Genomic DNA, 52431 nt, shown 5'->3' on the forward strand with positions numbered 1-52431 from the left:
ATGTTTCTTTCACCACAGCTATTTGCTGTACTAGAGTGGAGGAGGCAGTGATGGAGGAGCTCAACACTCCTCCATGTGGGAAAAGTGGTGGAGTCGTATCCACCTCTGGGATTAATCCAGCTGTTCTAACTGAAGAGCTGAGGAATACACTGCCAAGCAATGTGAGTACCAATCTCTGTATCTCTGTCTTCCTATCTGCCTGTGTGTCTGAGTTACCATAGCAACATGAGCCTTTGGCCATGTCTGGTCAGACCTTCACAACATTAGATGTTCTTTACATTAGCATTTTACTTAAAGAAATAATCAGCTTAAGGTTAAAAAAAGGTAATAATTAAAAATCATTAAGCTTTTGGATACTGATGAACTTTTTACACTTTCCTTTAACCTAACTAGATGAAAATGGAGGATTTGATTGAAGTGCTGGAAAAAATCTCGGCATGGGTCAAAGTGGCAGTGAAGGAGGTGGTTGCTCAGGACCTCATCCCTATAGTGAGGAACCTGATGCTGGAAAGGATTGCGGCTCTGGACCGAGTAAAAGCACAAATGAGCTGCAGGGGTACTCGGTCAGTGCTGTCGGATACTGACCTTTCTGAGGAGGCACTCCAGTCGGGCATCGTGAGGAGATTTGTGAAGACTGCTTCAGAAACTTTTCTCCAAGAACGCCTTGGGTTGACATCCTGGACCAAGCCCGACACTGATCACTACGGTTCTAGAAGCGCATCTGTGACGGAGGCTGACGTGGAAGTGAAGCTGTCACTACAGAGATGCTGCTCAGAGCTGTCAGCTCTGATTGCCCTCACTCTGTTCGGTGATGTCGCTGGCATCACCATCTCTTGGACAGAACAGGACCATACAGGCTCCGCTCTGCAGAGTGCAGCACAGACAGTGGACGTGGGGCTGGAGAAGAAATCTTGGTGGTTCAGGTTTCCAAGATTTCTGAAGCTGAGATTCAAGGTATCTGTTTTTAAAATGTATTTATTCCCAGTCACACCATTAGCTTTAGATTCTGCTCTTCTGAATGATTTTCAACCATACATTTATGCTACCGTCAATCATATTTTGAATGATTTTATATCAAATTGTCTGCTCTTTTTAAAGAAACGGACAACCTAAGTGCATGTTCACACGGAGGACCAGGTGGTGGACAGACATATTCCAGATGGTACGCATTTTAGTATTTCTTTGGTGAAGTTTAATTCATGACAGTATTATGTATAAAGAAGTGAGGGGTCCATGGTATAGTAGTCTTCCATGGTTTAGTTGTGTTCTATGGTTTAGTAGTCTTTCCTGCTGCACAACTAATAGGGCATGAACAACAATAATGACAACAGCATGGAAGACTACACACAGCATCCCTCTCACGCCGTCTGTTTGCTTTGACTTTGCAGGTTTCCAGTCTACCAGTGCTGAAGCACCATCCACCTCTGACAAGACCATCTCTAAGCTCAGGAGAAAGTCGACGCATTCCAGATTGGCAACAGCTTTCTCAAAGATCTGCAGAAAATGAGGGGAAAACACCTACTTGGGTGATATTGCTGGAAGTAGAAAATGTTATTCAATTAAAATGGGGGAAAAAAAAAAGAAAACCAGACTGCTTCATTGTGATACCTGCATGACAGAAGGCAACATGCATTGTGTCCTGGTCCACAAACTTCATTACTCCTCTTGTCCTGGAAGTCTGGGTGAAGATCAGGTTGCACAGCTGTCTGTGGTTTCTACTCCAGGAAGAAGCACTGGAGACCTACATGATGGAGAGTAAGAAAGAGACAGAAAAGCAAAATAAAGACTTTGATGGGGTCAGAGACCTGACCCATCACCTGGACTGTGTGTATGTGTATATATATAAAAGAGGAATAACTCACTAGAGGTCCTTTGTCCTCAGGGGAGGAGGGCCGTCTTCCAGGGCTTCCCTGGTGCTGGCCGGTAGAGCCCACGGTCATCTGCAGAAGGGGGGGAGGCAGGTCCTACTGAACCTGTAGGAGGAGGACAGGAAAAGTTGTAATGCTGAATGTGATGTATAGCAAACAATAGCATACAGTTATGTTTGTGTATGTTGTACGTGTTTCAATGGCGACGTATGTAGTCCTGCTCCAACGTAGATGATAGAGTCTAACAAAGTTGGGGCCGGGGATACTCATTTAAATGCAGAGCATAGGATCTTTCAAGGGAGAACTTCACGGGGGCAGCGAGTGTGGCCAGACATGCCGCTAAGCTTTTACTGCACAGTTTTACCAATGTTTTATCCGGTTTAAGGGACTATGTTCATGTGTGTGCTGCACAAATTAAAAAAACAATGGGTGAGGTCTATCGTTGGAGTCAAGCCTGATGACAAGGCATCTCCACAAAGACCAAACATAGTTCAATGTTTTACTGAAAAGTTGGGGAGATGTGTTAGGGTTACACAAACCTCAAAAGATGAAACATTAAACAGAGTGTTAGGGGCAAAGAGAAGAAGGGGCAGATGCACAACCCCCCACGTGGGTGATCAGTCCATGTGAGTCCCAACAGTCCAACATCTAGTCCTCATGTTATGGGGAAAACCGACTTCATCTGAAAAACACACAAATACATACAAACATTTGTTTTTATGTGGGAAAAGTAAAAGGCATGATACATAGTGAGATTAGAACTTTGTATAAGAATCTATTAAAATGCTGTGTAGGTGATTAAAAGCCTGGAGGTGGGCGTGGAGGGGGTCCTCTTGATGTGTCAGGACTGGTGGAGAAAACAGCAGGGTCCGGTGTCTCCAGGGTCTGGGTGTGATTAGACTCATGTGACCTGAAAAGGCCATCTGAACCGATGGAGACACCCTTATACGTCACAGAAACTTCTGATTGCTGAAAAACACAAATAAGAGTAAAAATAAGTGAAGATGCCTTTAGGAATCATTTTCTAAATACCCCATAAGTAAGTCTAAATGTAATCAGGTATGAGGATGCACTAACCTGAAAGATATTCTGCACAGATGACGACGTTGACTGCGTGCACAGGTATATCGTTGCTTCTGTGATGCTGGATTCCCTCCGCTGAATTAACAGAGGACATGCTGATGAGTGTGATTAAGAACGGGACATGCTAGTTTAAAATGCATTTATCCAAGACTCTTACTTATCTTGATGCAGGCCACGGCTTTAGCGTTGGCAAAGTAGTGGAGGGTGAGCTACAAATGCATAGAAAATGTTAGGTTGAAGGACATCAACTGTGGCAAGTCCATTCTCACTGAAACTGAGAACCTGTTCCCATGACTCACCTCTGCATCTATGTTGTAAAATACATTGTTGAGCACCCACCAGTGCTCACTCTCCTGCCCCCTGTAGGCAGATTTGTGCTGGAGCGTCACCTCCACCACCTGCAATCATGCAGAAAAAAAACTTTACCACTGAAATGGACAAAGCTCTTATAAACTGCTTATACTTATATCTGCCAAAAAGCCAGTAATACACATTAAATTCTGAAGGGAACCTTTGTAGCTGACGAAAACGTCTGTGAGAAGGTGAAGGCATACGCCCTGTGTGCTCTGTGCAACGCTTGCTGAGCATGACGCCTCGACTGTGGAGAAAACCAAAAACTTACTTTGCGAGACAAATATGTGCAAAACCAGCATTTTACAATAATTGTGACCAGAGCCTCGCAAAAATAAATAATGGATGCTAGTAGTTCTGCACACAAACTTCCATAAACAAAATGAATCTGGCTAAGAGAATATCCACGAAGTAAATAGCCAGCTCCCTCTCGGATCGGGGAATGGGGCATTAAAGAAGTCGGTGTAATACACACGTTGGTCCACCCGGCGTGCCGTGTCAGTTACACGTTTTTGTATGCCTGAAACGTGAAATGCACACGCTGACATAAAACGACTGAAAATGGACAAATACCCGTATGATGACGACGGAGACGCCGTGACGCTCTCATTTTTGCTCAGGTATTACATGCTCAATGGTTGTAGGTTAGTATGTTTTGGTAATCTCTATTAAATCGTATTAATCATTTTTTGATTGAAGTGTTTAGGATTTCAGTTAATGTAACACAAATAGTGACATAATTTAGCCGCCCACACTCACTTACAGCGTAGATCTTTATGGGTATCTAGGTATGTAGCTAGCTCTGAAATCCCATAGCTTCCTATCTAGCTAATGAAGACGTATCTGCATTTATGCAAATACACATTAAGTATCTCCCACTAGCTAAATTTTCAGATCTAGCTAGCCAGCTAGTTAGATAAACATTTTTCAGTGTAATTATGATAAAACATTCAACTTTAACAAAATACAACTACATGACAGTTGTAGGTATGAAGTCGACGTTCAAGGGTATAGGATAGTGTAGATAATAATCAAAGAGCCAAACAGATTTCTTTATTTTTACGTCTCTACCCTTGAAGTGTCTCATAATTTTACATAGCCTAGCTACACTGATTGCATGTCCTGTTTATTTCTGATTCATAAATGAGAGTATGCTAGAATTATTTGGACCTACTTGGTCTTTTAGACGATTTTAGAATGAAGGTTTAGCATGATTTACTGCTTTACCAATCAACTGGGTTAAGGTACAGTTGCACAAATTGTCACTATTTGCATGGGTACTAAGAATGAATCTTTCGAAATTGTTTTAAGGGGCATTGACTAATTCTCTGTCTGTGTGTGTGTGTGTGTATTTAGAAATGCCCGGACGTGGAACCACCTTCAAGAAGTGTGTGGCTTGCCACAATTTAATTAATATTGCTTGCAAAGTTTGCACATCATGTACAGCAAAACAACCATCTAAATTAAGACAAAAAAAAAAAAAACTTGACCATAAACGTACGGAATGGGTTCAGGCCCATAAAAGAAATCACACAGCATCACACATAAAAGATGAAGCTTCACTACTGGTATGTGATTGATTTTCATTCTACAGATTTGAAATAATATGGAAAATTATAAATTAGCATTTTAGTGCAAATTATTCACTTTTTGGGGGTGATTGTTTTAGCTTGAGAAATTACAGGCTCTGGGAATACGAGCAGTAATGTTTTTATCAGAGCCTGGAAGGAAGACTGGCTCCTGGGTGTTAGAGACTCTGTCCCCCAGGTGTCAATTTACAGAGACATTGTCTGCCTGTTTAAAAAGAATGCAGTCCCTATTTGACATGGTAGTCCAAGGTAAGAATATTCTGATGTCCTATATCCTGAGTTCTATACTAAAATAATGTGCTGGGGCGTAAGCACAGATAATGCAGATATTGGCCTAACTAGCTTGCCTAACATATCACTTCCATATAAATGTGATTACACTTTTTTCCTTAAATGTAGGATGGATTCATATTGGAGTCCAGGGGCTAGGAGTAGCAGCAACAGCTGTCCAGGGGCCAGCAGCAGTTGTCCAGGGGCCAGCAGCAGCAGTTCAGGGGCCAGCAGCAGTTCAGGGGACAGCAGCAGTTCAGGGCGCAGTAGTAGCAGGTTTGATGCCTCTTATTTTTATTTTTACTTTTTTCTTGTAGTAGAGGTAATTGCAGTCTGTCCACCTTTTAGAAAGAGGATCAAAAATTAACAGGTGTGTTATTTTTAATTCCATACACTCTAACCAATGATTGAGTTTTCACATATCTTATTTTCAACAGTGCGCTGCTCATTTGTGTAAATTACAATGAGTGATTTAATATTGAGTAAGAGTGTGTCTTACTGGGCCCATTCAGCGTTTTGAGGCATCTCAGACTTCTGTACGTTTTGGTGATTTTACCTTTATCATGCTCTGTTTATCCCCTTCTCTGTCTGTCTTGGTATTCCATGTGTCCATGTTTTGGTTTTCCCATGTGTTCTGCCACACCCCTGTCATTTGTAACTCCACCTTCTCATCATTTTCAGTTGTGTCTTGTTTAGTTCCTAAGTTTCTCTTTAGTATCTGGTGTGTGATTTGTTCAAGTCATGTCTTTTCGATCTTGTTTTTTGTTCCTTATATGATTGCCCTCCTGATATGACCCTTGACTGCTATAACTCAGGGTTCCCGCGGGGTCTTAAAAAGTCTTAAAATGTCTGAAATTCAAAACTTTAAATTTAAGGCCTTAAAAGACTTAAAAAACAGCCAGATTTTCATCCAAGGTCTTAAATTTAATTTAGTCAGGTCTTAAAATTTTACCTTAGTTAATTTTAGAAAAGTGTAGTTTAATCGAAACGTCCGGAAGTCAGTTCTGTGTTGTCTGTGTTTGTGCGGGGCTACAGGTGTTGGTACGTGTTAATTAATTAAACTACAAAACCCATAATAACCGCAGGCAGGAAACGGTCCTTATCACGAAAAGCCTTCACGCAATTTTGTGCCTCATCCCCGCCGTCTTCGCTATCGTCAGTGCCGGTGTTCTGTCGATTTTTCCTACCCATCGAAAATTCATACCAAGGCTTACTGCGCATGCGCAAGTCGCTTTTACGTCACTATTTTGGTGGCCGCCTACTACACCCATCGATTTTTCCTGCCTGCTAGCGAATTTCAACAGTGCAGTACTATTTAGTCCTTTCAATAGTGCAGTAAGTTAATTTCTTGTTTATAATTCCTTCTTTGTTTGCAATTGCTATGTTTTCAACTGTGCATTAAGTTAACTAGTTGATTAAAATGTTTTAAACAGCGCCGTTTTACTACCTGTTATTACCTATTTATAGGGACTTGGATATTTCCGCATGATAATGATTGAGCCGTGTAATAATACACTAATACGCAAAATAAAACTTTTATTTTAAAGCTCATCCTACTTTTTAAACGCTGATTTGCGCTACATTACAACGTTTCCATAAGGTAAACAAACTAGAGATACGTCTACAATACTACTTTTTAAACACTGATTTGCACTACATTACAACGTTTCCATAAGGTAAACAAACTAAGAGATACGTCTACAAATACTACTTTTTAAACGCTGGTTTGCGCTACATTACGACGTTTCCATAAGGTAAACAAACTAAGAGATACGTCTACAAATACGCGATGCCAACGGACACGGTAGGAACATTCGACAAGGTAGGAAAATTCGACAGACTAGTCTATGGGGTTGTTAAGCTGTGACGCATCATCTTTGCGAAACTTCACGTCCGGGTCCAAACACTCGCTGCATTGAGTCCCTTAATATGCCGCAGTGCTGTGTGCCCTGCTGTTTTAACAGATCCGAGTCTAAAACAACGACCCTTTTGTCTTTCTACCGCTTTCCTTGCAATGAGAAAGAGAGAAGAAAATGGGTGCAGTTGATAAGGTAAGTTCTATTTCTAAAAAAAATCTTGACAGTGCCTCCGTGGGCGCTAATGCTAGCTAGCTAACCCCACAGAGAAAAAAAAGCCAACTTGCCCCTTTTTGGATTGCTTGATATTCTAGCTATGGGTTTAATACAATGTTTCTTGCCACATACAGATATTTTAGTTCTTGTTTTGTTTTATTTGTTGTCCAGCTAAAGTAAAACTAAAGTAAAGATAGCTCTGGTTAACTTAGCTAGTGGCGCTAACACTAGCTAGATTAGCTAGCTCGTAAAAGGCAACACCAGGATATCTTTTCGGATATCCTTGATATATTGTATGGATACACACACAACAGTTAGCTGATCAGGAGTGTCCGTAAAAATACCAAGCAAAAATACAGCTGATGCTACTGTTGCATCCTATATTTACCTTTTTCAGTATGCATATACATTACTGCTTAGCCCGTTTCCATTAGTTTATTACTGCCGTACACTTACCATACATAATTCTCACATTTTATTGCAATATATATATATACACACACAATTTTATAAGGTCCTTATTTCTTTAGCACTTTGTTAGAGGAACCCAAGTAAGCTGTGACTAATGATTAATGATAATTTTTTCTTCTTTTACAGACGTGAAAACTTCACCCCAAACTGCAACTCCAGGGTGTGTAGTTGGCACTTTCCCAATGGCAAAGCTGCTGGACCTTCGCGATTCGCTTGGAACCAGGGAAAGGCTTTTCATTTTCCTGACCACCCCAGCAATCCCCCTAAGCAGAAGAAGCAGATTGTCCCTTCCAGTGATGATGCAACAGACACAGGACACACAGCTGACATGGCAACCCCACAAACCCCTACTACATCCCAACCAAGTCTTGTCATGCTTGAGGTTGAGAATGACATGCTTAGAGAAGAGAACAAAAAATTGAAAGAACAGTTGGAGAAACAAAAGCAAACCTTTTCTTTCAGTCAGATTTCCTCCCATCCTAACAAAGTCCAATACTACACTGGATTACCTGATGCTGCCACAGTATTTTTTTTGGAAGCACTTCTTTCTAGATTTGAGCTACAGTATCATTCTGATTGGACTGTCCAAATTATGCCCCTTATTGATCAGTTACTCCTTACTTTGATGAAGCTTAAATTGAATTGTGGCCATGTAGACCTTGCAACAAGGTTTAATTGTAGCACAGCAACTGTAACTAACATCTTTACCACCATCATCTGTGCTCTGTATGATATTTTGTATGTCGGTCTACTTGAAAACATCCCCTCCACGGCCAAGAATCAGACTTCGCTGCCAGACTGCTTCCGACCTTTTCCTAACTGTAGAATAGTCCTTGACTGCACAGAGGTTGCTGTCTCCAACACAGAGAGGCTTGACACACAGTGTCATTTGTACAGCCACTACAAAGGACGGACCACGCTAAAGGCTCTAATTGGTGTGGCTCCCAATGGTGTGATTACTTTTGCCAGTAACCTGTACGGTGGGAGCGCCTCAGACAAGTCAATAACAGCTGACAGTGGACTTCTCCAACATCTACAAGCAGGTGATCTGGTTATTGCAGACAAGGGCTTCACAATTCGGGACATTTTGCCAGAGGGAGTTCTTCTTAACACCCCGTCTTTCTTGCTCAACGGACAGTTTACACAGGAGGAAGTAAACAATAACAGACTTATCTCCTGTGCAAGGATACATGTGGAGCGGTCTATTCAGAGGCTGAAACTGTTTTGCATTTTGGACCACATCCCTTACCAGTACAGGAAAAATGTTAACAAGATACTGAAAGTATGTGTGTGTCTTACAAATTTGCAAACCCCAATTCTCCGTGAAATTCAATGAAATATCTGATGTATGTAAATCAGTTAGCAGGACAGTGGCAAATTAAAACATGTTTACAATTATTGTGACTGAAGAATGATTTACACAACTTTGCAGAAAACCTTTATTAAAAAAGTAAAACCAGATTAAAATGTTTGTCTTTTTTACATTCAGGTAAATGTACATTCAGATGTAGGTTGCCTTGGATCTGATGCCAATAGTGGTGAGTTTGTTTTAGTTTGAGGGAACTTGTCTCTTCATCCAGCTCTAGAAAAAAGTCTCTCTTACTCTCTGCTGCCTGCTGGACAGTCTTAGTTCTGGCGGACCATGGGCATTTCACCTCAATGATGCAGTCATCAGACACTGTCCCATCTGGAGATCCACCAAGTAGACCACTGTCAGACAGGAACAATCCCCTCTCCTGGATCACCACACCAGCGTCCGCTGTGTACTGCTGCTTTGCCCGCGACTCATGTAGGATTCCCCAATCACATGCCTTTAATAAAAACACAGTCACTTACTCTTAGATACACATAACTTAAGTTGAAATATTCATGAAGACCCACAACTTACTTTAGATCCTTCTTTGAGGTTGTACTGGCCAAGCAGTGTTTTGAATAAGGAAGGGGGGTAAGATTTCCAGGTTTGGAAACCGCAACTTAAAACTGCATAGCGTTAAGCTAATAAACCATGCAACATTGACATCAATTGCAAATTATTTACTAACCTCGTGATGTGGATGGGGCCATCTCAGATACTCTCTTGGCTGCAATTTCGTCCGTTTTCGGTGTCTTCGCCCTTTTCCACACGCATTCTACATCGGTGCGGGACACGTTTTTCTCCACCCAAATCAACAAGGCTGCCATATGATGGCACTTGTCTTTACCGATTGGGCAAACGCAGCTGCTGTACCTCACTGCCTGACCCTCAACGTGTACCTGTATTAAACGTTATTTGACCCATACTCACTTCAGTCACCACACCTCAACCTCAATTCACCTCAACTCACCTCAACCTCGTAAATCGTCTTTTTCATGGACGCCTGGACTCTACCCCTAAATATACCACCTGGGAGAACAGATACACTTAGTACTCTATTGGAGTTGAAAGAGTTTAGACCTTTTTTAACCCTCAATGGTGCCTCACTAAAGAACGAAGTTATCGTAAACAGGTTTACAGGCTCCGCCATCCTTGTTTGTTTGGACCCGGAAGCGGCTGAAACGTCACGCGTGTCGTCACACTTAACAAGCGGATAAATACTCGCTGCCAGCTGATACGGTAGGAAAATTCGACAAAGTAGGAAAATCCGACAGAACACCGGGTCCCGCCGGACTCCACCGCAGTATCACTAGTGCTTCGGCTAATGATATTCGGGCTACATTAGGATAGAGTGACGGCAATGTTCCCTGGTTCGAATATCGCGAAAAAGTTTTCGTGTGGACTAAACAAATCGCATATATAGCTAGATTTGGCTTGGCAGACTTCATCAAGAGAGAGTTGATACGCTCTTACCGGGCCGTATGTGTTAATGTTCGATGAAAGCTTTAATTCAACCACAAAATCCAAACGGCTGGATCTTCATGTTCGGTTCTGGAGCAATGGATATGTGCAATCGAGGTACATGGGCTCTCATTTCATGGGCCATGAAACAGCGCAGGATCTACCAAAACTTATCAAAGTAAGTGATCCTTACTTATGCTCCACTTATGTCTTCTTTTCAATGTGTTAACCATTTTATACAATTAGGCTACAATACAAAAACATCTCAGAACCATGTACTGTCCATGGCATTGAGTTAGAGAAATGTTTCAATGCATGCTAAATCCCAGCTAGAGGAAATAAAAATATATTTACTGTGTTAAATCATGTAAAATAAAAAAAAACAACAACTATGCCCTGTAGATGGGTTATGTCATGTTTTGAAACATGTTCCACTGTCCCATGCTCTGTTTCATGGATTGCACATGGTTTTATTTACATTGGACTGATGTATTGCCTTTTAGTGGGCATATATACATAGGGTAAAAACAGGTAGTGTGTCCCAACGTTTTCAATGTTAACATTCAAATTCATATTCAGCATGGCTAGACAAAGTAAGTTGGTTTCATCGGGATAATAAATAGAAAAGAAGGTAGGAGGTTAAAAAAGTTTTGTGTGTTAAGATACAGATGGCCTGGGGAAAGAAAATTCTGAGCCTTTATTTAATTAGTTAATTTTATAATTTCATTTATTTCAGTAATTTAACCAAAATGTAACATTTTAATAAATTTTATCAGCTGCAGGGTGTGAGGATTTTGGTCAAACCATGCCTTAGACATACTTGAAGATAGGCTGAGTCTACATGTTGTTAAATGTATAATGTGTGTATGATTATTTAATTAAACAAGGAGGTGGAGGCAGAAAACATGCAAGAGGACACAACTGGCACACACAGACTCATATGTGACTGTCACAATGCATGGAGGTGTCACAGGTTCCCCTCACCAAGGAACTCTTAGCATCTGTGGGTGCAGCCCGGTCAAAATACTGACTCTTTCTGGATCAGGAATGAATCAGGAAAGAAAAGGAATCCCAGAGCCAGAAAAGAGAGCTGACTGAGCAGTCTTTAGAGGACCTTAAGAAAAGGAAGAAAAGCTTGGAAGACGTATCCACTTGTCTTGCTAGAGAGGCAAATTCTCTTGCAGAAGAAGCTGAGGGCAAGACTGGATCCAAGATGGCTCAGCTCCTTTCCAAGTCAAATGCTGAGATTGGTACTGAAAAGGAAGAACTCAGAGATATGTAGGGTGAGGTTGTATGTAGATATGCTAGTGTTGTGTTGGTAAGGTTGCTTGGGTTGAGAATGTTACTATTTTGATTATCTGTTTTAATACTGAATTAATGTAATCCTGTAACTAAATTAATCAAAATAAAATGTTAAGAGTTTCTGGGATCATTGGATTGTTTGTGGTAATATGTTGTGTTGGTCTTAAATTTCACTGAGAATGGTCTTAAAAGGTCTTACAAAAGTCTTAAATTTAACTCACTGAAACCTGCAAGAACCCTGTAACTGTTTTGGATCTGCTCACTGTATATCTTGCTCTATTTAGCGAATGCGTCTACTTACTTATTGCTCAGTGCCCCTGGTGTTACACCATGATGACTGTTGATGAGTAGACACACCTAATCTTTGGACACATTGTTTTTGGAATGTGATGCCACAATCATCCAGTGTCTGTCTCTCCATGTCAGACCATGTAGAAGTGACTTTCAGTCTATGGCGGATAAAAACAAATCCTAGTTATTGTTTCTAATGACCTAGCTGTGTTTCTAAACATGTATGCCAATTAAATACTGCCTTGATAATATACTGATATTTCTTTTGTACTCCAGTGTATACTTTTATTTAAATTGTTTTTTTTTTTGTTTGTTTCTGCCCCAGGTAAAGCCAAGAACAGTGGTCAGTCACAGACACTCAAAAGGAAAGGTATGTTTGAAGAACTTCAGTATGGCAAGTATAGTCATACAGTAGTTGTATCTGGAGCCTGTGCCTCTGATTTAAAGGGAGCCTTTTTTTTAAGGTTTTCTAAACAAGTTTCTAACATTGATTTTATTGTCCTTTTATCTTTTGATTTTGTTTGGTTACATCTATCATCTTGTACTACAAGGCTTTATTTTGAAAAAATGTGATTTTATTCACTTATTTTCGTAGAATGTCCCCACACATTGACAGAAAGTCAGGAATTTTACCCTGTGAAGAGAATAGTCAGATGCAGAGTTGTTCAGGTTAATCCTACACCCATCACTACAATCATGCCATTTTACAAGCAAATAGTCATGTGTATATTGACTAAAAATGCATATTGTTATTAAAATTAATGAGTTAGAAAACTGAAGAGTTTGAATTGTTTCAGGGCAAGAAAATGAAGCAAGTGGAGTGGGAACCCTGCCTGCTCTGGTATGTATGAATTTATGCAACTATGCAAACTTTTATACAACCACTGGACTGCAAGTCATGGTACTGGTACTAAACTTTCATTTTTAGAAAAATCCCAACATTTGTGTAAACAACTTGGTAGCTGAACATTTGATCAGTTCTAAATATTCACTAGCATATTGCAGTACTAGATCTTTTCATCTAACGTTGTGTGGTATTTTTATAAGTCTGTCAGTGATGCCAATATCCAGGACTTTTTATTTACAATTTCTTCAATTACCCATGTGTAGCACATCAAAACATTGCACACGCTGTAGTAAGACTTGCTGGAAATTTAAAGTGGGAACGCAGTTTTTATATAAAAAAAAATAATTAATGGTTTGAACTTTTTAAATATCAAGGACAACAGACTCTAGTTTATACTGATATCTCCCTTGTACCTTGTTTTGTTTTTGCAAAATTGTGTACTTTGTTCTACATTGTAGTGAACTATGCATTGCATGAATTTAAGAGATGTTGGGCTTGGTGCTTTTGTTTAGCTATTTTTTTCTAAATGCATTTAAATGCTATTTTTGCTTTGTCCCTGACTCCTCCCCTTGGGCGTGTGCATGCGTGGTTGGCGTCCGTTTTGTCACCTGTGACTCATCTCGTCAACATTATGTGCAGTTGGGTCTTGTATGTGTCAATGTAATTATCATCACTCTTTGTCCGAGTTGATCCGAGTATTACCTCGTCTCGGCATCTTGCCTTCCCTCGTGTTACAAAAATACACTTAAATGTTGTATATGCAATGGTTTTAATGTCATGAAAGTTTACACCACAAATGTCTGTAAAGTTCCGAGCTTTGGGCCTGGGTGCATCCTAAAATACCCACACTATGGTGGGGTGGGGGGGGGGTGGGGGGTTGATTGGGAACCACTGGTGTAAAAAATAAATGGGTTAGGAACAAACTCGCGTACTGGTAGGGAACAACAAACAGCCAAAAATTCTTGCTCAATCATTCAACAAGGTATATAAGCGTTATAACATAACGCGGAAGTGCCAAGTTAAAGACCATTACGCAATCGGAAACAGCCACATCCAGAAATAAAGCCTTTAATACAATAAAATACGGACTGTGTTTACAAGATAGGACCGGGTTTAGCATATTTAGTTGCTAACAATGATGGCATTTATTTATGTATTCCCAGTCTTTATAGTCTAGTTACATCGGTTCTCCACAGATTGGGGAAAAAACGGAAATGGCATTCCAGGAATGACCATATGGATTCAGTGTGAGCCTGCATGGCCCTGTAGCCCTCAGACTGCATTGTCTTATCGCGATACATAGCGAATGCGTAGCGAAATGCTGTTGTTTTTATTTATTTGTTGTCTTATACCAGATATACTACTGCTGCTGCTATTTTGTTTATACGTTCGTGCTATCTGTGTGCAGTATGGCAAGGGAAACGACTCCTTGACGCTGATCGTAACCCTAACCCTAACATATCTTCATGAACTACAAACAGCGCCATATTGTTCCAAATTCCTTCACACTATGCATATGGCTATATAGGTTTATTATTATTATTATTATTATTATTAAAGTGTATTGTAGCAATATGTGAGATATACCTGAATAAAACTTGGAATTTTTTAAATAAATGTTTCTTCTCCCTGTAAGATTAAAAGTCAAATTTATGTATATAGTGCTTTTTACAACACATGTCACAAAGCAGCTTTACAATCGCATGGGTCTAGAGCCCTAATGAGCAACCCTACCTTGAGCCTCAGGTAGGAGGTGCCTGTCCACTGGCTGTAATGGTACATCAGCCCACGACGTTGGTGTCACAGATGTTATTACAAAGAGCAGACCAGTTACCCCTATTAGATCTCACATTGATCTGTAAATTAATTCTTAAATTTGAAGTATATATTTCTAGTGGGTGATGCTGGTCCCCTGGGGGTATGTAAACTGCAAAGCTGTCTGTCAGTGACATCAAATGGGCTGTGCTACATTACTGTATAATTTTCATTTTAAATTGAACTTGCTGCTCATGCATGATGGTTGAAATGAGAATTGTAATCATAAAGAAAATACACATGTAAACATATTATACCTGTCACGGTGAGGGGGCCGGGTCGCCACCAGAGGGCGCGCATCCCGGCCAGCAGCCGATCCCAGCACACACCCCCGCAATCACCATCATACTGAGCACCTGTTTCTTGTTTACTTTGCTCTTCTTAAGCCCGCAGGTCGTCTGGTCCAGTGCTGCACATTGCCGCTACATGAGCGTCTCTGGTCTCTGCGTGTCCGTCACTGCGTTCCCTACCTGCGTGCGCGCTACGAGCTTTACCTTGCATCACTTGCAGTGCGTGCTTTAGGAGCCTTTCTAGTGTGCGCTACGAGCTTTACCTTGCATCACTTATAGTGTGTGCGCTCAGAGCTTTACTGGTGTACGCTACGAGCTTTACCTTGCATCACTTGCAGTGTGTGCGCTAAGAGCTTTACTGGTTTGGTTGCCATGGACAATAAACATCCTTCTGTTCAACCCCCGTCTCCGGCTGCCTCTGTCCCGACGCCTCCGGCGTCACAATACCTATGAGTTAATTAACCTAATTCCAAAGACAGACATCTGATTTTTTAAAGTCTCCAATCATAAAAGTAGTGAATTGTATACATGTTGCTAGGTAGTTGGACTGCCACTAGAGCCCTTTGACCTGGTTTTAATAGGAATCTTATTTATAAGGAGTATAAAAGTACTAGATTGTTGGAGAGATGACTATGGGAATCAGGGCTTTATACTGTGCAAATTCTTGAAATTCTCAATTCTGACAGTCTTCAGTTTGCACAATTACATTTAAATGTACAATTTCTATGTATGGTGCATTAACATAATGTGTTCAACTACATTAAATAGTTGAACTGCCACCAATTTCATTTATTTCCACTTAATAGTTTATATATTTGTAAATTACTCATGATCATAAGTCATCAGGCAGTGAAACAAATTGATTCACATTTCTTTATTATACTAGCGCGCAAAGGACACTACACAATCTGTACAGAAATGTCTGCATATTATTGTCCAATAAATCATACATCAGACAAGTGAAGAGTAAAGGCTGGGTGAAAACAGATATGAAAGCAGTCAAAAACCAGAACAACAAAAACGCAAAAAGAGTACACTACAAATCAAGTTTGGACACACCTAAGGACTCTGTCCTTAAGGTGGGGCTTGTTAAAGACTGAAGTCTTTTGAACAGTCTATGAAAATAACCTTACTAAACATCCTCCCAATCACTATCATCAGAACTCTCATGCTGAAGTATTTTGTGCTCCTCTGGTGTATCCTCAGTTCCATCTCCAGGGAGTAGGATAGCATTTGGTCCTAATGCCATCCTATAATTTGATAAAACGACGTTAATTTTGTGTTCCATATTTGCAAGTGTCTCTCGAAGAAGGCACTGCAGCCCACGTTGTCCGTCCTCTGTAAAAGTACCTACAAAGGTAAAAGAATGTTATTAAAAATGTCATGTCCAGCATCTTACTAGATTAAACTCCACCATACAGAGAAAAGCAGGAAGGGGTTATAATCCTTATACTCATGATGCATGAAACGACCAGGTGTAAACTGGAATAGCTACTTACAATGTTTCCCAGTGGATAATTCTGCTATTAGTGTGCCAATACTCCCTGCCTGGCCTCTGAGATAGGAGTAGTGCTGTCTCATCTCATGCATTAGGATGACCCTTTCCTCTTGAAGCCTCATTTTGAACATGTAGGCATCAAAGATCTTCTTTTTGGTGAAGACACTAGTGGTTTCTAAAGACATAGGAATTACCATCACTCATGATGAGAAGATAAATACATACGTTAAGGTAGGATATAACAAAGATTGCTGCAGAAACACAAAGACTGTCCCATACCACTTCTACAGATCTCCCACGGCCATATTAAACTGTCTGCCCCACCATCTCCTTCTGCGTATTTATGCGGCCCTCCTCTGGTACTTGTTCATTGTAGCACTTTATTGATTCAAAGAGTTTTCTCTTTTCCTCTCTCAATTTCTTTCGCCGCAAATGATGAATCTTGTTGCTGTCTAGAGTTAGCATGGACAAGTTCCAATGTATAAACATTTCAAATAACTGATAAACAATATCAATTGGTAAAAGAAAGGTAGATAAAACATACCAGTGTTATTATACAGACTTGCTTTTTTCTGATGCACACCAAGAAACGTTCAATTGAGTGTTGAAGGGCATGTTGGCTACTACAACTGGTATGTATGGAATCTAAAACAAAAAATTAAAGCCAATGCATAAATTTGAAAAGTACATAGTCATACTGATTGTGGTACTACTTAATTTACATAATAAATAAAGTATAATATTAAAAAAGATTCCAGACTTGTGCTGCATCCACAATTACCACTACAATACTAATTCAGATGTCAGAAATAGGACTAACCACCAGCTTTAGCATAAAAGATCATGTAATATCCTACCATCTGTAGCCCATAGTCTGACATCACGGACCCACTCCAGAACCCTGTTCTCAGGGCATCCAAGCTCGCTGCACAAGTCCTCTAGCTTCTTGTTTGCCATCTCTGTCCTGCGAACAGTCTGAAAAATGGTTGGTGGTGGGAAGCAACAATGAGACAAATTGACTAAATGTTTCCTCTGAGGTAAAACAGCAACACTACATTAGTATGGTCAGTTACTTTGATGTATCTGCTGGATAATGAAAGATGAAGCTAATCTGCTTCCGCAGGTTCCATCCAATGGCGTGAACAGTCGGCATATCATTCCCAGCTTTAGACAGAACGTTGAAGACAGTAACACAGACTCACAAATTAGAATCCTTCATTAGAAATGATCTCCATACTAGATTAAGACCATGGCAAATATGTGATGACAACCAAATAGAGCCAAAAAAAGGATCTGTTTATGAAAGCACATACACACCAGACTTTGTCATGTACTTTGTTGTCAGGGCACAACGCGAGAGGTAACTGTTCATCATCTCTACCTCCTCCCCTGCAGTAGTGCCAGCGCCATCCAAAGGTCTGCCACTCCAAACAATCTAACAACATTGTGAGTAAGTCATTTTCCCATAAAAAATGGTTACGGTAATTATTATTAATGGTTATGTTTATTAAACATAACACTGTACCTCACACTTTGTTGAATGGGCCTTTGCATGCATCACAGACAGAAATGGGCTCATTTGCAGTAAAGATCCCAGTTCTGGCATAGATATTGCCACTTTCTCAAGGTAAGGCCAATACCTGCAAGCAATGTCAGTGCAATAGAAATGTGCATTTGTGGCTGCATGCAGCTCCTTCTGTAGGAACAAGGGATATGCAAAAATCTCTCCCCTGAACATATTGAGAGCTTTGAGTAGTATTCCAAGTCTGCAGACAAAGACCCTCTTCATCAAGTTTGTGAGAACTTCGTGCAGTCTCACGTGCGGCTGACCACTGGCTTCTACCACATGTTCCTTTGCCTTGAGTCTGTTTAAAATAAATTTAGTTAGTTACAAATATAAATATATACACATTTGAATAACAAGGGCAGAGAGAATTCAAATTGTACTAACATTTTTCACTTTACCCCTGACCTCTTCAACAAATGTGTACACATCAGTATCTTTTGCAATAAAGGTGCCAGGAAAGTATGATTCCTCTGACCTTTAACATAAAACAAAAAAGCCATGGAATTATACCTAGTTACATACATTTTACATACATTTACTATGAATAAAGCAGCTTTACCCTGCTGACTGTCGAAACCTATAGAGTTTTCTGTTGCCATCTGCACAAACGGCAGTCATGTTCGGGGTACAAGCAGAGCATGTGAAGTGGTCCACAAAAGCCATTTTGTCACACTGAAACTTGCAGAATGAGTACTCCATGAAGCTTCTCTGAAACATGTCTCCATGTATCTTCCCAAACTGCAAGGTTACAATTTGTTAAGTTAAAATGAAAAGTCCTAAAGAACACCTAAAGATATATTACTCCACACTGGACTTACCCTTCCAAACTGCTGAGTCCTCCCATCCAACATCTGCAAAAAACTTTGCCTTGATAGACTAGGTGCAGCAGTTTTCATTTCCAAAAACGTATGGAAAACATCTATTGTAAACAAGGTCTCAGCATTTACAGATGCAGGCCAATAACCCCTTTTTATGAGGTCGCTCCTATCTGGTGTCCATTGTGTCTGGCATAATCTACACACTGTAACTGGTAACCACAGATCATATCGACCTAAAACAAACAAAAAAAATAAAACAGAAGGCTCAGGCTATTTTAGTCAACAAAGTAAAACAGTTTTGTATAATCAAGAATATATACTTATTTTATCTGAATCTCTCATATGGTGCATGTAACATTTTTAAGATCAAGTCCATTCATTTCTAAATCTGGCTCAATTAATTTAATTACAAAAGCCTACATACCATTTATGCAAACCAAAATGACTCAGTTAGATTTTCTGGGCCACAGGAGCACAGTGGGAGAGGTCTTACAGTAGGCAACAGGCATGCTGAAAATAGAAGCTCAAATAATGAATAACCAAGTAATTTAATACTTAACATAAACAAACCTACACAAAAATTAATTATTTAAATCACTTATACAAAATCATGAATTCTCTACCTTGATTACATTGTATATATTTCCCATTTTCTTTCATGAAGCTCACAGTTGGGGCAATACGCCTGAAAAATCCCTCAATGAATGATTCCCTATTATGGAGCGTCAGTTTTTTGTGTCTGTGTATGCAGGGCCGGCCCTTCCATTAGGCGACATAGGCAAATGCTAGGGGCGCCGTCTGTCCAGGGGGGCGTTTTTTTTTTTTTTAACAAATGAACAATTAATAAATGTGAAAACAAGCAAAGTCCACATAATCATAATTTCATTGTTTAATAATATTAGTCAAATTAATAATTCTTATAATAACAACACACGACACCTATCACCCGCGCGCCAACCCGCCCTCCCCCGCGCGCTCTGCGCACCTCGTTACTGTTTCTCTGTGGGGAAAAAGACACCACAGAGTGAGTGACATCTCCTCGAAAAGACGTCAAAAAGGCAGAAGTCCTCTGGTGCCCAGGGTAGTAAAAGGAGAAAAGTGGAGGAAGAAAGGTGGCAAAAAAACAGGTAATATAATGGTAATATGTGGTGAATTAACACTATACCATTGGCGTCAGGGACTTCAACACCTTCTCTGAAGGTTAATTGATCTTTAAAAGGATGCTTTATCTATTATATGTAATATATGTTAATAACGCTTCACCAATAATTTGTATTTTCCCTATAAATCGGCTTTCAAATCCACTTTTCGTGCATGTGATGGAAAAAAAAAAACTTAGTGCTGAAATAAAAAATCAACCAATCAGAATATTTCACACTGTTGTTTCTAGGTAAAAGAGAGAAAGGCCCTCCCCCCAGGAACTTCTGTTTATCTGTCACCTACCCTTGTCTTTTACATTGAGAGCTTTTATTATAGATTGGCAGTTTTATCAACCAATCATATTATCGAATTAGAATCGTGGGGGCGTGCTCCAATTGTCTCTCATTTTTATTTGAAACAAATCCAAAATGTTTCCAATCTGTAGCTGTTGTGTTTTTCTTTTAAACCAGCTCTCTTGACTCACAACTAACACTCAATCGTCATTGTGGCTTTTCCCCTCTGTATGATCTTAGTGAAAATAGCCCCTGTCATCATACTGCCCAATCCTAGTAGGTGCTATTATTAGCTTAGCTCAGCAAGTTTTTTAAATAAATATATATCAGATGCACTTTTGAAATAATAATGTTGCAGTAGGCAAATTGCCCTAATTTGCACTGGTGGTAGTTGTTGTTTTTAATTTTTTTACATTTAATATTTATATTTAAAAGTTGTTCTCTGCACTACGTTATGTAAAATAGTTTTAAAATATTTTTTGTGCAACACCTTTATATTTATTGCTTGTTATATGGTAATATTTAAGTCATTTGCTTTTTATTTGTTTCTTTAATAGTGACACAATCAACCCAATGATTGATGATACAGGGGGCACCAGCCAAAATCTCGCCTAGGGCACCACATTGGTCAGGGCCGGCTCTGCCAGAAACTATCTATCCTTCAGTGATTAATAAATCCAGTGACATCAGCTATGTGTCATAAGGAGTTCTATATTCAGACTCTTGATGTTGTGCAAATGTTGTTATAAAAAACAGAGGAGTAAATATGAGAGAATTAAATTAATATAAGAAAAGCACCGAAACAGGCCACGGTCAAGGTCATTTAAAGAGTATTTTGGCATTTTTCCCTTACCATCTTCTCCCTCAAACAGCCGAGTCTTTATGCCAGAAATCATTTCTAGGGAGAAGGCAGAATTAAACCATATCCAGTAGCAAGAAACACCTTCAACACTCAAAAGGGGCAGGGGCTGAAATAAGTTTCATCTGTGAGCTTTGAAAAATGTAATGATCCTGACCTGTTAGAAATTCTTTCCGCAAAGCACCAGTGTCAACACCAGGTTCTCCTATGAATGTAACTTTTAAGGGGTTGACCGGTGAGCTGTGTTTCTGCCGCTGCTACAGTGTTAGTCCACGTTGCAAGAGATTTATTCTAGACACACAGATGCAGAACTCTTTGCACGTGTCAACCTGAGTAGCCAGCCATTGCAGTACATCATCCTTACTGTAAAAAATTATATTTCACATTATTTTATTTTTTATTTTTTAATATACACTACCGTTCAAAAGTTTGGGGTCACTTAGAAATGTTCTTATTTTTGAAAGAAAAGCAGTTTTTTTTTTCAATTTAGCTAACATTAAATGCATCAAATATACACTCTATACATTATTAATGTGGTAAATGACTATTCTAGCTGTAAACATCTGGTTTTTAATGCAATATCTACATAGATGTATGGAGACCCATTTCCAACAACCATCACTCCAGTGTTCTAATGGTACATTGTGTTTGCTAACTGTGTAAGGAGGCTATTGGATATTTAGAAAACCCTTGAAAACCCTTGTGCAAGTAGGTTAGCACAGCTGAAAACAGTTTTGCTGATTAGAGAAGCTATAAAACTGACCTTCCTTTGAGCTAGTTGAGAATCTGGAGCATTACAATTGTTGGTTCGATTAAACTCACAAAATGGCCAGAAAAAAAACAACTTTCAATTGAAACTCGACAGTCTATTCTTGTTCTGAGAAATGAAGTCTATTCCATGCGAGCCATTGCCAAGAAACTGAAGATTTCCTACTATGGTGTGTACTACTCCCTTCAGAGGAGAGCACAGACAGGCTCTAACCAGAGTAGAAGGAGAAGTGGAAGGCCCCGCTGCACAACTGAGCAAGAAGACAAGTATATTAGAGTCTCCAGTTTGAGAAATCGACGCCTCACAGGTCCTCAACTGGCAGCTTCATTAAATAGTACCCGCAAAACGCCAGTGTCAACGTCTACAGTGAAGAGGCGACTCCGGGATGCTGGCCTTCAGGGCAGAGTGGCAAAGAAAAAGCCATATCTGGCTAATAAATGAAAAAGATTAATATGGGCAAAAGAACACAGACATTGGACAGAGGAAGATTGGAAAAAAGTGTTATGGACAGATGAATCAAAGTTTGAGGTGTTTGGATCACACAGACGGACATTTGTGAGACGCAGAACAACTGAAAAGATGCTGGATGAGTGCCTGACACCATCTGTCAAACATGGTGGAGGTAATGTGATGGTCTGGGGTTGCTTTGGTGCTGGTAAAGTGGGAGATTTGTACAAGGTAAAAGGGATTTTGAATAAGGAAGGCTATCACTCCATTTTGCAACACCATGCCATACCCTGTGGACAGCGCTTGATTGGAGCCAATTTCATCCTGCAATGACCCAAAGCACACCTCCAAATTATGCACAAACTATTTAGAGAAAAAGCAGGCAGCTGGTGTTTTATCGGTAATGGAGTGGCCAGCGCAGTCACCAGATCTCAACCCCATTGAGCTGTTGTGGGAGCAGCTTGACCGTATGGTACGAAAAAAGTGCCCATCAACCCAATCAAACTTGTGGGAGCGGCTTCTGGAAGCATGGGGTGAAATTTCTCCAGATTACCTCAGCAAATTAACAGCTAGAATGCCAAAGGTCTGCAATGCTGTAATTGCTGCTAAGGGGGCATTCTTTGATGACGAAAGCAAAGTTTAAAGTAGAAAATTATTTCAAATAATTAAAAAAAAACATTTCTACCTTGTCAATGTCTGGACTATATTTCTATTCATTTTGCAACTGATTTGATAAATAAAAGTATGAGATTTCAGGGAAAACACAAAATTGTCTAGGTGACCCCAAACTTTTGAACGGTAGTGTATATTATGATTAGTGAGATCATTTTAAATGTACCTGGCCACCCCCCCCCTCCCCCACAATACTACATTCCCTGGAAACAGAGGAAAGTCTATGTAGCGCTTGTCAGAGCAGTCAAGCATGGTGACTTCTTCTACAAACACTGATTCATGGTTCGGTACGTCTCGAGTATAGGACAGAAGCTTCTTGTATTCAGAACATATTAACTATGACATAGATAAATGACGGACGTAGTATGTTCGAGGTTATGAAAACTGCCCAGTCGCCTACTGAAAGAACCAGTGGCGTGCACACATAGACATCAAGTGGTGCTAAAGCACCACCAACTCTGCCCTTTATCAACGAAAGTGCCCTTTTGAAACTTCGTTTTTTATTTTATTTTTATTTTTTTTATTATTATCATTTTACTGAGGTCGGTTTGAAATGATCTTTTGAAAACCTGAGCGATTAAAAACAATGCCCTGAAATGAGCCACCACCTCGCACACATCCGACCTCTCTCTTCCTTTAACACCAGATGCGCTGCAGCAGTTCACTTCAGCGAGGTGAAGGAAGCGTCTTCAGCACAGCACACACGCTCACAGATAGACTTCTTCTCCCGTCCCCACCAGCCAGGTCACATACACATCAAGTCAAATCTACCGTTTGCCCTCTAAGCCCAACGTGAAATCATTTTGTTGTGCAGTAAAATGTCTCATACAGCACCAAACTACTAAGCATTTTTGCCGTGTGTTATATTTGCAAAACGACACATTATATTTCCAGAATTATTTTCTGTATGAAAAATAAAATAATAAAATAAAGCCTTAATAGAGAATTTAAAAACGAACTGATAGTGAAAATGATTCCCAAAAGTTTTTACATAAACCGGATGTAAAAAAGGGACATCTTATTTTTAATAGTTGCATACTTTTTGTTGCAAAGCTAAAATATCAACGAAAATCCAGTAGGCCCTACTCCAAAATCGCGATTAAGGCTTTTAAATACTTTTTAAGGGCCTTCATTTTTCCAATATTGATTTATCAACTTATAATACTTTTTAAGACCCTGCGGACACCCTGTACAACCACAAAATAAAAGCTACAATGGTGATGACACTTACATCAATTTTAGACACTTTTACTTTCTGTGATTTAAAGATTTGATTTTAAAGATTTGACCAACTTTATTTGGTTTAGAAGTGGTTTGTATGTCAAATTATTTTACGTTAATATTTAGTTTATTATAAATCTTGGTTGCCTAATTGTCACACTGATATAACAAAGTTGGGGATTCACCTCACCTTGTCAGTGATGCTAGTGAAATGCCAAATTATCCCCTTGAAAATTATAACCCTTGCAAATATAAATATATCTAGCTTTGGGATTATTAATAAGGCTAAATCGAGGTTAATGGTTATTGTAACTCTGTTAGTCCTCGACGACGTCTTGATGCTGATTCTAAATCAATATAAATATATAAAACACAAATATGGAATGGCGCTTTTAATTCATAGCGGTCCTTAAACTGTGGTGGTATAACGTTATATGCCATATCATATGACATAGGTAAATGACGGACGTAGTATGTTCGAGGTTATGAAAACTGCCCAGTCGCCTACTGAAAGAACGCACTGCTTTAAGATTTGAGTAGAACGTAATGCATTGAAATCTAGTGCCTACTACACGGCATTTCGGACGGAGCCACGGATCCTCCAACGTTAGAGCCTTAACATGAGGTTATCCGAATTGAGCATTTGGAACAGGTGAAGTGCACAGGTTTCTCCATGTAATCTGTCTGCGCAGTCCAAATACGATAGATAACCCCCCATAGACCATAAAATCTACAGTATTAATGCTGGAAGCATGTTTGGACTAACATATGTTTGAACTTTAATGACCTTTTATTTGAAACTTGGAGGGACTCTGAGATTTTGCCTCTGTGATTTGTTGAAGCTCTTTGGGTATGTCCCCTTTATCAGAAACAGGTATCGTGTCCCACTTCTACTCAATTGCACGTTTAACTGAACATCGAAGAAATGACTGCGATGAGTGCAAGCGTCATTAACATTTCATGGTTATTTACTTGTATTTAATAAAATTGATTCAAAATGTAAAATAGCCAAACTGAACGAACGTCAAAGGTTAAGAAGTGCTATTTTCAAGGTCAGTCAACTAAAACCATTTAGGATGGAATGATAAAAGAGAGCACAGTTATTTACTGGCAAGGATAAAACAAACTGACTAGCAGACATTTGGAACCTCCACGTATTAGAAACAAAGCAGTAGTGATATTTCTCAGGTCTTTCCGAGGATATTCACAAAAATATTTAATAATTGTTGACAAAAAAGTAAATTGGCAAAATAAATGGACAGTCCTCATTGTGAATTCAAGAGAAAAAATGCTGAAACGCAAAATTATAGGTGTACGTTGTACACTGACATGAAAATACCTAAGTAAGACATTCGATGGGTAGCACAGATTTTTATAACACCGGAGTGGATCTGATACATGTTCCAGGGCCAGAGTGGGTGTGATAAATGTCCCGGCCCAAACTACTGAGATTAACATGGGCCAGCCCAATGTGATTTGCACTTGAAGACTCGGCCAATTAGTAGTTTTAGTTATTATCTAACTGTCACTATGACAACACGGGCAATTAGTAGTTTTAGTTATTATCTAACTGCGTCCCTACGACAACACGGCATATGAAGTCACAATGCAGGAGACCTATAAAAGTCGCCACAGACAGTGTTTAATTTAACCACAGATGGTTCGATCGTCACGGAGGTTGAAGTAGCTACTACAGCGGTTCACCGATATCTTGTGCGAGTAAAGGAGTGACTATTGATCATGTTTAAACTAATGATGAGGGTAAGTTCATGTTCCTTTGAGCTTTTTCCATAATCTCACTTTAGTCCGAGTAAGTTCGAGAGAGCCGCTTCCCAGTCTATTTATTGAAAATTACATTCCTCGTCGAGACAGTTCTCTAAAGTTGCTTTGTAGCAACAGTGATTGTAGAATATTGCACAAAAATAGAACTAAATTGCTTTCGACCACAAATGGCGACTCAGATTAACATTAATTATCCGGTTACATCCCAGTTACTTCATTTTACGGCCTCTTATCACATTTAAGATGTGTAACCAATTAATATTGGTTATTAACCATCTGAGGTCATTATTAAGATAGATTAATATTCTCTCCTTGAGAGTCCAGCGGTGTTGAGAAAAAAAATCAAATTATAAAATGTTCGTATTCCCCCTATCCTGTCTGCGCGGATGTCCGCAGCCTGTATTATTTTCACAGAAAAGGGTAGCATTCTACAACGTGTTTAATGCATAATGTAGCCTACTTAAGATAAAGGGTTGTATAACACGCATGGTTTTATTTAGAAGCACACATTAGAAAGCACTACATAGGCCTAGCTCATGAACATATTGCTAATTAATGATTGTGCCGTAGCGCAGTTTCCGAAATTCAATGGTGGCGTGGAATGACGTTATTTGTTGGTCTTTAGGGTGTCGCACATCTTAACAAGGCTGCTACTGGCCCACTACAAAACTTTAAAAATCCTTATGCACAACGTTACTCAGAAATTAATCTATTCGTGAGCCAAAATCAACACATTGGCTTTCAAAATATGATGTACGCCCCCCACCCATCCCGTCTGAGCAGTCCAAATACGATAGACCAGTGATTCTCAACTGGTGGGTCGCGGACACGTTCTGGGTGGGTCGCGGACAGCTTGTAAAAAAATTAATATAGAGGCACCCGTCAGACATGCCAGGGCTTCAGATTGCGACTAAAATCGTCGCAATCACGACCATGAATATTAATTTGCGAGTAATATTTATGGTAACCCTAATTATAAATTATTTCACTCGCCACTGGCGACAGCCGATACAACAGCATTATTTTTTTATGGGTAAGGATTTTTTGTAATTGGAAAAATTTCCATCATTTTCTTTTGAGTTTGTATTTTAAAAGTTAAACGATAGACTCCAGCTCCCGCTCACATGTTCGTCTCTGCCCATCAACAAATGCAGGAATCCGATCACCAGCATGACTCGCAAAACGGAGCTGAAACTTGAGCACTAAGCGTTGAAAATGGCCAAGCGAAAAATATCGCATTTTTTCCACACAGTCTACATCTCTGTCGGACACAAAGAGGACACTTCTTTATAACTGTACATAATTTTAAGTTAATTGGGATCAAAAGTCACTCGTATGCATACTAGGAAACAAGTTTGTTTCAGGTTAGAGTATTCGGAATTTTCTTCAATAACTAAGACAGTATTGGCAAAAGTGCTATAATAAAATTCTTGTTTCTGGCAACCAAGACAAACATCTACAACTTTGTTTACGTCAGGAATAGACGTATTCTAAATGTGCAACTTTCAACACTGCAACGTCTAAGGCACCGTCTACAAATGACCTTAACACAGACGCAAGTGGCGGTCGTGAAGGCCCCAGAGCACTACACACTGTTTTTTGTAATAATTTCAATAGCTTATAAACGGTCCTTCATAAGACCACCAAACAAGTTGTATTGCATAAAGTGCATGGTGTACGGCAACCGACAACGTTTTTTTAAAAAGTGGGTCGCGACTTAATGACCATGAGGATAAAGTGGGTCCCGGGCTGAGACCAGTTGAGAACCCTTGCGATAGTCATCATGAAACTCATTTTTTCTTCATTTTCTCTACTACAGTCTAAGAAAGCTGGGCCAACAGAAGAGCTTCCTGAGGGCTGTGATGTGTCGGCCCCCAGTGTGAAAAACAAGCAGGCAAAGAAAGACCATAGCAGATGGTTTTCAGGTGAGATTTAGCGTGATTACATGTTACCAAAACGTGATGCATTACGAGGTTATTTATTCATAACTATAATTTTCCACAATTTATGTTTTTAGTGACATTTCCTTATGTGCATCATTAGTGTCTGCCTCATAGATGCTTAAAGTAAATGTTTCTTTCACCACAGCTATTTGCTGTACTAGAGTGGAGGAGGCAGTGATGGAGGAGCTCAACACTCCTCCATGTGGGAAAAGTGGTGGAGTCGTATCCACCTCTGGGATTAATCCAGCTGTTCTAACTGAAGAGCTGAGGAATACACTGCCAAGCAATGTGAGTACCAATCTCTGTATCTCTGTCTTCCTATCTGCCTGTGTGTCTGAGTTACCATAGCAACATGAGCCTTTGGCCATGTCTGGTCAGACCTTCACAACATTAGATGTTCTTTACATTAGCATTTTACTTAAAGAAATAATCAGCTTAAGGTTAAAAAAAGGTAATAATTAAAAATCATTAAGCTTTTGGATACTGATGAACTTTTTACACTTTCCTTTAACCTAACTAGATGAAAATGGAGGATTTGATTGAAGTGCTGGAAAAAATCTCGGCATGGGTCAAAGTGGCAGTGAAGGAGGTGGTTGCTCAGGACCTCATCCCTATAGTGAGGAACCTGATGCTGGAAAGGATTGCGGCTCTGGACCGAGTAAAAGCACAAATGAGCTGCAGGGGTACTCGGTCAGTGCTGTCGGATACTGACCTTTCTGAGGAGGCACTCCAGTCGGGCATCGTGAGGAGATTTGTGAAGACTGCTTCAGAAACTTTTCTCCAAGAACGCCTTGGGTTGACATCCTGGACCAAGCCCGACACTGATCACTACGGTTCTAGAAGCGCATCTGTGACGGAGGCTGACATGGAAGTGAAGCTGTCACTACAGAGATGCTGCTCAGAGCTGTCAGCTCTGATTGCCCTCACTCTGTTCGGTGATGTCGCTGGCATCACCATCTCTTGGACAGAACAGGACCATACAGGCTCCGCTCTGCAGAGTGCAGCACAGACAGTGGACGTGGGGCTGGAGAAGAAATCTTGGTGGTTCAGGTTTCCAAGATTTCTGAAGCTGAGATTCAAGGTATCTGTTTTTAAAATGTATTTATTCCCAGTCACACCATTAGCTTTAGATTCTGCTCTTCTGAATGATTTTCAACCATACATTTATGCTACCGTCAATCATATTTTGAATGATTTTATATCAAATTGTCTGCTCTTTTTAAAGAAACGGACAACCTAAGTGCATGTTCACACGGAGGACCAGGTGGTGGACAGACATATTCCAGATGGTACGCATTTTAGTATTTCTTTGGTGAAGTTTAATTCATGACAGTATTATGTATAAAGAAGTGAGGGGTCCATGGTATAGTAGTCTTCCATGGTTTAGTTGTGTTCTATGGTTTAGTAGTCTTTCCTGCTGCACAACTAATAGGGCATGAACAACAATAATGACAACAGCATGGAAGACTACACACAGCATCCCTCTCACGCCGTCTGTTTGCTTTGACTTTGCAGGTTTCCAGTCTACCAGTGCTGAAGCACCATCCACCTCTGACAAGACCATCTCTAAGCTCAGGAGAAAGTCGACGCATTCCAGATTGGCAACAGCTTTCTCAAAGATCTGCAGAAAATGAGGGGAAAACACCTACTTGGGTGATATTGCTGGAAGTAGAAAATGTTATTCAATTAAAATGGGGGAAAAAAAAAGAAAACCAGACTGCTTCATTGTGATACCTGCATGACAGAAGGCAACATGCATTGTGTCCTGGTCCACAAACTTCATTACTCCTCTTGTCCTGGAAGTCTGGGTGAAGATCAGGTTGCACAGCTGTCTGTGGTTTCTACTCCAGGAAGAAGCACTGGAGACCTACATGATGGAGAGTAAGAAAGAGACAGAAAAGCAAAATAAAGACTTTGATGGGGTCAGAGACCTGACCCATCACCTGGACTGTGTGTATGTGTATATATATAAAAGAGGAATAACTCACTAGAGGTCCTTTGTCCTCAGGGGAGGAGGGCCGTCTTCCAGGGCTTCCCTGGTGCTGGCCGGTAGAGCCCACGGTCATCTGCAGAAGGGGGGGAGGCAGGTCCTACTGAACCTGTAGGAGGAGGACAGGAAAAGTTGTAATGCTGAATGTGATGTATAGCAAACAATAGCATACAGTTATGTTTGTGTATGTTGTACGTGTTTCAATGGCGACGTATGTAGTCCTGCTCCAACGTAGATGATAGAGTCTAACAAAGTTGGGGCCGGGGATACTCATTTAAATGCAGAGCATAGGATCTTTCAAGGGAGAACTTCACGGGGGCAGCGAGTGTGGCCAGACATGCCGCTAAGCTTTTACTGCACAGTTTTACCAATGTTTTATCCGGTTTAAGGGACTATGTTCATGTGTGTGCTGCACAAATTAAAAAAACAATGGGTGAGGTCTATCGTTGGAGTCAAGCCTGATGACAAGGCATCTCCACAAAGACCAAACATAGTTCAATGTTTTACTGAAAAGTTGGGGAGATGTGTTAGGGTTACACAAACCTCAAAAGATGAAACATTAAACAGAGTGTTAGGGGCAAAGAGAAGAAGGGGCAGATGCACAACCCCCCACGTGGGTGATCAGTCCATGTGAGTCCCAACAGTCCAACATCTAGTCCTCATGTTATGGGGAAAACCGACTTCATCTGAAAAACACACAAATACATACAAACATTTGTTTTTATGTGGAAAAGTAAAAGGCATGATACATAGTGAGATTAGAACTTTGTATAAGAATCTATTAAAATGCTGTGTAGGTGATTAAAAGCCTGGAGGTGGGCGTGGAGGGGGTCCTCTTGATGTGTCAGGACTGGTGGAGAAAACAGCAGGGTCCGGTGTCTCCAGGGTCTGGGTGTGATTAGACTCATGTGACCTGAAAAGGCCATCTGAACCGATGGAGACACCCTTATACGTCACAGAAACTTCTGATTGCTGAAAAACACAAATAAGAGTAAAAATAAGTGAAGATGCCTTTAGGAATCATTTTCTAAATACCCCATAAGTAAGTCTAAATGTAATCAGGTATGAGGATGCACTAACCTGAAAGATATTCTGCACAGATGACGACGTTGACTGCGTGCACAGGTATATCGTTGCTTCTGTGATGCTGGATTCCCTCCGCTGAATTAACAGAGGACATGCTGATGAGTGTGATTAAGAACGGGACATGCTAGTTTAAAATGCATTTATCCAAGACTCTTACTTATCTTGATGCAGGCCACGGCTTTAGCGTTGGCAAAGTAGTGGAGGGTGAGCTACAAATGCATAGAAAATGTTAGGTTGAAGGACATCAACTGTGGCAAGTCCATTCTCACTGAAACTGAGAACCTGTTCCCATGACTCACCTCTGCATCTATGTTGTAAAATACATTGTTGAGCACCCACCAGTGCTCACTCTCCTGCCCCCTGTAGGCAGATTTGTGCTGGAGCGTCACCTCCACCACCTGCAATCATGCAGAAAAAAAACTTTACCACTGAAATGGACAAAGCTCTTATAAACTGCTTATACTTATATCTGCCAAAAAGCCAGTAATACACATTAAATTCTGAAGGGAACCTTTGTAGCTGACGAAAACGTCTGTGAGAAGGTGAAGGCATACGCCCTGTGTGCTCTGTGCAACGCTTGCTGAGCATGACGCCTCGACTGTGGAGAAAACCAAAAACTTACTTTGCGAGACAAATATGTGCAAAACCAGCATTTTACAATAATTGTGACCAGAGCCTCGCAAAAATAAATAATGGATGCTAGTAGTTCTGCACACAAACTTCCATAAACAAAATGAATCTGGCTAAGAGAATATCCACGAAGTAAATAGCCAGCTCCCTCTCGGATCGGGGAATGGGGCATTAAAGAAGTCGGTGTAATACACACGTTGGTCCACCCGGCGTGCCGTGTCAGTTACACGTTTTTGTATGCCTGAAACGTGAAATGCACACGCTGACATAAAACGACTGAAAATGGACAAATACCCGTATGATGACGACGGAGACGCCGTGACGCTCTCATTTTTGCTCAGGTATTACATGCTCAATGGTTGTAGGTTAGTATGTTTTGGTAATCTCTATTAAATCGTATTAATCATTTTTTGATTGAAGTGTTTAGGATTTCAGTTAATGTAACACAAATAGTGACATAATTTAGCCGCCCACACTCACTTACAGCGTAGATCTTTATGGGTATCTAGGTATGTAGCTAGCTCTGAAATCCCATAGCTTCCTATCTAGCTAATGAAGACGTATCTGCATTTATGCAAATACACATTAAGTATCTCCCACTAGCTAAATTTTCAGATCTAGCTAGCCAGCTAGTTAGATAAACATTTTTCAGTGTAATTATGATAAAACATTCAACTTTAACAAAATACAACTACATGACAGTTGTAGGTATGAAGTCGACGTTCAAGGGTATAGGATAGTGTAGATAATAATCAAAGAGCCAAACAGATTTCTTTATTTTTACGTCTCTACCCTTGAAGTGTCTCATAATTTTACATAGCCTAGCTACACTGATTGCATGTCCTGTTTATTTCTGATTCATAAATGAGAGTATGCTAGAATTATTTGGACCTACTTGGTCTTTTAGACGATTTTAGAATGAAGGTTTAGCATGATTTACTGCTTTACCAATCAACTGGGTTAAGGTACAGTTGCACAAATTGTCACTATTTGCATGGGTACTAAGAATGAATCTTTCGAAATTGTTTTAAGGGGCATTGACTAATTCTCTGTCTGTGTGTGTGTGTGTGTATTTAGAAATGCCCGGACGTGGAACCACCTTCAAGAAGTGTGTGGCTTGCCACAATTTAATTAATATTGCTTGCAAAGTTTGCACATCATGTACAGCAAAACAACCATCTAAATTAAGACAAAAAAAAAAAAAACTTGACCATAAACGTACGGAATGGGTTCAGGCCCATAAAAGAAATCACACAGCATCACACATAAAAGATGAAGCTTCACTACTGGTATGTGATTGATTTTCATTCTACAGATTTGAAATAATATGGAAAATTATAAATTAGCATTTTAGTGCAAATTATTCACTTTTTGGGGGTGATTGTTTTAGCTTGAGAAATTACAGGCTCTGGGAATACGAGCAGTAATGTTTTTATCAGAGCCTGGAAGGAAGACTGGCTCCTGGGTGTTAGAGACTCTGTCCCCCAGGTGTCAATTTACAGAGACATTGTCTGCCTGTTTAAAAAGAATGCAGTCCCTATTTGACATGGTAGTCCAAGGTAAGAATATTCTGATGTCCTATATCCTGAGTTCTATACTAAAATAATGTGCTGGGGCGTAAGCACAGATAATGCAGATATTGGCCTAACTAGCTTGCCTAACATATCACTTCCATATAAATGTGATTACACTTTTTTCCTTAAATGTAGGATGGATTCATATTGGAGTCCAGGGGCTAGGAGTAGCAGCAACAGCTGTCCAGGGGCCAGCAGCAGTTGTCCAGGGGCCAGCAGCAGCAGTTCAGGGGCCAGCAGCAGTTCAGGGGACAGCAGCAGTTCAGGGCGCAGTAGTAGCAGGTTTGATGCCTCTTATTTTTATTTTTACTTTTTTCTTGTAGTAGAGGTAATTGCAGTCTGTCCACCTTTTAGAAAGAGGATCAAAAATTAACAGGTGTGTTATTTTTAATTCCATACACTCTAACCAATGATTGAGTTTTCACATATCTTATTTTCAACAGTGCGCTGCTCATTTGTGTAAATTACAATGAGTGATTTAATATTGAGTAAGAGTGTGTCTTACTGGGCCCATTCAGCGTTTTGAGGCATCTCAGACTTCTGTACGTTTTGGTGATTTTACCTTTATCATGCTCTGTTTATCCCCTTCTCTGTCTGTCTTGGTATTCCATGTGTCCATGTTTTGGTTTTCCCATGTGTTCTGCCACACCCCTGTCATTTGTAACTCCACCTTCTCATCATTTTCAGTTGTGTCTTGTTTAGTTCCTAAGTTTCTCTTTAGTATCTGGTGTGTGATTTGTTCAAGTCATGTCTTTTCGATCTTGTTTTTTGTTCCTTATATGATTGCCCTCCTGATATGACCCTTGACTGCTATAACTCAGGGTTCCCGCGGGGTCTTAAAAAGTCTTAAAATGTCTGAAATTCAAAACTTTAAATTTAAGGCCTTAAAAGACTTAAAAAACAGCCAGATTTTCATCCAAGGTCTTAAATTTAATTTAGTCAGGTCTTAAAATTTTACCTTAGTTAATTTTAGAAAAGTGTAGTTTAATCGAAACGTCCGGAAGTCAGTTCTGTGTTGTCTGTGTTTGTGCGGGGCTACAGGTGTTGGTACGTGTTAATTAATTAAACTACAAAACCCATAATAACCGCAGGCAGGAAACGGTCCTTATCACGAAAAGCCTTCACGCAATTTTGTGCCTCATCCCCGCCGTCTTCGCTATCGTCAGTGCCGGTGTTCTGTCGATTTTTCCTACCCATCGAAAATTCATACCAAGGCTTACTGCGCATGCGCAAGTCGCTTTTACGTCACTATTTTGGTGGCCGCCTACTACACCCATCGATTTTTCCTGCCTGCTAGCGAATTTCAACAGTGCAGTACTATTTAGTCCTTTCAATAGTGCAGTAAGTTAATTTCTTGTTTATAATTCCTTCTTTGTTTGCAATTGCTATGTTTTCAACTGTGCATTAAGTTAACTAGTTGATTAAAATGTTTTAAACAGCGCCGTTTTACTACCTGTTATTACCTATTTATAGGGACTTGGATATTTCCGCATGATAATGATTGAGCCGTGTAATAATACACTAATACGCAAAATAAAACTTTTATTTTAAAGCTCATCCTACTTTTTAAACGCTGATTTGCGCTACATTACAACGTTTCCATAAGGTAAACAAACTAGAGATACGTCTACAATACTACTTTTTAAACACTGATTTGCACTACATTACAACGTTTCCATAAGGTAAACAAACTAAGAGATACGTCTACAAATACTACTTTTTAAACGCTGGTTTGCGCTACATTACGACGTTTCCATAAGGTAAACAAACTAAGAGATACGTCTACAAATACGCGATGCCAACGGACACGGTAGGAACATTCGACAAGGTAGGAAAATTCGACAGACTAGTCTATGGGGTTGTTAAGCTGTGACGCATCATCTTTGCGAAACTTCACGTCCGGGTCCAAACACTCGCTGCATTGAGTCCCTTAATATGCCGCAGTGCTGTGTGCCCTGCTGTTTTAACAGATCCGAGTCTAAAACAACGACCCTTTTGTCTTTCTACCGCTTTCCTTGCAATGAGAAAGAGAGAAGAAAATGGGTGCAGTTGATAAGGTAAGTTCTATTTCTAAAAAAAATCTTGACAGTGCCTCCGTGGGCGCTAATGCTAGCTAGCTAACCCCACAGAGAAAAAAAAGCCAACTTGCCCCTTTTTGGATTGCTTGATATTCTAGCTATGGGTTTAATACAATGTTTCTTGCCACATACAGATATTTTAGTTCTTGTTTTGTTTTATTTGTTGTCCAGCTAAAGTAAAACTAAAGTAAAGATAGCTCTGGTTAACTTAGCTAGTGGCGCTAACACTAGCTAGATTAGCTAGCTCGTAAAAGGCAACACCAGGATATCTTTTCGGATATCCTTGATATATTGTATGGATACACACACAACAGTTAGCTGATCAGGAGTGTCCGTAAAAATACCAAGCAAAAATACAGCTGATGCTACTGTTGCATCCTATATTTACCTTTTTCAGTATGCATATACATTACTGCTTAGCCCGTTTCCATTAGTTTATTACTGCCGTACACTTACCATACATAATTCTCACATTTTATTGCAATATATATATATACACACACAATTTTATAAGGTCCTTATTTCTTTAGCACTTTGTTAGAGGAACCCAAGTAAGCTGTGACTAATGATTAATGATAATTTTTTCTTCTTTTACAGACGTGAAAACTTCACCCCAAACTGCAACTCCAGGGTGTGTAGTTGGCACTTTCCCAATGGCAAAGCTGCTGGACCTTCGCGATTCGCTTGGAACCAGGGAAAGGCTTTTCATTTTCCTGACCACCCCAGCAATCCCCCTAAGCAGAAGAAGCAGATTGTCCCTTCCAGTGATGATGCAACAGACACAGGACACACAGCTGACATGGCAACCCCACAAACCCCTACTACATCCCAACCAAGTCTTGTCATGCTTGAGGTTGAGAATGACATGCTTAGAGAAGAGAACAAAAAATTGAAAGAACAGTTGGAGAAACAAAAGCAAACCTTTTCTTTCAGTCAGATTTCCTCCCATCCTAACAAAGTCCAATACTACACTGGATTACCTGATGCTGCCACAGTATTTTTTTTGGAAGCACTTCTTTCTAGATTTGAGCTACAGTATCATTCTGATTGGACTGTCCAAATTATGCCCCTTATTGATCAGTTACTCCTTACTTTGATGAAGCTTAAATTGAATTGTGGCCATGTAGACCTTGCAACAAGGTTTAATTGTAGCACAGCAACTGTAACTAACATCTTTACCACCATCATCTGTGCTCTGTATGATATTTTGTATGTCGGTCTACTTGAAAACATCCCCTCCACGGCCAAGAATCAGACTTCGCTGCCAGACTGCTTCCGACCTTTTCCTAACTGTAGAATAGTCCTTGACTGCACAGAGGTTGCTGTCTCCAACACAGAGAGGCTTGACACACAGTGTCATTTGTACAGCCACTACAAAGGACGGACCACGCTAAAGGCTCTAATTGGTGTGGCTCCCAATGGTGTGATTACTTTTGCCAGTAACCTGTACGGTGGGAGCGCCTCAGACAAGTCAATAACAGCTGACAGTGGACTTCTCCAACATCTACAAGCAGGTGATCTGGTTATTGCAGACAAGGGCTTCACAATTCGGGACATTTTGCCAGAGGGAGTTCTTCTTAACACCCCGTCTTTCTTGCTCAACGGACAGTTTACACAGGAGGAAGTAAACAATAACAGACTTATCTCCTGTGCAAGGATACATGTGGAGCGGTCTATTCAGAGGCTGAAACTGTTTTGCATTTTGGACCACATCCCTTACCAGTACAGGAAAAATGTTAACAAGATACTGAAAGTATGTGTGTGTCTTACAAATTTGCAAACCCCAATTCTCCGTGAAATTCAATGAAATATCTGATGTATGTAAATCAGTTAGCAGGACAGTGGCAAATTAAAACATGTTTACAATTATTGTGACTGAAGAATGATTTACACAACTTTGCAGAAAACCTTTATTAAAAAAGTAAAACCAGATTAAAATGTTTGTCTTTTTTACATTCAGGTAAATGTACATTCAGATGTAGGTTGCCTTGGATCTGATGCCAATAGTGGTGAGTTTGTTTTAGTTTGAGGGAACTTGTCTCTTCATCCAGCTCTAGAAAAAAGTCTCTCTTACTCTCTGCTGCCTGCTGGACAGTCTTAGTTCTGGCGGACCATGGGCATTTCACCTCAATGATGCAGTCATCAGACACTGTCCCATCTGGAGATCCACCAAGTAGACCACTGTCAGACAGGAACAATCCCCTCTCCTGGATCACCACACCAGCGTCCGCTGTGTACTGCTGCTTTGCCCGCGACTCATGTAGGATTCCCCAATCACATGCCTTTAATAAAAACACAGTCACTTACTCTTAGATACACATAACTTAAGTTGAAATATTCATGAAGACCCACAACTTACTTTAGATCCTTCTTTGAGGTTGTACTGGCCAAGCAGTGTTTTGAATAAGGAAGGGGGGTAAGATTTCCAGGTTTGGAAACCGCAACTTAAAACTGCATAGCGTTAAGCTAATAAACCATGCAACATTGACATCAATTGCAAATTATTTACTAACCTCGTGATGTGGATGGGGCCATCTCAGATACTCTCTTGGCTGCAATTTCGTCCGTTTTCGGTGTCTTCGCCCTTTTCCACACGCATTCTACATCGGTGCGGGACACGTTTTTCTCCACCCAAATCAACAAGGCTGCCATATGATGGCACTTGTCTTTACCGATTGGGCAAACGCAGCTGCTGTACCTCACTGCCTGACCCTCAACGTGTACCTGTATTAAACGTTATTTGACCCATACTCACTTCAGTCACCACACCTCAACCTCAATTCACCTCAACTCACCTCAACCTCGTAAATCGTCTTTTTCATGGACGCCTGGACTCTACCCCTAAATATACCACCTGGGAGAACAGATACACTTAGTACTCTATTGGAGTTGAAAGAGTTTAGACCTTTTTTAACCCTCAATGGTGCCTCACTAAAGAACGAAGTTATCGTAAACAGGTTTACAGGCTCCGCCATCCTTGTTTGTTTGGACCCGGAAGCGGCTGAAACGTCACGCGTGTCGTCACACTTAACAAGCGGATAAATACTCGCTGCCAGCTGATACGGTAGGAAAATTCGACAAAGTAGGAAAATCCGACAGAACACCGGGTCCCGCCGGACTCCACCGCAGTATCACTAGTGCTTCGGCTAATGATATTCGGGCTACATTAGGATAGAGTGACGGCAATGTTCCCTGGTTCGAATATCGCGAAAAAGTTTTCGTGTGGACTAAACAAATCGCATATATAGCTAGATTTGGCTTGGCAGACTTCATCAAGAGAGAGTTGATACGCTCTTACCGGGCCGTATGTGTTAATGTTCGATGAAAGCTTTAATTCAACCACAAAATCCAAACGGCTGGATCTTCATGTTCGGTTCTGGAGCAATGGATATGTGCAATCGAGGTACATGGGCTCTCATTTCATGGGCCATGAAACAGCGCAGGATCTACCAAAACTTATCAAAGTAAGTGATCCTTACTTATGCTCCACTTATGTCTTCTTTTCAATGTGTTAACCATTTTATACAATTAGGCTACAATACAAAAACATCTCAGAACCATGTACTGTCCATGGCATTGAGTTAGAGAAATGTTTCAATGCATGCTAAATCCCAGCTAGAGGAAATAAAAATATATTTACTGTGTTAAATCATGTAAAATAAAAAAAAACAACAACTATGCCCTGTAGATGGGTTATGTCATGTTTTGAAACATGTTCCACTGTCCCATGCTCTGTTTCATGGATTGCACATGGTTTTATTTACATTGGACTGATGTATTGCCTTTTAGTGGGCATATATACATAGGGTAAAAACAGGTAGTGTGTCCCAACGTTTTCAATGTTAACATTCAAATTCATATTCAGCATGGCTAGACAAAGTAAGTTGGTTTCATCGGGATAATAAATAGAAAAGAAGGTAGGAGGTTAAAAAAGTTTTGTGTGTTAAGATACAGATGGCCTGGGGAAAGAAAATTCTGAGCCTTTATTTAATTAGTTAATTTTATAATTTCATTTATTTCAGTAATTTAACCAAAATGTAACATTTTAATAAATTTTATCAGCTGCAGGGTGTGAGGATTTTGGTCAAACCATGCCTTAGACATACTTGAAGATAGGCTGAGTCTACATGTTGTTAAATGTATAATGTGTGTATGATTATTTAATTAAACAAGGAGGTGGAGGCAGAAAACATGCAAGAGGACACAACTGGCACACACAGACTCATATGTGACTGTCACAATGCATGGAGGTGTCACAGGTTCCCCTCACCAAGGAACTCTTAGCATCTGTGGGTGCAGCCCGGTCAAAATACTGACTCTTTCTGGATCAGGAATGAATCAGGAAAGAAAAGGAATCCCAGAGCCAGAAAAGAGAGCTGACTGAGCAGTCTTTAGAGGACCTTAAGAAAAGGAAGAAAAGCTTGGAAGACGTATCCACTTGTCTTGCTAGAGAGGCAAATTCTCTTGCAGAAGAAGCTGAGGGCAAGACTGGATCCAAGATGGCTCAGCTCCTTTCCAAGTCAAATGCTGAGATTGGTACTGAAAAGGAAGAACTCAGAGATATGTAGGGTGAGGTTGTATGTAGATATGCTAGTGTTGTGTTGGTAAGGTTGCTTGGGTTGAGAATGTTACTATTTTGATTATCTGTTTTAATACTGAATTAATGTAATCCTGTAACTAAATTAATCAAAATAAAATGTTAAGAGTTTCTGGGATCATTGGATTGTTTGTGGTAATATGTTGTGTTGGTCTTAAATTTCACTGAGAATGGTCTTAAAAGGTCTTACAAAAGTCTTAAATTTAACTCACTGAAACCTGCAAGAACCCTGTAACTGTTTTGGATCTGCTCACTGTATATCTTGCTCTATTTAGCGAATGCGTCTACCTACTTATTGCTCAGTGCCCCTGGTGTTACACCATGATGACTGTTGATGAGTAGACACACCTAATCTTTGGACACATTGTTTTTGGAATGTGATGCCACAATCATCCAGTGTCTGTCTCTCCATGTCAGACCATGTAGAAGTGACTTTCAGTCTATGGCGGATAAAAACAAATCCTAGTTATTGTTTCTAATGACCTAGCTGTGTTTCTAAACATGTATGCCAATTAAATACTGCCTTGATAATATACTGATATTTCTTTTGTACTCCAGTGTATACTTTTATTTAAATTGTTTTTTTTTTTGTTTGTTTCTGCCCCAGGTAAAGCCAAGAACAGTGGTCAGTCACAGACACTCAAAAGGAAAGGTATGTTTGAAGAACTTCAGTATGGCAAGTATAGTCATACAGTAGTTGTATCTGGAGCCTGTGCCTCTGATTTAAAGGGAGCCTTTTTTTTAAGGTTTTCTAAACAAGTTTCTAACATTGATTTTATTGTCCTTTTATCTTTTGATTTTGTTTGGTTACATCTATCATCTTGTACTACAAGGCTTTATTTTGAAAAAATGTGATTTTATTCACTTATTTTCGTAGAATGTCCCCACACATTGACAGAAAGTCAGGAATTTTACCCTGTGAAGAGAATAGTCAGATGCAGAGTTGTTCAGGTTAATCCTACACCCATCACTACAATCATGCCATTTTACAAGCAAATAGTCATGTGTATATTGACTAAAAATGCATATTGTTATTAAAATTAATGAGTTAGAAAACTGAAGAGTTTGAATTGTTTCAGGGCAAGAAAATGAAGCAAGTGGAGTGGGAACCCTGCCTGCTCTGGTATGTATGAATTTATGCAACTATGCAAACTTTTATACAACCACTGGACTGCAAGTCATGGTACTGGTACTAAACTTTCATTTTTAGAAAAATCCCAACATTTGTGTAAACAACTTGGTAGCTGAACATTTGATCAGTTCTAAATATTCACTAGCATATTGCAGTACTAGATCTTTTCATCTAACGTTGTGTGGTATTTTTATAAGTCTGTCAGTGATGCCAATATCCAGGACTTTTTATTTACAATTTCTTCAATTACCCATGTGTAGCACATCAAAACATTGCACACGCTGTAGTAAGACTTGCTGGAAATTTAAAGTGGGAACGCAGTTTTTATATAAAAAAAAATAATTAATGGTTTGAACTTTTTAAATATCAAGGACAACAGACTCTAGTTTATACTGATATCTCCCTTGTACCTTGTTTTGTTTTTGCAAAATTGTGTACTTTGTTCTACATTGTAGTGAACTATGCATTGCATGAATTTAAGAGATGTTGGGCTTGGTGCTTTTGTTTAGCTATTTTTTTCTAAATGCATTTAAATGCTATTTTTGCTTTGTCCCTGACTCCTCCCCTTGGGCGTGTGCATGTGTGGTTGGCGTCCGTTTTGTCACCTGTGACTCATCTCGTCAACATTATGTGCAGTTGGGTCTTGTATGTGTCAATGTAATTATCATCACTCTTTGTCCGAGTTGATCCGAGTATTACCTCGTCTCGGCATCTTGCCTTCCCTCGTGTTACAAAAATACACTTAAATGTTGTATATGCAATGGTTTTAATGTCATGAAAGTTTACACCACAAATGTCTGTAAAGTTCCGAGCTTTGGGCCTGGGTGCATCCTAAAATACCCACACTATGGTGGGGTGGGGGGGGGGGTGGGGGGTTGATTGGGAACCACTGGTGTAAAAAATAAATGGGTTAGGAACAAACTCGCGTTGTAACGATCTGCGCTGGGCAGAACATGGAGACGGACACAAACGCGGAGGAGAGCGAGATTTAATACAGGAAATTCCAAAAGCAGAGTCGTAGTGGCAGGCAGGGGTCATAACGGGAAGGCAGTCCATACAAGAAATAACAACAGACATACTCGGACAGATAAACCAAACACGACGGGGATACACGGAACAGGCAGGAATGCAGGCAGCGGAAACAATACTCACAACCAACAGGCAACAAAGCACAAGGCACGAAGTAGACAAAATCACGGATCACACGACTGGGGAATGACGGGACTTTATACATAGAAACTAACTAGGGACAGGTGATGGCAATGACACTGGGCGTGGTAACAAACAAGGAAACACGAAGACAAACGAGCAGGGCGGGACAAACAGGCAGGGAACACGGACATGAGGGAACCCAGAGTGACAGCTACGAGAGGGGGCGTTGCCCTACGTGACAGAACCCCCCCTCAAAGCGTGCCACTCCGGGGCACGCAAGGGCAGACAGGACAGGGACAGCGGACACAGGACAGACCGGAGGGACAGGACCAGACAAAATAGGACGGGGGACCTGGGACACGGCAGGGACTGGAGACAGGGAGACAGGCCAAGAGCTGGGCCGGGACACGGCATGACACGGGACACAGGGGGGCAGGACAGGGCCAGGGCGAGGCACAGGAGCAGGACTGGACCGGACAGGACTGGGGACAGACACTGGAGCGGGGCCAGGGGACAGGGCAGAGGTAAACACTGAGGCAAACACGGCTTGGACGATGGTGACGGGGACAGGAACAAGGTGGGTAACAACTTGGGGAACAGACACGGGGACCGGGACAGAGACGACACCACAGGAAACAGACACAGGAACATGGACACGAACAGACACAACCACGGGGACAGGGACCAAAACAAAACCAGGGACGGGACCAGGGAGCAAGGGGAACACGGGCAACGGAACATAGGAGGTACATGGCGGAGCAGGGGGAACACAAAGTCCATGCCCAACAGGGGGCAGCACAGTCTCTTGGGGCACAGGCGCGGCCGGGCGGCGGGCAGCGGGCACAGGCGCGGCCGGGCGGCGGGCAGCGGGCACAGGCGCGGCCGGGCGGCGGGCAGCGGGCACAGGCGCGGCCGGGCGGCGGGCAGCGGGCACAGGCGCAGCCGGGCGGCGGGCAGCGGGCACAGGCGGAGCCGGGCGGCGGGCAGCGGGCACAGGCGGAGCCGGGCGGCGGGCAGCGGGCACAGGCAGGGTCCGCTGGCGGGCAGCGGGAACAGGCAGGGTCCGCTGGCGGGCAGCGGGAACAGGCAGGGTCCGCTGGCGGGCAGCGGGAACAGGCAGGGTCCGCTGGCGGGCAGCGGGAACAGGCAGGGTCCGCTGGCGGGCAGCGGGAACAGGAACCGGCGTGGACGACCCCTCCTGGGTCGCGGGGACAGGAACCGGCGTGGACGACCCCTCCTGGGTCGCGGGGACAGGAACCGGCGTGGACGACCCCTCCTGGGTCGCGGGGACAGGAACCGGCGTGGACGACCTCTCCTGGGTCGCGGGGTCAGGAACAGGCACGGACTGCCGACGGGCAGCAGGGACAGGAACCGGCGTGGACGACCTCTCCTGGGTCGCAGGGACAGGAACCGGCGTGGACGACCTCTCCTGGGTCGCAGGGACAGGAACAGGCACGAACTGCCTACGGGCAGCGGGGACAGGAATCCGAGGTGAGGAGATGCACTCGGGGGGCGGAGCCACCAAGCCGACGTTCTCGGGGGGCGGAACCGCCAAGCCGACGTCCTCGGGGGGCGGAACCGCCAAGCCGACGTCCTCGGGGGGCGGAACCGCCAAGCCGACGTCCTCGGGGGGCGGAACCGCCAAGCCGACGTCCTCGGGGGGCGGAACCGCCAAGCCGACGTCCTCGGGGGGCGGAACCGCCAAGCCGACGTCCTCGGGGGGCGGAGCCACCATACTGACGTCATCGGGGGGCGTGTCCGCCAAGCCGACGTCCTCGGGGGGCGGAGCCACCATACTGACGTCATCGGGGGGCGTGTCCGCCAAGCCGACGTGGCTTGTACTCCCCCCCAAAAAATACTTGGGGGTGTCGTGATGTATAGCTGGCGGGGTCAGCGGCGGTAGGTCCTCCTCCTCAGGGTCCTGGGTGAGCCTGGAAGAATACACAGACACAGAAGCCCCTCGGCGGCTCTCTCTGCGACGGCTCCGCCTCCTCTGAGGCGTCGGGAGCTCGCAGACGCCATCGAGAGCCAACCGAGGGTTAAGCAAATGCCAGTCTGTGCACTCAATCCGTCTGCCTGCGACTTGTACTATAGGTTTCTCCTCCCTATAGTGATCAAGCCGGGCAGACACGTAGCGCTCAACAGGAGTCTCGACGCGAAAGCCAGTCGAAACCGAAAGTGACTGGGCTTTCGTTGGTGCGCGTCGAGACTTCCGTGTTCCCACAGCGCCAGGGGAATTTCTGTCTCTGGTTCGTTCACGCTGCGATATCGGAGAGTTGAACTGGACCGAACCAGTCAACATCTCATCACCGCGATTAAACTCACCAGAGTCTCGCTCCCTCGCTGTGTCCTTGTAAGATCCGTGATTATGTAACGATCTGCGCTGGGCAGAACATGGAGACGGACACAAACGCGGAGGAGAGCGAGATTTAATACAGGAAATTCCAAAAGCAGAGTCGTAGTGGCAGGCAGGGGTCATAACGGGAAGGCAGTCCATACAAGAAATAACAACAGACATACTCGGACAGATAAACCAAACACGACGGGGATACACGGAACAGGCAGGAATGCAGGCAGCGGAAACAATACTCACAACCAACAGGCAACAAAGCACAAGGCACGAAGTAGACAAAATCACGGATCACACGACTGGGGAATGACGGGACTTTATACATAGAAACTAACTAGGGACAGGTGATGGCAATGACACTGGGCGTGGTAACAAACAAGGAAACACGAAGACAAACGAGCAGGGCGGGACAAACAGGCAGGGAACACGGACATGAGGGAACCCAGAGTGACAGCTACGAGAGGGGGCGTTGCCCTACGTGACACGCGTACTGGTAGGGAACAACAAACAGCCAAAAATTCTTGCTCAATCATTCAACAAGGTATATAAGCGTTATAACATAACGCGGAAGTGCCAAGTTAAAGACCATTACGCAATCGGAAACAGCCACATCCAGAAATAAAGCCTTTAATACAATAAAATACGGACTGTGTTTACAAGATAGGACCGGGTTTAGCATATTTAGTTGCTAACAATGATGGCATTTATTTATGTATTCCCAGTCTTTATAGTCTAGTTACATCGGTTCTCCACAGATTGGGGAAAAAACGGAAATGGCATTCCAGGAATGACCATATGGATTCAGTGTGAGCCTGCATGGCCCTGTAGCCCTCAGACTGCATTGTCTTATCGCGATACATAGCGAATGCGTAGCGAAATGCTGTTGTTTTTATTTATTTGTTGTCTTATACCAGATATACTACTGCTGCTGCTATTTTGTTTATACGTTCGTGCTATCTGTGTGCAGTATGGCAAGGGAAACGACTCCTTGACGCTGATCGTAACCCTAACCCTAACATATCTTCATGAACTACAAACAGCGCCATATTGTTCCAAATTCCTTCACACTATGCATATGGCTATATAGGTTTATTATTATTATTATTATTATTATTATTAAAGTGTATTGTAGCAATATGTGAGATATACCTGAATAAAACTTGGAATTTTTTAAATAAATGTTTCTTCTCCCTGTAAGATTAAAAGTCAAATTTATGTATATAGTGCTTTTTACAACACATGTCACAAAGCAGCTTTACAATCGCATGGGTCTAGAGCCCTAATGAGCAACCCTACCTTGAGCCTCAGGTAGGAGGTGCCTGTCCACTGGCTGTAATGGTACATCAGCCCACGACGTTGGTGTCACAGATGTTATTACAAAGAGCAGACCAGTTACCCCTATTAGATCTCACATTGATCTGTAAATTAATTCTTAAATTTGAAGTATATATTTCTAGTGGGTGATGCTGGTCCCCTGGGGGTATGTAAACTGCAAAGCTGTCTGTCAGTGACATCAAATGGGCTGTGCTACATTACTGTATAATTTTCATTTTAAATTGAACTTGCTGCTCATGCATGATGGTTGAAATGAGAATTGTAATCATAAAGAAAATACACATGTAAACATATTATACCTGTCACGGTGAGGGGGCCGGGTCGCCACCAGAGGGCGCGCATCCCGGCCAGCAGCCGATCCCAGCACACACCCCCGCAATCACCATCATACTGAGCACCTGTTTCTTGTTTACTTTGCTCTTCTTAAGCCCGCAGGTCGTCTGGTCCAGTGCTGCACATTGCCGCTACATGAGCGTCTCTGGTCTCTGCGTGTCCGTCACTGCGTTCCCTACCTGCGTGCGCGCTACGAGCTTTACCTTGCATCACTTGCAGTGCGTGCTTTAGGAGCCTTTCTAGTGTGCGCTACGAGCTTTACCTTGCATCACTTATAGTGTGTGCGCTCAGAGCTTTACTGGTGTACGCTACGAGCTTTACCTTGCATCACTTGCAGTGTGTGCGCTAAGAGCTTTACTGGTTTGGTTGCCATGGACAATAAACATCCTTCTGTTCAACCCCCGTCTCCGGCTGCCTCTGTCCCGACGCCTCCGGCGTCACAATACCTATGAGTTAATTAACCTAATTCCAAAGACAGACATCTGATTTTTTAAAGTCTCCAATCATAAAAGTAGTGAATTGTATACATGTTGCTAGGTAGTTGGACTGCCACTAGAGCCCTTTGACCTGGTTTTAATAGGAATCTTATTTATAAGGAGTATAAAAGTACTAGATTGTTGGAGAGATGACTATGGGAATCAGGGCTTTATACTGTGCAAATTCTTGAAATTCTCAATTCTGACAGTCTTCAGTTTGCACAATTACATTTAAATGTACAATTTCTATGTATGGTGCATTAACATAATGTGTTCAACTACATTAAATAGTTGAACTGCCACCAATTTCATTTATTTCCACTTAATAGTTTATATATTTGTAAATTACTCATGATCATAAGTCATCAGGCAGTGAAACAAATTGATTCACATTTCTTTATTATACTAGCGCGCAAAGGACACTACACAATCTGTACAGAAATGTCTGCATATTATTGTCCAATAAATCATACATCAGACAAGTGAAGAGTAAAGGCTGGGTGAAAACAGATATGAAAGCAGTCAAAAACCAGAACAACAAAAACGCAAAAAGAGTACACTACAAATCAAGTTTGGACACACCTAAGGACTCTGTCCTTAAGGTGGGGCTTGTTAAAGACTGAAGTCTTTTGAACAGTCTATGAAAATAACCTTACTAAACATCCTCCCAATCACTATCATCAGAACTCTCATGCTGAAGTATTTTGTGCTCCTCTGGTGTATCCTCAGTTCCATCTCCAGGGAGTAGGATAGCATTTGGTCCTAATGCCATCCTATAATTTGATAAAACGACGTTAATTTTGTGTTCCATATTTGCAAGTGTCTCTCGAAGAAGGCACTGCAGCCCACGTTGTCCGTCCTCTGTAAAAGTACCTACAAAGGTAAAAGAATGTTATTAAAAATGTCATGTCCAGCATCTTACTAGATTAAACTCCACCATACAGAGAAAAGCAGGAAGGGGTTATAATCCTTATACTCATGATGCATGAAACGACCAGGTGTAAACTGGAATAGCTACTTACAATGTTTCCCAGTGGATAATTCTGCTATTAGTGTGCCAATACTCCCTGCCTGGCCTCTGAGATAGGAGTAGTGCTGTCTCATCTCATGCATTAGGATGACCCTTTCCTCTTGAAGCCTCATTTTGAACATGTAGGCATCAAAGATCTTCTTTTTGGTGAAGACACTAGTGGTTTCTAAAGACATAGGAATTACCATCACTCATGATGAGAAGATAAATACATACGTTAAGGTAGGATATAACAAAGATTGCTGCAGAAACACAAAGACTGTCCCATACCACTTCTACAGATCTCCCACGGCCATATTAAACTGTCTGCCCCACCATCTCCTTCTGCGTATTTATGCGGCCCTCCTCTGGTACTTGTTCATTGTAGCACTTTATTGATTCAAAGAGTTTTCTCTTTTCCTCTCTCAATTTCTTTCGCCGCAAATGATGAATCTTGTTGCTGTCTAGAGTTAGCATGGACAAGTTCCAATGTATAAACATTTCAAATAACTGATAAACAATATCAATTGGTAAAAGAAAGGTAGATAAAACATACCAGTGTTATTATACAGACTTGCTTTTTTCTGATGCACACCAAGAAACGTTCAATTGAGTGTTGAAGGGCATGTTGGCTACTACAACTGGTATGTATGGAATCTAAAACAAAAAATTAAAGCCAATGCATAAATTTGAAAAGTACATAGTCATACTGATTGTGGTACTACTTAATTTACATAATAAATAAAGTATAATATTAAAAAAGATTCCAGACTTGTGCTGCATCCACAATTACCACTACAATACTAATTCAGATGTCAGAAATAGGACTAACCACCAGCTTTAGCATAAAAGATCATGTAATATCCTACCATCTGTAGCCCATAGTCTGACATCACGGACCCACTCCAGAACCCTGTTCTCAGGGCATCCAAGCTCGCTGCACAAGTCCTCTAGCTTCTTGTTTGCCATCTCTGTCCTGCGAACAGTCTGAAAAATGGTTGGTGGTGGGAAGCAACAATGAGACAAATTGACTAAATGTTTCCTCTGAGGTAAAACAGCAACACTACATTAGTATGGTCAGTTACTTTGATGTATCTGCTGGATAATGAAAGATGAAGGCTAATCTGCTTCCACAGGTTCCATCCAATGGCGTGAACAGTCGGCATATCATTCCCAGCTTTAGACAGAACGTTGAAGACAGTAACACAGACTCACAAATTAGAATCCTTCATTAGAAATGATCTCCATACTAGATTAAGACCATGGCAAATATGTGATGACAACCAAATAGAGCCAAAAAAAGGATCTGTTTATGAAAGCACATACACACCAGACTTTGTCATGTACTTTGTTGTCAGGGCACAACGCGAGAGGTAACTGTTCATCATCTCTACCTCCTCCCCTGCAGTAGTGCCAGCGCCATCCAAAGGTCTGCCACTCCAAACAATCTAACAACATTGTGAGTAAGTCATTTTCCCATAAAAAATGGTTACGGTAATTATTATTAATGGTTATGTTTATTAAACATAACACTGTACCTCACACTTTGTTGAATGGGCCTTTGCATGCATCACAGACAGAAATGGGCTCATTTGCAGTAAAGATCCCAGTTCTGGCATAGATATTGCCACTTTCTCAAGGTAAGGCCAATACCTGCAAGCAATGTCAGTGCAATAGAAATGTGCATTTGTGGCTGCATGCAGCTCCTTCTGTAGGAACAAGGGATATGCAAAAATCTCTCCCCTGAACATATTGAGAGCTTTGAGTAGTATTCCAAGTCTGCAGACAAAGACCCTCTTCATCAAGTTTGTGAGAACTTCGTGCAGTCTCACGTGCGGCTGACCACTGGCTTCTACCACATGTTCCTTTGCCTTGAGTCTGTTTAAAATAAATTTAGTTAGTTACAAATATAAATATATACACATTTGAATAACAAGGGCAGAGAGAATTCAAATTGTACTAACATTTTTCACTTTACCCCTGACCTCTTCAACAAATGTGTACACATCAGTATCTTTTGCAATAAAGGTGCCAGGAAAGTATGATTCCTCTGACCTTTAACATAAAACAAAAAAACCATGGAATTATACCTAGTTACATACATTTTACATACATTTACTATGAATAAAGCAGCTTTACCCTGCTGACTGTCGAAACCTATAGAGTTTTCTGTTGCCATCTGCACAAACGGCAGTCATGTTCGGGGTACAAGCAGAGCATGTGAAGTGGTCCACAAAAGCAATTTTGTCACACTGAAACTTGCAGAATGAGTACTCCATGAAGCTTCTCTGAAACATGTCTCCATGTATCTTCCCAAACTGCAAGGTTACAATTTGTTAAGTTAAAATGAAAAGTCCTAAAGAACACCTAAAGATATATTACTCCACACTGGACTTACCCTTCCAAACTGCTGAGTCCTCCCATCCAACATCTGCAAAAAACTTTGCCTTGATAGACTAGGTGCAGCAGTTTTCATTTCCAAAAACGTATGGAAAACATCTATTGTAAACAAGGTCTCAGCATTTACAGATGCAGGCCAATAACCCCTTTTTATGAGGTCGCTCCTATCTGGTGTCCATTGTGTCTGGCATAATCTACACACTGTAACTGGTAACCACAGATCATATCGACCTAAAACAAACAAAAAAAATAAAACAGAAGGCTCAGGCTATTTTAGTCAACAAAGTAAAACAGTTTTGTATAATCAAGAATATATACTTATTTTATCTGAATCTCTCATATGGTGCATGTAACATTTTTAAGATCAAGTCCATTCATTTCTAAATCTGGCTCAATTAATTTAATTACAAAAGCCTACATACCATTTATGCAAACCAAAATGACTCAGTTAGATTTTCTGGGCCACAGGAGCACAGTGGGAGAGGTCTTACAGTAGGCAACAGGCATGCTGAAAATAGAAGCTCAAATAATGAATAACCAAGTAATTTAATACTTAACATAAACAAACCTACACAAAAATTAATTATTTAAATCACTTATACAAAATCATGAATTCTCTACCTTGATTACATTGTATATATTTCCCATTTTCTTTCATGAAGCTCACAGTTGGGGCAATACGCCTGAAAAATCCCTCAATGAATGATTCCCTATTATGGAGCGTCAGTTTTTTGTGTCTGTGTATGCAGGGCCGGCCCTTCCATTAGGCGACATAGGCAAATGCTAGGGGCGCCGTCTGTCCAGGGGGGCGCTCGCGTGCATGCGGTTTTTTTTTTTTTTAACAAATGAACAATTAATAAATGTGAAAACAAGCAAAGTCCACATAATCATAATTTCATTGTTTAATAATATTAGTCAAATTAATAATTCTTATAATAACAACACACGACACCTATCACCCGCGCGCCAACCCGCCCTCCCCCGCGCGCTCTGCGCACCTCGTTACTGTTTCTCTGTGGGGAAAAAGACACCACAGAGTGAGTGACATCTCCTCGAAAAGACGTCAAAAAGGCAGAAGTCCTCTGGTGCCCAGGGTAGTAAAAGGAGAAAAGTGGAGGAAGAAAGGTGGCAAAAAAACAGGTAATATAATGGTAATATGTGGTGAATTAACACTATACCATTGGCGTCAGGGACTTCAACACCTTCTCTGAAGGTTAATTGATCTTTAAAAGGATGCTTTATCTATTATATGTAATATATGTTAATAACGCTTCACCAATAATTTGTATTTTCCCTATAAATCGGCTTTCAAATCCACTTTTCGTGCATGTGATGGAAAAAAAAAAACTTAGTGCTGAAATAAAAAATCAACCAATCAGAATATTTCACACTGTTGTTTCTAGGTAAAAGAGAGAAAGGCCCTCCCCCCAGGAACTTCTGTTTATCTGTCACCTACCCTTGTCTTTTACATTGAGAGCTTTTATTATAGATTGGCAGTTTTATCAACCAATCATATTATCGAATTAGAATCGTGGGGGCGTGCTCCAATTGTCTCTCATTTTTATTTGAAACAAATCCAAAATGTTTCCAATCTGTAGCTGTTGTGTTTTTCTTTTAAACCAGCTCTCTTGACTCACAACTAACACTCAATCGTCATTGTGGCTTTTCCCCTCTGTATGATCTTAGTGAAAATAGCCCCTGTCATCATACTGCCCAATCCTAGTAGGTGCTATTATTAGCTTAGCTCAGCAAGTTTTTTAAATAAATATATATCAGATGCACTTTTGAAATAATAATGTTGCAGTAGGCAAATTGCCCTAATTTGCACTGGTGGTAGTTGTTGTTTTTAATTTTTTTACATTTAATATTTATATTTAAAAGTTGTTCTCTGCACTACGTTATGTAAAATAGTTTTAAAATATTTTTTGTGCAACACCTTTATATTTATTGCTTGTTATATGGTAATATTTAAGTCATTTGCTTTTTATTTGTTTCTTTAATAGTGACACAATCAACCCAATGATTGATGATACAGGGGGCACCAGCCAAAATCTCGCCTAGGGCACCACATTGGTCAGGGCCGGCTCTGCCAGAAACTATCTATCCTTCAGTGATTAATAAATCCAGTGACATCAGCTATGTGTCATAAGGAGTTCTATATTCAGACTCTTGATGTTGTGCAAATGTTGTTATAAAAAACAGAGGAGTAAATATGA

At 41.1% G+C, this 52431-nt stretch overlaps 5 protein-coding genes and 6 long non-coding RNA genes across 11 annotated transcripts; 6 read left to right on the top strand and 5 right to left on the bottom strand.

Annotated features, from left to right (window-relative positions):
• Positions 1-21: 21 nt before the first annotated feature.
• On the top strand, positions 22-1801 carry LOC143504696 (uncharacterized). Its single transcript, XM_076995989.1, has 4 exons — positions 22-161; positions 394-954; positions 1099-1162; positions 1389-1801. Exons 1-3 carry the CDS (start codon positions 51-53, stop codon positions 1111-1113), a joined length of 687 nt encoding a protein of 228 aa, XP_076852104.1. The 5' UTR covers positions 22-50; the 3' UTR covers positions 1114-1162; positions 1389-1801.
• A 5236-nt stretch (positions 1802-7037) lies between these two features.
• LOC143504697 (uncharacterized) lies at positions 7038-9171 on the top strand. The gene is made up of 2 exons (XM_076995990.1): positions 7038-7212; positions 7831-9171. The coding sequence occupies exons 1-2, from the start codon at positions 7091-7093 to the stop codon at positions 9038-9040; spliced, it is 1332 nt and encodes a 443-aa protein (XP_076852105.1). The 5' UTR covers positions 7038-7090; the 3' UTR covers positions 9041-9171.
• LOC143504698 (uncharacterized) lies at positions 8247-10722 on the bottom strand. Its single transcript, XR_013127633.1, has 2 exons — positions 9747-10722; positions 8247-9515 (listed from the first exon to the last, which is right to left on the bottom strand). It is a non-coding gene; the product is annotated as an uncharacterized LOC143504698 (long non-coding RNA).
• A 1710-nt stretch (positions 10723-12432) lies between these two features.
• LOC143504684 (uncharacterized) lies at positions 12433-13793 on the top strand. The gene is made up of 3 exons (XR_013127625.1): positions 12433-12482; positions 12708-12781; positions 12910-13793. It is a non-coding gene; the product is annotated as an uncharacterized LOC143504684 (long non-coding RNA).
• Positions 13794-15994: 2201 nt separating this feature from the next.
• LOC143504683 (uncharacterized) lies at positions 15995-17706 on the bottom strand. Its single transcript, XR_013127624.1, has 6 exons — positions 17636-17706; positions 17420-17537; positions 17107-17207; positions 16842-17014; positions 16564-16737; positions 15995-16414 (listed from the first exon to the last, which is right to left on the bottom strand). It is a non-coding gene; the product is annotated as an uncharacterized LOC143504683 (long non-coding RNA).
• Positions 17707-17870: 164 nt separating this feature from the next.
• Positions 17871-19459, bottom strand: LOC143504687 (uncharacterized). Its single transcript, XR_013127628.1, has 6 exons — positions 19372-19459; positions 18948-19180; positions 18689-18867; positions 18514-18604; positions 18088-18427; positions 17871-17997 (listed from the first exon to the last, which is right to left on the bottom strand). It is a non-coding gene; the product is annotated as an uncharacterized LOC143504687 (long non-coding RNA).
• Positions 19460-25976: 6517 nt separating this feature from the next.
• LOC143504701 (uncharacterized) lies at positions 25977-30000 on the top strand. The gene is made up of 6 exons (XM_076995993.1): positions 25977-26109; positions 27950-28055; positions 28219-28361; positions 28594-29154; positions 29299-29362; positions 29589-30000. The coding sequence occupies exons 1-5, from the start codon at positions 26089-26091 to the stop codon at positions 29311-29313; spliced, it is 846 nt and encodes a 281-aa protein (XP_076852108.1). The 5' UTR covers positions 25977-26088; the 3' UTR covers positions 29314-29362; positions 29589-30000.
• Positions 30001-35235: 5235 nt separating this feature from the next.
• LOC143504694 (uncharacterized) lies at positions 35236-37369 on the top strand. Its single transcript, XM_076995988.1, has 2 exons — positions 35236-35410; positions 36029-37369. Exons 1-2 carry the CDS (start codon positions 35289-35291, stop codon positions 37236-37238), a joined length of 1332 nt encoding a protein of 443 aa, XP_076852103.1. The 5' UTR covers positions 35236-35288; the 3' UTR covers positions 37239-37369.
• LOC143504695 (uncharacterized) lies at positions 36445-38920 on the bottom strand. Its single transcript, XR_013127632.1, has 2 exons — positions 37945-38920; positions 36445-37713 (listed from the first exon to the last, which is right to left on the bottom strand). It is a non-coding gene; the product is annotated as an uncharacterized LOC143504695 (long non-coding RNA).
• A 1710-nt stretch (positions 38921-40630) lies between these two features.
• Positions 40631-41696, top strand: LOC143504689 (uncharacterized). The gene is made up of 3 exons (XR_013127629.1): positions 40631-40680; positions 40906-40979; positions 41108-41696. It is a non-coding gene; the product is annotated as an uncharacterized LOC143504689 (long non-coding RNA).
• Positions 41697-47259: 5563 nt separating this feature from the next.
• LOC143504700 (uncharacterized) lies at positions 47260-50725 on the bottom strand. The gene is made up of 12 exons (XM_076995992.1): positions 50638-50725; positions 50214-50446; positions 49955-50133; positions 49780-49870; positions 49354-49693; positions 49146-49263; positions 48901-48992; positions 48685-48802; positions 48372-48472; positions 48107-48279; positions 47829-48002; positions 47260-47679 (listed from the first exon to the last, which is right to left on the bottom strand). Exons 5-10 carry the CDS (start codon positions 49615-49617, stop codon positions 48241-48243), a joined length of 732 nt encoding a protein of 243 aa, XP_076852107.1. The 5' UTR covers positions 49618-49693; positions 49780-49870; positions 49955-50133; positions 50214-50446; positions 50638-50725; the 3' UTR covers positions 47260-47679; positions 47829-48002; positions 48107-48240.
• Between the last annotated feature and the right edge of the window lie 1706 nt (positions 50726-52431).

The sequence above is a fragment of the Brachyhypopomus gauderio genome, unplaced genomic scaffold, assembly GCF_052324685.1.
Source record: "Brachyhypopomus gauderio isolate BG-103 unplaced genomic scaffold, BGAUD_0.2 sc315, whole genome shotgun sequence".
Taxonomy (NCBI): Eukaryota; Metazoa; Chordata; class Actinopteri; order Gymnotiformes; family Hypopomidae; genus Brachyhypopomus; species Brachyhypopomus gauderio.

Bases quoted from the DNA above. Each gene is read 5' to 3' on its own strand.
- LOC143504700 (XM_076995992.1), bottom strand. From the start codon at position 49,617: ATGAAGAGGGTCTTTGTCTGCAGACTTGGAATACTACTCAAAGCTCTC. The intron at 48,803-48,900 runs GTAACTGACCAT...ACCATTTTTCAG, and splicing joins TATCCAGCAGATACATCAAA to ACTGTTCGCAGGACAGAGAT. The intron at 48,280-48,371 runs GTATGTTTTATC...TGCTAACTCTAG, and splicing joins AAGTCTGTATAATAACACTG to ACAGCAACAAGATTCATCAT.
- LOC143504697 (XM_076995990.1), top strand. From the start codon at position 7,091: ATGCCGCAGTGCTGTGTGCCCTGCTGTTTTAACAGATCCGAGTCTAAA. The intron at 7,213-7,830 runs GTAAGTTCTATT...CTTCTTTTACAG, and splicing joins AAATGGGTGCAGTTGATAAG to ACGTGAAAACTTCACCCCAA.
- LOC143504701 (XM_076995993.1), top strand. From the start codon at position 26,089: ATGTTTAAACTAATGATGAGG. The intron at 28,056-28,218 runs GTGAGATTTAGC...CTTTCACCACAG, and splicing joins CCATAGCAGATGGTTTTCAG to CTATTTGCTGTACTAGAGTG. The intron at 28,362-28,593 runs GTGAGTACCAAT...TAACCTAACTAG, and splicing joins GGAATACACTGCCAAGCAAT to ATGAAAATGGAGGATTTGAT.
- LOC143504694 (XM_076995988.1), top strand. From the start codon at position 35,289: ATGCCGCAGTGCTGTGTGCCCTGCTGTTTTAACAGATCCGAGTCTAAA. The intron at 35,411-36,028 runs GTAAGTTCTATT...CTTCTTTTACAG, and splicing joins AAATGGGTGCAGTTGATAAG to ACGTGAAAACTTCACCCCAA.
- LOC143504696 (XM_076995989.1), top strand. From the start codon at position 51: ATGGAGGAGCTCAACACTCCTCCATGTGGGAAAAGTGGTGGAGTCGTA. The intron at 162-393 runs GTGAGTACCAAT...TAACCTAACTAG, and splicing joins GGAATACACTGCCAAGCAAT to ATGAAAATGGAGGATTTGAT.